The sequence below is a fragment of the Xenopus laevis genome, chromosome 3L (genome assembly GCF_017654675.1).
Source record: "Xenopus laevis strain J_2021 chromosome 3L, Xenopus_laevis_v10.1, whole genome shotgun sequence".
Lineage (NCBI taxonomy): Eukaryota > Metazoa > Chordata > Amphibia > Anura > Pipidae > Xenopus > Xenopus laevis.
Genome location: NC_054375.1, coordinates 143,509,845 through 143,580,761, shown reverse-complemented (window position 1 = coordinate 143,580,761; position 70,917 = coordinate 143,509,845). Strand labels below are relative to the sequence as shown.

The 70,917-nt window shown below is 41.8% G+C and overlaps 3 protein-coding genes across 7 annotated transcripts in view; 2 read left to right on the top strand and 1 right to left on the bottom strand.

Moving 5' to 3' along the window:
* Positions 1–5,037, top strand: part of asf1b.L (anti-silencing function 1B histone chaperone L homeolog) — a 12,604-nt gene extending 7,567 nt beyond the window's left edge. The window contains 3 exon segments of the mRNA NM_001086841.1: positions 54–169; positions 1,579–1,755; positions 3,283–5,037. Of these exon segments, the coding sequence (NP_001080310.1) occupies positions 54–169; positions 1,579–1,755; positions 3,283–3,483 (494 nt within the window). The 3' untranslated portion in view covers positions 3,484–5,037.
* Positions 5,038–11,325: 6,288 nt separating this feature from the next.
* Positions 11,326–56,148, top strand: prkaca.L (protein kinase, cAMP-dependent, alpha catalytic subunit L homeolog). Of its 5 annotated transcripts, none has more exons than XM_018253627.2 (11): positions 11,326–11,550; positions 13,147–13,254; positions 41,327–41,388; positions 42,624–42,752; positions 42,836–42,934; positions 45,550–45,632; positions 48,480–48,606; positions 49,744–49,839; positions 51,447–51,569; positions 52,958–53,122; positions 54,885–56,148. In XM_018253627.2, the coding sequence occupies exons 2-11, from the start codon at positions 13,209–13,211 to the stop codon at positions 55,008–55,010; spliced, it is 1,056 nt and encodes a 351-aa protein (XP_018109116.1). In that variant the 5' UTR covers positions 11,326–11,550; positions 13,147–13,208; the 3' UTR covers positions 55,011–56,148.
* An 8,913-nt stretch (positions 56,149–65,061) lies between these two features.
* The window catches only part of LOC108711676 (mucin-17), a 10,560-nt gene continuing 4,704 nt past the window's right edge, over positions 65,062–70,917 (bottom strand). Inside the window, exons 5-6 of the mRNA XM_018253625.2 lie at positions 67,143–70,917; positions 65,062–65,746 (exon numbers count right to left, since the gene is read on the bottom strand). The exon at positions 67,143–70,917 is cut by the window's right edge and continues 527 nt beyond it. Of these exons, the coding sequence (XP_018109114.1) occupies positions 65,430–65,746; positions 67,143–70,917 (4,092 nt within the window). The 3' untranslated portion in view covers positions 65,062–65,429. The remainder of the gene's footprint in view (positions 65,747–67,142) is intronic.

The following is a 70,917-nucleotide window of genomic DNA, read 5'->3' as shown; positions in this document are numbered from 1 at the left end:
CTATCCAGCGATATTGTTGTACTGATTGTATATAATGCACTGCTTCTCCCTAGATCTGGAATGGAAGATAATCTATGTGGGATCTGCTGAGAGCGAAGAATATGATCAAACGCTGGATTCTGTCCTGGTGGGGCCTGTCCCTGCTGGGCGCCACATGTTTGTCTTTCAAGTGAGTGTCAAAGTGATGACATGGATTCTGTGCTTCTCTTACATTGCGCTGTGATGCCTGTGGCTCACATATAACAAATTGCCATTGTTTGTGCACCATGACCTTAAAGGGGTTGTTCACCTTCCAAACACTTTTTCCGTTCAGTTGTTTTCAGATTGTTCTCCAGAAATAGACTTTTTTCAGTTGCTTTCAATTTTTTTATTTACCGGTTTTCCGAAATCAAAATTTATAATTGAATGTTCGTGTCTCTGGTGTTTGAGTCTGGCAGCTCAGTAATTCAGGTGCAGATTCTGAACTGCTACAATTTTACAACATTTAGTTGATACGTTTCTCAGCATCATCTCGGGAGTATTAGCAACTATTGTATCAATACTAAGGGCAGAGACACGCTGCTATTTCGGGAGGTTGGTTGCCCAGAGACAAATCGCTGCTTCTTCTTCGGGCGACTAATCTCAGAAGTTGCCTCATGAGGTAACTTCGGGCGTCTACAGATATAGCTGAAGCGATCCGAGTGCCATCCTGCCGGCGATTTACATACTAGATGGGAATCCAGTTTGGGGGCATTAGTCGCCTTCCCGCCAGCTAGAATGTAAATTGCCGACGGGATGGCTCTCGGAATGCTTCATTTTTCGAAGTCGCCCGAAGTTTTGCTTCTTCAGGCGACTGATCTCCCCAAACTGCCTTCCCGCCGGCTAGAATGTAAATCTCTGGAGGGATGGCACGCATTACGTTTAATTTTCCGAAGTTGCCTCACAAGGAAATTTTGGGCAACTTCAGAAAGCTGAAGCGATCTGAGTGCCATCCCACCGGCGATCTACATTCTAGCTGGCAGGAAGGCAGTTCGGGGAGATTAGTCGAACAAAGAAGTGATTTGTCTGTGGGGAGACTAATCTCCCAAAATAGCAGCTTGTGTCTCTGCCCTAACAGCTGCCTTTAATAATACTCGGGGATTTTGCTCAGCAGGGACAAAGATAGAAACCGGTTACAGGGTCTGCGACCCTCCTCCCAGAGCTGCTTTAGAGAGGTGAAAAATTAGATTTAGACTTCAATATTAGAAAAAAGTTCACACATAGAAAGTAATTGGAAAAAGTTATTTCTGGTGAACTGTCTGAAACCAATTGAACTGGAAAAAAGTGTTGGAAGGTGAACAACCCCTTTAGGGTCTGGCCACGGGCAGATTAGATGTGTTTTATTATCTGTTTAATTTATTGAGCCATTTTTATGAAGACCGTTGCAATTATATTTACTGCAATAAGGCTTACACTTGATCAGATTCAAGTTTCTCTTCTTAGTACGTGTGAATTTATTGGGCTAATTGTCCATTTTTTTTTTCTTTTGAAACAAGAGGTTACGATGTATAACACAATAACGAAGTTACTGCAAACCTGACTGAGTGTGTTCCTCTGCAGGCAGATGCTCCGAATTGCAGCCTTATCCCAGAGTCAGACGCTGTAGGAGTGACTGTAGTGTTGATTACCTGCACATACCGTGGTCAGGAGTTCATCAGAGTTGGATATTATGTAAACAATGAGTACTCTGACCCAGAACTGCGGGAGAACCCACCTCTCAAAGCACATTTTGGACAGGTACTTGTATAGCTCTGTGTGTCTGTATTTAAAGGGAATGTCCATCTTTTTGTAAGTCCCTGTAAGCTAGAGGAGGAGGGCACGGACTCCTGTCTCCACTACTTCTTTGCAGCAGGTAATGGAAACAGCGGTGCAGCTTCAGTTGTGCACATAATTTTTACCTTACTCATTTGCATAGGATGAATGTTATTGCCAGCCCAAATACCATTCATTCATGCTATGTTAAAGGGGACCTGTCACCCACACATAAAAAGCTTCATAATGAAAGTCCTTTGCAAATTAAACCCATATTATTGTTTTCATTAAAAAAATCCATACCTGTTCTAAAGGTGTGTAAATATATTTGCTGTCGATCAAATATTACCTGTCCCGCCTCTATGCCTGAGACAGACAGACAATTCCTTTTACTTTCCATTCAGCACTTCCTACGTGTCACTGCTCTCCTCACATTTCCCCTTCATTCCTCATGCTCTGTAATTGTGTAGGGCACTGCGCATGGGCATTAGGTCCCCCATTCTGGTGCAAACACAAGATTTTGGGGTGCTGCACATCTTGTCTTGTGTCTACAAAATGGTGCTTGCTGCGATTGTGTAATTCCAATATAGTGTAAATAAAGCTTATTTTGCGCAACTAACATCATAGAAAAGAATTTGGAATTATTTTTTTAGTGTGACAGGTCCCCTTTAATGAGTGAAGAGGAGGAGCTATACATGATATAAAAGAAACTAGTGATTTATGTTAACTGCCTATAGTCAAGATTGGCAATAGGGACTCGATGAAAACTATTTAAACTGAACATCCCCTTTAAGGCTTGGTGCAATTTTGACCCACTTCCAACCCATACCTACTCCCTCCCAACCTGTCCTATATATATTAGGGATGCACCAAATCCGGGATTTGGCCGAATCCTTCTGCCCGACCGAAGCAAATTCTAATATTCATATGCAAATTAGGGGCGGGAGGGAAATAGTGAGACTTTTTGTCACAAAACAAGGAAGTAATAAATGTTTCCCATTCCCACCCCTTATTTGCATATGCAAATTAGGATTCGGTTCGGTATAAAAAAAAAAATGATGCACCTAGGAAGACAGGCCCTCAACTGCCCAAAATAATCCTGATTTGTGTTGGCTCAGGCAGCACTATTTCTATGGTCTACTATAGCTTTTAGAATAGTTTTGTTTTGTTTTTTTGTGGGGGGTTCTTGACCATTGTTAGCATAACTAAACCCAGCATTCTGTCTGCACTATGGTCTAGATCAGTGCTGTGCATTTCTGTGGTACCGAGGGCCAGAATTTTTCTGGCCTACGTGGTGGAGGGCTGATCATGGAAGCCAGTGTTGATCGCACCCCTTTTTAAAACACACCCACATTTACCAGACCCTTGTTTTCACAAGAACATTTAAGACCATGTACACATTACGGTAGTAGTACACCAAAAAAATAAAGGTTGGTGCTCACTGCAGGTGTACCACTTATGAAAAAAATGTAAGCAACCTGTAACCTAATATCTTCCTCAATCTATCCACAGCTTCAAAGAAATATCCTGGCATCAAATCCTCGTGTCACCCGCTTCCACATCAACTGGGAATGCACAAGCGAGGCAAAGATGGAAGATATTGAGAATGTGGACCCCGCCTCTAATACCATGTTGCCCCCTAACTGTGCCCCATCGAAGGGTCTCGCAGCTGCACTTAACACTCTCCCAGAGAATTCCATGGACTGTATGTGATCTCGGCAATAGAGGGGCATTATGAGTGGCAGCAGGGAAACTGCCAAGAACTCTCTAGCACGACAGTCTCGGGGCTCCTGGCTTCTACAATCACTGCCAGCTTACACTTCTGCACAGTCTCTCCTGTGTCTCGCTTGCTGGTAGTTCCACACGCCAATTAGAAGGATTTTTCTCTACACAAAACCAGTCTTCCTGTGTTAACCAGACACCTCCTGCCTTTCCACATCACTATTGTGTTTCGCCTGACAACTTTAAAATTTTTTTTTTTATTTCCAATACTCCCAGGGCCTTTCCATTTAAACTTTCTTAGCAGACTTCATTCTGTCAAACATCTTTCTTTGTCTTTCCTTTTTTTTTTCCTGTAAAAATAAGGCCTTGATCTGCATATAATGGCCCTGGAGTTCTATTAGTAACCGTTTATAGCTTCCATGTCTACCTATTGTCTGTCACATTTTTGCCACCTATACTGAGGGATGTCGGTACATTGTGTGGAAAGACCTCATTCCCTGCAGTTAAATCTCACTGCAGTCTGGTGCTAATTGGTCATACTGTCTCTTACCTTGGCTAAACATGGGCTTTGTGAGTGATCACTGTTAAAGGGGAACTATCGCGAAAATGGAAATGTAATATAAGCTTCCTCATACTGAAATAAGAAACTTTCTAAATACAATCAATTAAATATTCCGCATTGTTTCTGAAATAATAAAGTTTATCTTCGCTATTCGGCATCTGTTTCTCTTCAATCTGTGTACATACAGCAGTTGGGTGTCAGATATTCATTGACAGTTAGATCCAATATATCTTATAGGAGGGCTTCTTTCCTAGCAGATGTATTAGAGCTCACTCAAATAACTGATTCCAGTATAAACAAAATCTAACAAAATAACTGCCTATTCCACAAATCCTGCATGTAGAGACATGATGTCTGGTGATTTTTATAGAGTGAGCTCTAATACATCTTCTAGGCAATAGAAGAGAAACATGCTCAGAGAGGGACCGTGAACATAAACTTGATTATTTCAGATACAATGCAGAATTTTTAATTGATTGTATTTAGAAAGTGTCTTAATTATGCTTATTTTTGTGATGGTTCCCCTTTATCTTGTTGGAAGCCAGTGTATTGCCTGTTGTGTTTAGGTAATGCATATATCTAATAGCACAATTGTCTTGCATTCAGCATGCTAGGATCCTCTCTCTACCACACATACATGTGCAGGGTTGGTGTAGTGTTTTCCAGGAAATATCAAACTTGTCTGTGGATACGGCACCTTCTGCAACAGACTTTTTCTTTTCTAAATGTTACAGACTGTTGCTCTTCAGCTGCAAAAAATCACCATCTCAAGGTCCTTGAGATATTTGGAGATCCCCAGAGGGGCAGTAAATGACTCCTCCCAAACTCCAGGAGCCTATCTTGTTTTGTATTTTTGTTTGGCCGCCTTAACTGGCTGTTAATGGTTGATGACCATTCATTTATGTGTGTTTTTTTTAAGAAAAAATTATATATGTGAGTAGGAATTTGCTTAAATAAAAGCACTTAGAGCAAACTACTGTCAACTTGAATTCTGATGGTAATTTTATTGCCCAGGTTTGTACAACTGAGGAAGGTACAAGGGTGTACCAGCAGGAAGACCAACTGCATACAAGTTGTGCTCACAGGAGTGTAGCCGTCATAAAGGTAGCCATTTCTTGTTGTAGACTCTGCTGTAAACTTTACTGATCATTAAAGGAACAGTAACATCAAAAATGAGTGTTTTAAAGTAATAAAAATATAATGCAGTGTTGCCCTGCACTGGTAAAACTGGTCTTTGCTTCAGAAACACTACTATAGTTTATATAAATAAGCTGCTGTGTAGTAATGGGGGCAGCCATTCAAAGGAGAAAAGGCTCAGGTTACACAGCAGATAAGCTCTGTAGAACATAATGGTGTTATCTGTTATCCACTATTTAACATGTGCCATACAGACTTTTTTTCAATTTCCACCATTGCTACACAGCAGCTTGTTTATATGAACTATAGTAGTGTTTCTGAAGTAAACAGATCAGTTTTACCAGTGCAGGACATCAGTACATGATATATTCATTGCTTTAAAACACTTAAATTTTTTTGATGTTACTGTTCCTTTAAGGGGCAGATTTATCAAAAGTCGAAGTGAAAATTCGAATTTCGAGCTAATTTTTGTGTACTTCGACTAGGGAATAGTCCAAATTCGATTAGAATTTAAAAAAAAATATAGAATTTTGAAATGTATTCTGTCTCTTAAAAATTCGACATACCATCTAAAAACCTGCAGAATTGCTGTTTTAGCCTATGGGGGATCTCCTAGAACATATTTGGGTCAATTGGTGGACATTGAAAAATCAAATTTTATATATGTATGTATGTATGTATAAATATATACTTTGAATCGAATGCGATATTACATCAATTAGTACGATTCGAATTTGATCGAAAACTGACCTGTTCGATCTAAAGAGGACCTATTCAGCCAAAAAAAAAAACCTTTGATTTAATTTTGGTTGGTCTTTTTTGAAGTTCAGATTAGAAATTCATCCCTTGATAAATTTGCCCCTAACATTTGATTACTTATTATTTAGGAAAAGGGTGGTCACTCGTTTTACTCGTATTTTCTACTCATAACTAGGACTGGCCGTTTTATTGAGAGGTTGCCCATATATATCCCCTCGTTTAACGACATCACCAATCGAGCGGATCTTTCCCCCGATTTGCCCACCAACGGCAGGGCTATATCCTAGAGAGGAACGATTGGATTACGAGGAGCAATGGGCTCAGATGGGTCGATCGGCTGAAAAATTAAACCTTCCCAATCTATATCATGGCCAGATATCGATCAGACTGACCCATCGGAAGCCCCCATACATGGGCAGATAAACCGCCAAATTGGTCTAAAGGGACGATATCTGCACCTTTAATCTGCCCCTGTATGGCCACCATTATTTAGCTTTTTATTCAGCAGCTCTTCAATTAGCATTTTAAGCAATCTGGTAGCTAGGGTCCAAATTACCCTAGCAACCATGTGTTAATTTGAAGAGACTGAAATATAATAAGTAGAATGATGAGAAATAGAAATTAGCAATAACAATACATTTGTAGCCTTACAAAGCATTTGCTTTTTAGATGGGGTCAGCGATGCACATAAGAGTCAGAAGAAAAAGGCAAATCTTTATAAAACTTAACATAAAAATAAATAGTGAAAACCAAATGAGAAGTTGCTTAGAATTGGCCATTCTAAAAGGTGAACCACCCCTTTAACTTTGTTTGTTATAGAAAGGCCATTTCTTAGCAACTTTTCACTTGGTCTTCCATATATACTGTATATATATATATATATATATTTATACATTTTTTTTAAAAAAATATGCCTCTTTAGTGTTCAAATGGAGGGGTGAGTTCAATGACCTCATCTAAAAAAAACAAGCACGTTGTAAATCTGCAGATTTATTGTTACTTTTTATCACTCTTTCTATTCAACCCTCTCCTATTCATTGTCCAGCCTCTTATTCATATCTGTGCATGGTTGCTAGGGTCTTTTGAATCCTAGCAACGAGACTGCTGAAATTGTAAACTGGAGAGCTGCTGAATAAAAAACTAAATAACTCAGAAACCACAAGTAAAAAATTAAGACCAGTTGCAAATTGTCTCAGAATATCACTCTACATACTAAATGTTAATTTAAAGGCAAACAACCCCTTTAATAATGCACAGCCATTGTCTGGCCCTGCATAGGCTTTGAAACGGGGGTCTTGTACCCCCTCATTTTGGGAGTTGTAGTCCAGCAACTTCTGGTGACCCAAGATTAAGGAATGACGATCCAAGCTCCAATAATATGACGACTAACTGTCCTTCCAGTGCAAAGCCTGTGTGTAGAGAGAGAGAAGGATTCGGGGAGTTGAGTAACTTCATTTTTCAAAACAAGTCTATACTTTTTAGCGATCATATTTGGAACTTTGCATGGCATGATGCTTATTACATTTTTATTTTCAGAATGGGTTTCCTTTAACATACTGATACCCTATGCAGGTATTTGTTCCATTATCCGGAAACCTGTTGTCCAGAAAGTTCGGAATTACGGAAAGGTGGTCTCCCATAGACTCTTATTTTAATCAAATCATTCAAATGTTTACAAATGATTTCCTTTTTCTCTGTAATAATAAAAGTTACTTGTACTTGATCCCAACTAAGATATAATTAATCCTTATTGGAGGCAAAACCAGCCTATTGGGTTTATTTAATGTTAACTTGATTTTCTAGTAGATTTAGGGTAAATCCACACTGGGCATTTTGGGGAGATCTCCCCAAACGCCTTCCCTCGCTCTGCTCCAGCTGAATTGAAAAAAACGCCTCACGAGGAAACTTCGGGCGACTTCGGAAAACGAACCGCCGCATGTGATTAGCGCTGGCATTTTTTAATTTTAGCCGGCGAAGAGTGAAGGAAGGCGTTTGGGGAGATTGGTCGCCGCAAAGGCGAGCCGATTAGAGGTGAACTACCTCTAAGAGGGAGACAGCCTTCATGTAGGTAATTCGTAGCTTTCTGGATAACTGATCCCATATCTGGGATCAATTCAGCAGCTTCATCTCTGTACAAATAGGTAGTGAGCAATCTGACTTCTGCCAAGAGAATTCATCCTCCCTCACTGGTAACTGGCCCAACTATAGTATTGCTGAGGGCACTGCTAGTATGTAGCTGATAGGCTTTAGTGATGTGCGGGTCAGGTTTTTCCCAACCCGCCCTCCCTCAGCCCCTGCCCACATCCGGGTTCCTTTAATAGAAAAAAGAGATGAGCAGGTGCATGGCTATGAAGTCGAAAGTCAGCATTTGAAGGTGGAGGAGTGCCAGGGGCCCCGCGGGTATCGGGCTGGCCCACACATCACTAATAGGCTTATAGTAATGGCTCCAGACACTCTGCTGAAATTGCTCTTCACATAACAAATGACTTGAGCACACGCAGCGGTGGGCCCCGACCCTCGTGGGTCAGACCCCTTCTCCCGATTTGGGGGGGAAGCTTTCGGCACTGCGCATGCGCGCTAAGCGACGCAGCTTGCGCATGGCGCCGTTCATGCATGTGCCCTGAGCGGTGCCCTCACACAGTAGTGCCAAGCTCGACGCACCACAGTAGGGGGCCCTGGACCAGAAGTTGTGGTGGGCCCCCCAATCCGACCCTGAGCACACGTCTCCCAGTGAAAGAGCTTCCCTGTTACAAAATTTACAAAGGAATTGTAACATATCAGGCTCATACTCACAAACAAATATCAGGTGATCAATATGGGGAGCATTCAGTTCACACGTGAGGCCATGAAATGTTTCCCCTGGTGAAGCCTCTCTCTTAGAGCGGAGAATCATAACTGGAACCGACTAAACCACATGTGCCAAACTCAGGACCTGCCCACAAAGAGATTATCTTTGGCCCACATGATAATTTCTAATTATTATTAGATCTGGCCTGCCGGTATATTGCCTCCACACTATTAGAACTGCAAGTCCCACAATGCACTGTTAGTGTGACGCAACGTCAATGAAATGTTCCGCCTGTGGAGCTAGCGTTACCCCTCTCCCTGAAAAATGGCGGCTAAACGGAAGGTGGACTCAGCTCAGAGCCTGACCCCAGACATAGATGAACTTGTATCCAAGATGAAACACCAAGGGTATTATTTACTAAACTCTAAATGCAAAAATCACGACTTTTAAAAAAAATGACGAATTTTTCTGAATGTGTTAAACCCTGAGGATGGAAAAGTCTGAATCTGAAAATCTGGCATCTCAGACCTGTCGAGGTTGCATATAAGTCAATGGAAGAAGTCCCAATGAGTTTTTCATGTGCACTGGGTTTCGTGCAATACGCCAAAGTTTTCGGGCGAAAATTAAAAAAAACGTAACAATCGGATGGAAAAATCTGAAAAAGTCGTGAAAATCTGTTTTGTTTTTTTTTTCCGCCGAAGCAAAATTTCGGGAATAATCATAAATAAGCGTAAAAAAATCCGAGAGGATTTGATCGGAGTGTGTAGCAGAAAATATCGAGGTAAATTCGGAGGGTTCCTCCGGGAAATGTTTTCACTTTAAATTTCTCTATATAAACACTTCATAAAGATTAATGTTGTTTGATAGGAAATAACTTCTGTGCTGTGGTAGTTCCAGGTTCAATATATACTATAAGGTCATTTCAATTCGTTTTCAATAAACACTGAACCTGTTCCGGCCCTCGACTTGGAGCTTTTGTTTTTTAATTTTGGCCCACTGTGTATTTGAGTGACGCACCTGGACTAAACTGATCATTTCAGAATCCACCATGTCGTACTGGTCTATAGGGGATGGGACAGGTCACACCAAGTTTTGGAGAGTAAGGGGGGCACATTTTGCTGTGACTTTACTGGCAGCTGTTAGATTTTAGGGGTGTCTATGCCATTACATACTATGAGACACCCTCCCATACTGGGGTCACCGTGCTACAGGGTTGTCAGGTCTAAACCAGCCAAAGTCGGCTACAAAACCAACCCAAAACTAGCCAAGAGCAACTTGAAAGTAGCCCAAAAATAGCACAATGTGTGCAGTGAAAAAAAGTCTTAAAAATAAACAAATAGATGTATAAATACGCCTTTTTCAATTTTTATTGATTTGCACATTTTTCCATGAAGCAAAACAGGAAAGATTTGCCCCCCTTCACCAGGGGCGTAACTACAGGAGATATAGGGGTCCCTAATTCACATACAATTTCAATAAATATTTGTAAAACAGCTCAACCTCTAGACATTTAGGTGGCCAGCAGATTTTTTGCCCCGAAGTTGTCTGAAATTGAGAAAAGTCACAGGAAAAACTAAAGAATGCTTCAGAGTGACGGGAGACTTGGGGTACCGAGCCCAAAATCTGGTAACTCCAAGACTTCTACACAAGTCAGCCCCATTGCATGCTGGGGATTGTAGTCTTAACATTAAACTTGGCAAATTGTTAAACAAAAACAACATTACCCAGCATGCACCGGGAGATGCACATTAGGACAAGAAATTACTTTGGTAGGTTTCCAAAGTAAAAGCCAGCCAAGGGCCCAAAATGTAGCCCAAATCTGTACCTTGGCTAGTACTTCAAAACCTGCCTGGGCTTTAAATTAATAGGCCAATTTAGCTGGTAACCCTGCGGGGTCATTAGATACTGTGAGACTCTCTCCCATACTGATGACGTATTACACAGTATTGATCATCACATGCAGGGGGCGGGGCAGACCCTGTGGCTGCAGGGGAGGGGCCTAACTCATATACACTTTCCATAAATATTGGTAAAACCTATAGACATTCTGTGGGCCTGAATAGATCATTTGCTGTGGGGCCCAGTCATATCTAGTTAAGTCACTGGCCACATGATCACGTGTCAGCACATCACAGCGCCAACCAATCAGAACTACAGACCCCAGACTGTAAACATATTTACCACCTGTCTGTCTGGTATAAAGAAATGTGTTGCCAGGCGATAAAGAGGCTGCAATTAGGAATGTCAAAAACATTACGGAAAGAAAATGTCTAATTCAGGAGCCAACTAACAAGCAGATCACCCACAATTCTGTGCGCGCATAGGCAAAGTACTAACGCACATTGAAACGTCAGACTAAATTGCGCATGCGCTCCCGCAGCTCTAGCGGTTACAGAGTTAACAACCCTGGAGCTGAAAGAGGCGGGATCTGGGTACTTTCTATAAATATCCCGATGGCGTCAAAGCAGCAGCTGATCCAATCATTAACCTGCAGATTTGTCCCGCCTTTCTGCTGCCAGTGAGAGCGAGACTATAGGCAACGACCAGCGTTAGGCGGAGACTCTGGTTTCCCACGCCTTCTCATTGGCTTCTTTCCTGCGTGACGTCAGGACACCCGTCTCCTGGGTGACAGGGAGGGGAGGTGGGATTAGGCTTTACCTCTTTACCGGTGATCGTCAAAAAAAGGGGTGGGACTTACGGGGAGCACTAAGGGAGCTCGATTCGAAACGGTTTGTCCAGGGGGCGGGAGGGGCTACGTACCGTGATTGGGTGACAAGGTTTGAGTGACGACGAACAAGGCGGAGCTAATCAGGTGAGTGGGGGGGTCTTACAGGGTTCGCAGAGGAGGAGGGAAAAGGCTCCGCGGCCTGCGGGGTTCTAGAGGTGAAAAGGGAGGCGGCGAGCGGGTGCTGGAGGTGTCCGGTGGGAGGAGAGCCAGCAGGCCCGTCTTATCGCTTCCCACAGGTATCCGAGCTGGGCTCTTTGGCTGATGGATGGACAGGCCCAAGGCGTTATTAGTAGTGGCTCTGTACCCTCCTCTGATTAGGTTGCACTACACTTCCCAGCATTCCTTACCAGCGCTACGAGGGGATGCTGGGAGTTTGTAGCAGCTGTAAGCGCTAGTTATCTGACTGCACATTCCAGCTCTTCCTTCTTCCATGTTATATGACATTAGGGGCTGCTGGGATTTGCAGTGCTGCAGATAAAGAGGTGTGTTTGTGTATAACTCTAGGGGTGCTGTTCTGTACTGTAGGGGTGCTGGGCTGTAGGGGTGCTGGGCTGTAGGGGTGCGGTACTAAAGGGGTAGTGTACTGTAGGGGTGCTGTACTAAGGTGCTGTGCTTTACTGAAGGGGTGCTGTAGGGGTACTGTGCTGTGCTGTAGGGATGCTGTAGTGTAGGGGTGCTGTGCTGTAGGGATGCTGTACTATAGGGGTGCTGTGCTTTACTGAAGGGGTGCTGTACTGTAGGGGTGCTGTGCTTTACTAAAGGGGTGCTGTGCTGAAGGTTTGAGGGTGCTGGGCTGGCCTGTGGGGATGGGATGCCCCTGATCAAGTCCCAGGGTGGGGAGTAAGGCAGGTTGTATCAGTGACACCCCTCTTCTATTCAGGGGGAGGTACCTGAGTACCACCATGTAGGCCTGGAGTTTGTCCGTATTGTTATTCTTTATTTATATATATCCTGCAGTGCTCCACTCACTGACCCCTGGAGCTTGCAATCCAAGGCCCCTCTCACATCAGTTTCCGCATTTGCCAGTTAACCCGCCTTTTATGTTTTGGGAGTTTGGGAAGAACCAGGAGGAAATACACAGGTAGATAGTGCTGTGGCTGCAATCTGATCTAGTGCCCCATGCTATCAGGCCACAATTCTACCTCCGCACAAAGTCCATGATTAGAGCTTGGCATATTTTAGCCCCTCCCAGTATCTCTGATGAGTGTGATGAGGGTTACTGGGAGATGTAGTGCATCTGGAGGAACACTGTGTTATAGTGTCTGTTCTCATTTACAGCCGTGAGAGCACCTTTATTTACATCATTATACAGGCCAAGGGCTAACGTGGAATGCTATGGGGCAGCAAGGACATGTATTTAACCAAAATCTAAATTATTATGTGCTATTTAATTGGAAACGGGGCCATAAAAGCAACTGTACTTTCAGCCAACATGTTGGCCAGCTTTCTACCTACAGACTTGATGGTTGGAATGGAGATAAAAATCTGGCAGCTGAAAGGCCACACATGTGAGGTGTTCCTGATCCTGGCATAATTGGGCACAGCCAGACTGACAGTAATAAATTCATACTTGGCAAAGCTGTTGATGTTGAATCCCTCTATACTAATATATTTAAAGCTTTACATATGGACTGCGATCAGTGTGTAACCCAATAGTAATGGAATGATTTCTCCTCACAGGTCTTAAAATTATCGGTGGGGGGCGTTTGTCCAGAACTTAGAGGACCCGTCCGCCCCCCACCATGGGCAACGCGGCTACCGCGAAGAAGGGGGGCGAGATTGAAAGCGGTGAGTACTCTCCTCACTTGGCAGCACTCCTTGTTGTATTCCTTTCCCACCTACTCTATGTAGCATTGCTACTAAGTGCAATAAGTACTAACTAACAACAGTGCCTAGTACGACCAAGCCAATGGCAGCCAATCAAATTGTGGCATACAACTAACTCCCCACTGGATACCAGTAAATGCTTACTGCGATTTGGCTAGTAGCGTTTGGCATACTTTGCTTGCTATGTTTTGAAATTCGCTCTGCAGAGACAGCACCTTACACTATTTTTTCCATACACGGATTAGTATGATCTCCCAGGCTTACTCACTGTCTGCTGCATCTAATCCTTACTGCACTTCACTTTAAGTGCACCTCCTTCTTATGTAGTACTTACTCCTTCCGCCTGAGTATGGGAGGGACACACTAATAACCCCTGGAGAGGAAATAAACATGTATATTGACTTATAATACATAAAAGCCATCAATATCCTTTAAATTATATCCTTATAAACGATGAGTACTGATGTTATAAACGGTGAGTAGTGATGTCATTTCTGTCACATGACTCACTGAAACTTGTGTATTATAATAAAGTACCACCTGATGCGAAATAGGAGGATATTAGAAGTCACTGTCGGCCACGTTTATGTTTTATATGGTCGTGAAACTCATCTGTAATAATATCCTTATAATTTACAAGAGGGGGTACTATAATATTAGAGGGGTTGTTTGTCTTCAAATTAACTTTTAGTATGACGCATAGAATGATATTCTGAGACAATTAGCAATTTATTTGTGGTTTTTGAGTTATTTCGCTTTTTATTCAGCAGCTCTCCAGTTTGCAATTTCAGCAATGGGGTTGCTAGGGTTGCAAAGTCCCCTAGCAACCATGCATTGATTTGAATAAGTGACTGGAATATAAATAGCATAAGGTCTGAATAGAAAGATGATTAATAAAAAGTAGCTATAACAATCTCTCTAAGCAGTGAGACTTCTGGCACATGTATTTCATTCTGCCCCCAACACCCATCATGTACCTACCCTCTGTCATTCAAATGAATGGAAACTGTCTGTCCCTGCTCGTGACATCTCTGTCTTTGGCCACGTGCATTTTTGGGCAGGTGAGTGACAGACGGCTTCCATTCATATGACATTCGGCTTGTGGGCTGGTAGCCAACGGCTTGGCAGATTTACCAGGGAACTGAAGTTTATCTTAAAGGGGTGGTTCACCTTTAAGTTAACTTTTAGTATGTTATAGAATGGCCAATTCTAAGCAACTTTTCTATTGGTCTTCATTATTTATTTTCTATAGTTTTTTTTTTTTTTTTTTTAATTATTTGCCTTTTTCTTCTGACTCTTTCAAGCTTTTAAAAGGGAGTCACTGACGCCATCTAAAAACAAATCCTCTGTAAGGCTACAAATGTTTTGTATTTTATCAATCATCTTTCTATTCAGGCCTCTCCTATTCATATTCCAGGGTCTTATTCGAATCCGTGCATGGTTGCTAAGGTAATTTGGACTCTAGCAACTAGACTGCTGAAATTGCAAACTACAGAGCTGCTGAATAAATAACCACAAATAATAAAAAAATGAAAACCAATTGCAAATTGTCTCAGAATATCTGTATCTACATCATACTAACCGTTAATTTAAAGGTGAACAACCCCCACAGCTGTGATGTTCTACACCTACCTTCTGTCCTCCCACCGCTCTTAAAGGGATACTGTCATGGGAAAAAAATTTTTTTTCAAAATGAATCGGTTAATGGTGCTGCTCCAGCAGAATTCTGCACTGAAATCCATTTCTCAAAAGAGCAAACATATTTTTTTATATTCAATTTTGAAATCTGACATGGGGCTAGACATATTGTCAATTTCCCAGCTGCCCCAAGTCATGTGACTTGTGCTCTGATAAACTTCAATCACTCTTTACTGCTGTACTGCAAGTTGGAGTGATATCACCCCCTTCCCTTTTTCCCCAGCAGCCAAACAAAAGAACAATGGGAAGGTAACCAGATAACAGCTCACTGGCACAAGATAACAGTTGCCTGGTAGATATAAAAACAACACTCAATAGTAAAAACCCATGTCTCACTGAGACACATTCAGTTACATTGAGAAGGAAAAACAGCAGCCTGCCAAAAAGCATTTCTCTCCTAAAGTGCAGGCAGAAGTCACATGACCAGGGGCAGCTGGGAAATTGACAAAACGAAATATCTCAAAAACCACAAATAATAAGAAAAAATGAAAACCAATTACGCGTTAACAGCCCTCACATTCGAAAGTGAAGGCATCCCGAGGAATCAATGATGCAGAAATTCTGGGGGGGGGACACTACCTCATCAAGTGATAATTAAAAATGTTGTCATTTAAAGTTCTTTAGTACTTTTTTTTCCTGCCATGAGGGTAGTGCTGTGCCGTGGCATTATGTAAAGCAGGATCCATGCATTTAGCGAGGCTAACGGGAAGGCCGTTATAAAACGAGTCTCATTCAGGATCAGAGTGTATTGCATTCTCCTATAATCCTTTACATATTTGGTATTCGTTTACTTTAGGGAGACGCTGCCATTGCTCTTCATACTTTCTTTTGCTTTGTTTAAATAAACTCCTGGGAGCTTTAGTGTACCCAAATGAATAGCCTGGCTGGACTGCAATGGAGGCGTTATTCTTTATATAGCACCTTATATAGATTATACATCATTCACATCAGTCCCTGTCCCAGTGGAGCTGACAATCTAAGATACACACTGGTCGGCGTGGGAGTAAACTGGAGTACCCCAAGGAGGCCCAGGCAGGCAGAGAGAGAACATAAATAGTGTGCAGATAGTGTCCTGCCTGGAATTAAACCTAGGACCCAGGTGCTAAAAGGCAGTAAAGCCATGTAAAGACCAGCCATTCTCCTTAAAGGAGAACTAAATCCTAAATAAAGAAGTAGCTAGAAATGTTGCACATTATGTTTTGGATTTCTGTACCAGCCCAAGGCAACCACAGCCATTTAGCAGTAAAGATCTGTGTCTCCAAAGATGCCCCAGTAGCTCCCATCTTCTTTTCTGCTGATTCACTGCACATGCTCTGTGCTGCTGTCACTTACTGAGCTTAGGGACCCACTCACAATATACAGTACACATAGAATAGAAATGTCACAATATAAGGCTGATTAGTAATTAATACAGATAATTACTACATGGCAACACAGAAACCAGTGCAATTAGCATCAGAATTAATTATCAGCCCTGTAGCATCCGCTTATATTACAGGGGAAGCTCATTTTCTGCTGGATAATTAGTGACGAGCCCTAAGCTTAGCTTCTCAACAGCCAATCAGAGCCCACTGAGCATGTGAGTGTCACAGACACTTTCCAAGATGGTGACCCCCTGTGACAAGTTTGAAGTCCTGGATCATTGCTGCTATTGACAAGCTGAAACTTTAGCCTCGTGCAATAAGTTCAGTATATAAAATATGCCATTTTTACCCATATTCATTTTTAGGGTTTAGTCCTCCTTTAATGACACTTGCTTGTCATTAAAGGCAAGTCAGTGGCAGTTTGTGTATTTATAATATAGTATATATTTAAGCTGCATTTTTCTGATTATCTTGTTACATAACCATAAATACACCCATTTAAGAGTGATCTGAAAAACTGGACTTTCCACTCCAAACTGAAAATGGCCCGTAGCAATTCTGCCTAAACGACAATCCGTTCAGCAGTGTCCCATAGAAACACACATTTGTAAGGCGATACTGAAATATATTTTGTGGGTTTTGAATTATTATTATTTTTTTATAATACAGGTATGGGATCCGTTATCCGGAAACCCATTATACAGATTTACGGAAAGGCTGTCTCCCATAGACTCCATTTTATCCAAATAATCCAAATTTTTGAAAATGATTTCCTTTTTCTCTGTAATAATAAAACAGTAACTTGTACTTGATCCCAACTAAAATATCATTAATCCTTATTGAATGTAGAACTAACCCATTGGGTTTATTAAATGTTTACATGGTTTTCCAGTAGACTTTGAACTTCGAAATTCGAATTCAAAAGACCAACCGAAATTATGTCAAAGTTTTTTGTTTTTTTGGCCGAATAGGTCCTTATTTGGCCGAATTTGAATCATACGATTCGAAGTAACGGCGCATTCGATCAAATTCGAATCAAAGTTTTCCCCAAAAAAGACTTCTATTTTTCAAAGTCCACCAATTGACTCCAAATGGGTTCTAGGAGGTCCGCCATAGGCTAAAACAGCAATCAGCAGGTTTTAGATGGCGAATGGTCAAAGTTGAATTTTGATACATGATAAATTTAGATTTTTTTTTCCTGAATCAAATTTGGACTATTCCCTGTACACAAATAGCTCGAAATTCGAATTATTTTAATCCGAAAATTCACCTTGACCTTTGATAAATCTGCCCCTTAAGGTATGAAGATACAAGTTACGGAAGGATCCGTTATCTGGAAGGCCCCAGGTCCGAAGCATTCTGGATAATAGGTCCCATACCTGTATTCCTTTTTTTTTTTTTTTTTTTTTCTTATGCTGTTTAGTTTGCAGTTTTGGTTGCTAGGGTTCAATTTATCTTAGCAACCAGGCAGTTGTTTCAGTAAGAGACTGGAAGATGAATAGCAGACGGTCTAAACAGATGATAAAAGAAAGTACAAGTATGGGATCAGTTATCCGGAAACCTGTTATCCAGGAAGCTCCAAATTACAGAAAGGCCATCTCCCATAGACCCAATTTATCCAAATAATCTTTAAATTACAGTAACTTGTACTTGATCCAAACTAAGATATAATTAATCCTTATTGGAAGCAAAACCAGCCTATTGGGTTTATTTAATGTTTAAATGATTTTCTACTACACTTAAAGGGGTGGTTCACCTTTTAAGTTAACTACGGTTATGGAACCTGTTATTCAGAATGCTTGGACCTGGGGTTGTCCAGATAAAGGATCTTTCTGTAATATTGATCTTCATACCTTCTCTACTAAAATAAGATTTAAACATGGATTAAACCCAGGAGGATTTTTTGCCTTCAGTGATTAAATTTTAGTTTGGATCAAGTACTGTTTTATTATTACAGAGAAAAATTAAATCATTTTTAAAAATTTGGATTATTTGGGGAAAGAATGGCATCTATTCGAGATGACCTTTCCGTAATTTGGAGCTCTCTGTATAATGGGTTTCCGGATAATCCCATACCTGTATTAATGTCCTAGAATGGATAATTCCAAGCAACTTTCAATTGGCATCAGTTTATTTCTTTTTTTTAATAGTTTTTGATTTATTTGCCTGCTTCTTCTGGCGGTTTCCAGCATTCAAATGGGGGTCACTGACCCCATCTAAAAAACAAATGCTCTGTAAGGCTACACATTTATTGTTATTACTACTTTGTATTACTCCTCTTTCTATTCAGGCCTCTCCTATTCATATTCCAATCTCTTATTCGTATCAATGCATGGTTGCTAGAGTAGTTTGGACCTTAGAAACCAGATTGCTGATATTTAAAAAAAATGGAGAGCTGCTGAATAAAAAGCTTAATTACCCAAAAAACACACACAAAAAATGAAAACCAATTGCAAATTGTCTCAGAATGCCACTCTCTACATCATACTAAAAGTTAATTTAATTTGAACAACCCCTTTAAGGTATGGGATCCGTTATCCGGAAACCCGTTATCCAGAAAGTTCCGAATTACGGAAAGACAGTCTCCCATAGACTCCATTATAATCAAATAATCCACATTTTTAAAAATGATTTCCTTTTTCTCTGTAATAATAAAACAGCAGCTTGTACTTGATCCCAACTAAGATATAATTATTCCTTATTGGAAGCAAAACCAGCCTATTGGGTTTATTTAATGTTTAAATGATTTTCTAGTAGACTTAAGGTATGAAGATCCAAATTACGGAAAGACGCGTTATCCGGAAAGCCCCAGGTCCCGAGCATTCTGGATAACAGGTCACAGTAATAACGGTAAAATCATAGCCCTGCAGATTAATAGCACGTTACCTGCTGGGACCAGTCATCCCCAAAATCCAGACTGCATTTTAAACTGTAATCTAGAGAGAGGCCGAAGAGGGAGGTCGGTGATTCAAAAGGTATAAAAAATGGAGATCAATTGAAAAGCGGCTAAGAATAGGAAATTTAAAGAGTAACTTAAAGTGCAACTTAACCCCAAAATTCAAAATTGACAAAAGAAAATATAATTCTAAGCAAGTTTGCAATATACATTTAATAAAAAATGTCAGTGCTTTTATGTTATTTGTAAAAACCATTGCTATTGAAAGCAGCGCTTGACTCCTGGTTGTTCAATTTTAAACAATGTTGCAAAAGTCTTGGTTCCCCAGCAAAGACAAGTCTGTTAATCCGATACCTTGTCTAAAATTGTATCAACAGTCTGAACCACCAGTGCAGAGAATACAAAGGGACAGACTCTGCTTTCAATAGTTACGTAAAATCCATACAAAATTGGTAATGAATGTACATTTCAAAGTTACTTAGAATTATGACAGGCAAAAACTTTTTGTTTGGGTTGATATTCCCTTTGAATGTGAATTTCCTCTTTAAAAGGAAGACAGTCTGAAAAAAAAAAAAGGCTTAGAGTGCATTTTATAACAACTCATGACTCGTGCTGGAATCAATCTGTTAAGAGCAGAGGAAACTTGTCAGTGACTCGCAGCATGAGTGCTTGCTTGCTGTTGAGGCAGCCGTATACAAACTGTGAAATAGCCAGAAAACTAGTAAAGTCTCAAGCGCTCATTTACAAACACAGTGCAGTGTCGAAAACTTCCGCTTACATCTCCCATTTGCACCACAGGGGACCCAAATGTGCCTGGGCCCTCCAGTCCTCGTTCAGGACCTGTTAGCGTCGGGCCACACAGGGCGTTTTGGGGAGATTTGGTCGCTTGCTGACTAATCGCCTTCCCTGAATATGCGCCGGCTAAAATGAAAAAACGCCGGCGCTAATCACATGCGCCGATTCGTTTTCCGAAGTCGCCATAAGTTTCCTCGTGAGGCGACTTCGGAAAACGAACCGCCGCGTGTGATTAGGTCCGGCGTTTTTTCATTTTAGCCAGCGCAGGAACAGGGAAGGCGTTTGGGGAGATTGGTCGCCGCAAAAACGAGGCTATTAGTCTCCAGACGACTAAATCTCCCCAAAACGCCCTGTGTGGACCCTTATCCAGAATGCTCAGGACCTGGGGCTTTCCAGATAAAGAGTCTTTCTGTAATTTAGATTTACATATCTTAAATCCACTAAAAAAATAAAGATTAAATAAACCAGATAGGCTGGTTTTGCCTCTATTAAGGATTAATTTTATCTTAGGATCAAGTACACGCTACTGTTTAATTATTACAGAGGAGATGCTGTAAAACAATTGCATTCTTAAATTAAAGTGGATTCTATGGGAGATGGCCTTCCTGTAATTCGGCACTTTCTGGATAACGGGTTTCGGCAATGCGGATCCTATACCTATACAGCCAAAACACTGACCATGCCCCTCTTTATAATGCAACGTTCCTTTGAGTATGACATAGAGAGTGACCAATTCGTCATTGGTTTTCATTTTTTATCACTTGTGCTTTTTGCGTTTATTTAGCTTTTTATTCAGTAGCTCTCCAGTTTGCAATTTCAGCAATCTGGTTGCTAGGGTCCAAATTGCTCTAGCAACCATGCATTGGTCTGAATAAAAGACTGGAATAGGAGAGTGGCTGAATAGAAAGATGGGTAATAAAAAGTAGCAATAATAATACATGTGTAGCCTTAGATGGGGTCAGTGACCCTCATTTGAAAGCTGGAAAGAGTCAGAAGAAGAAGGCAAATCATTCAAAAACTATTAAAAAAATAAATGAAGACCAATTGAAAAGTTGCTTAGAGTTGGCCATTCTATAATCAAACTAAAAGCTAACGTAAAGGTGAACCACTGCACCCTATTGTGTATATAGGAAGCCCTTCTTCAGCGAATAACAATGCAGTGTAGTTCTGCTATCAGAATGAACCTTTCTATAAAGTACCAGGAATTGTGGGTACAGCTATGAACCTCATCCCCAGCCATTATAGCGAGGCTGCATTCAAAGAGGAACTAAGACTCGTTGGCCTGCGAGTGCCTTTGATTAATAATGAGCTCTGCCAACGCCCATGCCTAGAGCATATGGCACATGCCCCACTTGTTATGAGTAAATAAGATTGCCGCTGCACAAACATAGACTCGTCCTTAAAAAAAGTACAATGTGTTGTGCAGAGGAAATGTTCTCTGCCAAATACTCTATAAACAGGTGGCTTACCCAAAATTTAATATACAATATATTTTTCTGTTAAAGGGAAAACTCTTCAGTTTGCAGTTTCAACAATCTGGTTGCTAGGGTCCAACTTACCCTAGCTACCATATATTGATTTAAATAAGAGACTGGAATATGAATAAGAGAGGGACCGAATAGAAAAGGAGTAATGAAAAATAGTAGCAACAACATTTGTAGCCTTGCCGAGCATTTGTTTTGTTTTTTTAGATAGAGTCAGTGACCCCCATTTGAAAGCTGGAAAAGGTCAGAAGAAGAAGACAAATAACTAAAAAATGAAGGCCAATTGAAAAGTTGCTTAGAATTGGCCATTCTTTAACATACTAAAAGTTAAAGTAAAAGGGGAACCACCCCTTTAATCATGTTATCTACACAAGCAAACTCATTGTTTTCTCAACAATAAAAGTTATCGGTGGCTATGAAAGTTTGTCAGAGTAAAATTAGGAGGCGTTGCGTTGATAAAAGAAAAAAAAAAAAAACCATGTTCAGTGTAAAAATAAAAACTGGGTAAATAGATTGGCTGTGCAAAATAAATGTTTCTAAGTTAGTTAGCCAAAAATGTAATGTATAAAGGCTGGAGTGACTGGATGTTGAACAGAACACTACTTCCTGCTTTTCAGCTCTCTTGGCTTCCAATGATTGGTTACAAGGCAGTAACCAATCACAGACTTGCGGGGGGGGGGTACATGCGTCATAACTGTTGCTTTTGAATCTGAGCTGAATGCTGAGGATCAATTACAAACTCACTGAACAGTTATGTCCCATGTGGCCCCCCTTACAGTCACTGACTAACTCAGAGTTAGAGAGCTGAAAAGCAGGAAGTAGTGTTCTGGCTATTATGTTACACATCCAGTCACTCCAGCCTTTATACATTACATTTTTGGCTATCTAACTATATTAGAAACTTTTATTTATTTTGCACAGCCTTTCTATTTACCTAGTACCTTTATTTGTACACTGAACTTTTCCATTAAGCTGAGTCCCCAACCTTTTTTTTTTTTTTTTTTTTTTTTTATTCATGACCCACATTCAAATATAATAAGAGTTGGGGAGCAACACAAGTATACAAATAGTTGGGTGGGGCCAAATAAGGGTTGTGATTGGCCATTTGGTAGCCCCAATGTGGACTGGCAGCTACAGGAGGCTCTGTTTGGCAGTACAACTGGTTTTTATACAACAAAAACCTCAAAGCCTGGAATTCAAAAATAAGCTCCTGCTGTGAGGCCACTGAGAGCAACATCCAAAGGGTTGGGGAGAAACATGTCCATAATGAGCCACTGGTTGGGGATCACTTCTTTAAAGGAAAACTATACCCCCCCAAACAATGTAGGTCTCTCTAAAAATATATTGCAAAAAACAGCTCATGTGTAAAACCCTGCTTCATGTAAATAAATCATTTTCATGATAATGTACTTGTTTAGTAGCATTTGCCATTGGGTAATCATAAATAGAAAATTGCCATTTTAAAAAATAAGGGCCGCCCCCTGGGATTGTATGATTCACTGTGCACACATATATACCAACAAACCATACTTGTTAGGTCACATGAGCCAATTAACAGACAGAGTTGTGTCTTTTGCTTCCACACTTCTTCCTGTTACAGTTAGAGCTGCAGTGTGTGTGTATATGTATGTGTGTGTGTGTGTGTGTATGTATGTATGTATGTATGTATGTATGTGTGTATATATATATATACATACACTCACAGCTGGAGGTTATATTGAGGGACGGCTCTAGGCAAATAAATTCAGGATCTTTTCTAGAAGTAAAGCTGCAGTTGGTTCCACGTACTAATGCTATGATTAGAGACTTCATTCATGCTGTTCTAATACCCGATTACGTAAATGGTAATAGGTTTATTATTCCACTTACTAGTTTGCTCTAATTATGATTTATACTTTGGCTTCTTACGGCAGTCGTCTGTAGCAGAATGTACTACAAAGGAACCGCGGCAGTCTCTTTTCATACAGCTGCAGATTCTTCCTGTAACTAGGGTTGCCACCTTTTCTGGAAAAAAATACCGGCCTTCCTGTATTCTTGCCGTTTTATCCTATTAATAACATTGGCATCATTTCTACCGGCCAGGTGGCAACCCTAACTGTAACCATGTATCAGTGTTAGCGAATGGCCTTAAAAGAGGTGGTTCACCCTTAAGATAACTTTTAGTATGTTATCGAATGACCAGTTCTAAGCAACTTTGCAATTGGTCTTCATTATTTATAGTTTTTTCAATTATTTGCCTTTTTCTTCGGACCCTATCCAGCTTTCAAATGGGGGTCACTGACCCCATCTATAAACAAATGCTCTGTAAGGCTACACATTTAGGGGCAAGTTTCGAATACAAAAAACTTTTGAAATTCGACCATCGAATTAAAAAACTTCGAATTCGAATATTCAACAAATTTGGCAATCCTGCGGTCGAATAAAAATCGTTCGAACGATTAGATCGATTCGAAGGATTTTAACGATCGATCAAAGGATTTTATTCGATGTGTAAAGAAAAAAATTTGTAGAAAGTTCCCATAGGCTAACATAGCAAGTCAAAGTTTTTTTAAAGAGACAGTACTTTGATTATCGAATGGTTGAATATTTGAACGATTTTTACTTCGAATCGAAGTCGAAGTAAATTCGAGTCGTAGTATCCTATTCGATGGTCGAAGTATCCAATAAATTACTTTGAATTTCGAATTTTTTTACTTTTCAAGAGACAATTCCCTCAAATTCACTTTGACTTTTAGTAAATCTGCCCCTTATTGTTATTGCTACTTTTTATTACTGGTCTTTCTATTCAGGCCTCTCCTATTCATATAGCAATCTCTTTAAATCCATGCATGGTTGCTAGGGTAAATAAATATAAATAAATATATATATATATATATATATTTATCCTTGATAAAGGCCCCAATGCGGGCCGAAACGTTGGATGCACAGTGTATTGAATAAACACTTTTGACAAAGAAAACGGAGTGCTGGTCCATCTTCAATTGATACATATCTTTTTGACCGAGCACCCGGCAAGGAACTACAGAGGACAGAGTGCAGGTGTCTCACATTGAACTATATATATATATATATATATATGAATTACAACTTCTAATCAACCAGATGGCTGAAATTGCAAACTGGGGAGCTGCTGAATAAAAAGCTAAATAACTCAAAAACCACAAATAATAAAAAATGAAAACCAATTGCATATTGTTTTAGAATATCACTCTCTATATCATATTAAAAGTTAATTTAAAGGTGCACAACCCCATGGGCCTCATTCACCACTGCCTCTGGGTGAGTACTGCACAGGTCTAATTTATGAAAAGTTGCACATTCAGCATCAGCTGACCACCATGAAATCAGACTTCCTCAAGCCAAAAGTGACACCAGATCACAGGGGTGGGTGGTGAAACAGGAGAGGGAAAAAAACGAGTAAAACGTGTCCAACCAACTGACCTGCTGAAGCGTACCTGCAAGTTTTACCCTGCTTTCCCAGGTGTGCCACAGAGCTAACACACTTTGTATTATAGGAAGGCAGCTAGTCCGCAGCAAAACCAGGACTAAGGTCACAAAAGTGAAGTTAATGTCACACAGTAGATCGATTTGCACAGAGGACTGTAAATTTAAATTTTTCACCCCAAATGGCCACCTGTGGATCACTCCACTTCTTCTTAAAGGAGACATAAACCCTAAAAAAGAATGTGGATGAAAATGGCATATTTTATATACTTATAAACTATACTATAAACGTATTGCACCAGTCTAAAGTTTCAGCTTGTCAATAGCAGCAATGATCCAGGACTTCAAACTTGTCACAGGGGGTCACCATCTTGGAAAGTGTCTGTGACACTCACATGCTCAGTGGGCTCTGAGCAGCTGTTGAGAAGCTAAGCTTAGGGGTCGTCACTAATTATCCAGCAGAAAATAAGGTATAAGCTGATGCTAGAGGGCTAATTATTAAATTCTGATGCGAATTGCACTGGTTTATGTGCTGCCATGTAGTAATTATGTGTATTAATTACTAATCAGCCTTATATTGTGACATTTCTATTCTATGTGTACTGTATATTGTGAGTGGGTCCCTAAGCTCAGTAAGTGACAGCAGCACAGAGCATGTGCAGTGAATCAGCAGAAAAGAAGATGGGGAGCTACTGGGGCATCTTTGGAGACACAGATCTTTACTGCTAAAGGGCTGTGGTTGCCTTGGGCTGGTACAGAAGCACAAAACATATAGTACAACATTTCTACCTACTTCTTTTGTTAGGCTTTATTTCTCTTTTAATTAATGGTGCGCACTGACCATCCAACGTGGACTCAACTTGAGTCCCAACCCATTTGCTAGTGTTTTGTGGCTAGCTGATCCCATACAGGCAAGCGAGTGCCAACAGGCCAGCACTTTGTATCCAGAGTGATTATTATAAGGACGGGGTGTTCTGTCTTTAAATTACGGATGCACCGAATCCACGATTTTGGATTTAGCCGAACCCCTGCATATGCAAATTAGGCGTGGGAAGGGGAAACCATCTTTTACTTCCTTGTTTTGTAACAGTTACGCAATTTCCCTCCCGCCCCTAATTTGCATATGCAAATGAGGGCTCGGCCGGACAGAAGGATTTGGCCGAATCCTGCTGAAAAAGGCCGAATCCTGGGTTCGGTGCATTCCATGTTTTCAATAGCCAGTAAAAATTAAAACATGGCGCTAAATTTTAAAATTGGGCTTAAAGGGGTACTACCATTAAATATGTCAATGTTTTTGGAATTCCGCATAGATATCCTCTCTGGTCCTTGTCTGGGTAAAGGTGTGTGGTGGGCGTGTTCTAACCGGTACCATAGGATGCTGAGCCAATCACAGTTCTGCCTTCATACAGGGGGGCTATATATATCCAAGTTACTGGCTGCTACAATGCAAAGGGCTAAGCCACTGTCATTAGCTGGTACTATCGGGAACTGGGGTTTTCCGTGTAACAGATCTGTCCGTAATTTGGATCTTCATATCAAGTCATGTAAACATGAAATAAACCCAATAGGCTGGTTTTGCTTCCAATAAGGATTAATTATATCTTAGTTGGGATCAAGTACAAGCTACTGTTTTATTATTACAGAGAATAAGGAAATCATTTTAAAAAATTTTGATAAAGTGGAGTCTATGGGAGACGGCCTTTCAGTAATTCAGCACTTTCTGTATAACTGGTTTCTGGATAACCGATATTGTACCTGTACAAATAACTTAAAATCCATTGAAAATAGGCAATAAATGTATATAGCAAAGTTGTGTTTTATTAGGCTAAAAATTATTTTTTTAAGACATTCTCTTTAAGGAAGGAGCAAGGCAGGAGTAGAGGGTTAACGGAGAGGTCTGTATCAGACGGGACACTCGGCAGGTATTTGGCAGCAGAAGGGTTAAGATTACTGTACGGCAGGTTACTGCTAATGAGCTTTTATCCCGGGTTAATCCCCTTTAGCAGCTATTTATAGCAAGCCCCTCCCCCTTCATAACGGGGTCAGTTTTGGGCGTCTGATTCCCACCCCTCTGCAAGGCATTGCATCCCATTAATGTCGAACCTGGATCTCTGCTGTCAATGCTTTCCGGAGGCATCTTCCGGCGCTGGAGACTGGCTACTTCTCAGCTCGGCCCGGCTCCCCCTTACCTGGACCTCGAGGGGCAGGAGCGCTACGGTACTACACAACAAGCTGTTGGGTGACGGGTGGGTAGCGGGCAAAGTTAAATGGGTGGTTCATCTTTCAGTTAACTTTTAGAATGGCCAGTTCTACGTTTCAATTGGTCTTCATTATTTTTTTATAGTTTTTGAGTTATTTTCCTCCTCTTTCCAGCTTTCAAATGGGGGTCACTGACCCCATCTAAAAAAAAAACAATGCTCTGTAAGGCTTCAAATATATTGTTATTGTACTTTTTATTACTCATCTTTCTATTCAGACCCTCTCCTATTCATATTACAGTCTCGTAATGAAATCAATGCATAGTTGCTCGGGTAATTTGGACCCTAGCAACCAGATTGCTGAAACTGCAGAGCTGCTGAATAAAAAGTAAATAAATAACGCAAAAACTACAAATAATAAAAAATGAAAACCAATTGCAAATTGTCTCAGAATATCACTCTAAATATCGTACTAAAAGTTAACTCAAAGGTGAACAACCCCTTTAGGCTGGTCGGTTCTTTGGGGGGGGGTGTTGTGTTGACTCAATGCAGAGCCCTGAAGTACCCTCACCCTAAATTCTGCCCAGGACCCCCACATACTCACCCACCGGGCCATTGGCACACTGTTGTCTTCAGCTTTTTGGCAGGATGCTGGCGGGGGCTAAATTAAATCATAATACAGGTATGGGATCCATTATCCGGAAACACGTTATCCAGAAAGTGCCAAATTGCTGAAAGGCCATCTCCCATAGACTCCTAATAATCCAAATTTTTTAATAATGATTTCCTTTTTCTCTGTAATAATAAAACCGTAGCTTGTACTTGATCCCAGCTAAGATATAATTAATTCTTATTGGAAGCAAAACCAGCCTATTGGATTTATTTAATATTCAATTATTTTCTAGTAGATCCAAATTGGAGAAAGATCCATTATCCGGAAAACCACAGGTCCCAGGCATTCTGGATAACAGGTCCTATACCTGTAATGATTTCTGTCTCCTGGCCCTGCTAACAAGGAAGAAACTCCATTAGGCCCCAAAATTAAAGAGGATGTAAACCCACAATAACTTTAAAACCACAGAAAGTTGCTCAGAATGCCAGTTGTCAAATTGCAATCGAAAGCAGTAACTGTCTGTCTCCGCACTGTCTCCAGTCTGTCTCTAGCAGGAGGCAGCTTTGTCCGTTAATCAGCAGGCTTCTGTTTCAAAAGTCAGAACCACCAGTTCAGAGAAAGATCCGTTATCCGGAAAACCCCAGGTCCCGAGCATTCTGGATAACAGGTCCCATACCTGTATTTGTTTTATATGGGATCAGTGACCCCCTTTTGAAAGCTGGAAAGAGTCAAATAATTCAAAAACTATAAGAAAATAAATAATGAAGACCAATTGTAAAGTTGCTTAGAATTAAGCATTGTATAACATACTAAAAGTTAATTTAAAGGTGAACCACCCCTTTATCTGATCTGATGCCTAAAGACTCTGCACGTATAGCTGTAGTTGTACACAGCAGATTGACAAGGGATCATTGACCTGAAATGCTGGAGGATTTAATGGCCATGATTCTTGTCTGGTTACTAGGAAAGCTTAACTCTTCTCTTGTGCTTAATGTGTGCTTAACGTGTGCTTAATGTGTGTTTGATGTGCGCTTACGGTAATGTGCGCTTGTGGGTAATTCTGGTGTCTGTAGAAGTGGGCAGCTTTGCCTTACTGGTCGCTCCGTGGATAGGGAGAGGTATGCAGGTAAAACAGGTATGGGATCCAATATCCAGAAAGCTCCAAATTACGAAAAGGCCGTCTCCCTTAGGCTCCATTTTATCCAAATAATCCAAAAACTTTTCCTCTGTAATAATAAAACAGTAACTTGTACTTAATTCCAACTAAGATATAATTAATCCTTATTGGAGGCAAAACCAGCCTATTGGGTTTATTTAATGTTTACATGATTTTCTAGAAGACTTAAAGGGGACCTGTCACCTTTAGAAATAATTCCAAATGCTTTTCACGGTTATTAAGACAAATTGTTAGGGATGCACCGAATCCACTATCTGGGATTCTGCCGAACCCCCGAACCCTTTGCGAAAGATTCGGCCAAATACCGAACCAAACCCTAATTTGCATATACAAATTAGGGATGGGAAGGGGAAAAAAATTTTTACTTCCTTGTTTTCTGACAACAAGGAAGTAAAAAATGTTTTCCCCTTCCCATCCCTAATTTGTATATGCAAATTAGTATTCGGATTCTGTTCGGCCGAATCCTGCTGAAAAAGGCTGAATCCTGAACCGAATCCTGGATTCGGTGCATCCCTACAAATTGTGTATCACCCCAAAATCTTGTGTATGCACCAGAATACATAATTACAGAGCCGGAGGAGGGAAGGAGTAATGTAATGAGTGCAGTGACATGTAGGAAGTGCTGAATAGGAAAGTGAAAGTAATTGAATGCTCCACCTCTTTAGCATAGAGGCGGGGCAGATAATATTTGATTGACAGCTCAGACCTTTATAATAGGTATGGATGCTTTAATGAAAAAAAAAAAAAAGAATTCCATGTTTAATTTGCAAAGGACTTTCATTATGCAATTTTTTATGCGTAGGTGACAGGTCCGCTTTATGGTATGAAGATCCAAATTAAAGAAAGATCCATTATCAGGAAAAACCCCAGGTCCCAAGCATTCTGGATAACAGTATCCATAGTGTTCCCTTCATTATTATCTTTTTTTATAACAGTGTAAGTGGGATTTCCTATTCACACAAAGCACACACTATACAAACAAAATAATAATCCGATTATGTGGGCACTGCAATAAGCCCGGGAGGCATCGCTGAGCAGAGAGCCATACCCAAGGGGGAAAGATCCGTTATCCGGAAAACCCCAGGTCCCGAGCATTCTGGATAACAGGTCCCATACCTGTATTTGTTTTATATGGGATCAGTGACCCCCTTTTGAAAGCTGGAAAGAGTCAAATAATTCAAAAACTATAAGAAAATAAATAATGAAGACCAATTGTAAAGTTGCTTAGAATTAAGCATTGTATAACATACTAAAAGTTAATTTAAAGGTGAACCACCCCTTTAAACAGCTCTTTTAAAAAAAAAAAAAAAGTAGTGGCATACAGTGATCTGATGCCTAAAGACTCTGCACGTATAGCTGTAGTTGTACACAGCAGATTGACAAGGGATCATTGACCTGAAATGCTGGAGGATTTAATGGCCATGATTCTTGTCTGGTTACTAGGAAAGCTTAACTCTTCTCTTGTGCTTAATGTGTGCTTAACGTGTGCTTAATGTGTGTTTGATGTGCGCTTACGGTAATGTGCGCTTGTGGGTAATTCTGGTGTCTGTAGAAGTGGGCAGCTTTGCCTTACTGGTCGCTCCATGGATAGGGAGAGGTATGCAGGTAAAACAGGTATGGGATCCAATATCCAGAAAGCTCCAAATTACGAAAAGGCCGTCTCCCTTAGGCTCCATTTTATCCAAATAATCCAAAAAATTTTGAATGTCTTTCCTTTTCCTCTGTAATAATAAAACAGTAACTTGTACTTGATCCCAACTAAGATATAATTAATCCTTATTGGAAGCAAAACCAGCCTATTGGGTTTATTTAATGTTTACATGATTTTCTAGAAGACTTAAAGGGGACCTGTCACCTTTAGCAATAATTCCAAATGCTTTTCTGTCATGTTAGTTGAGCAAAATAAACTTTACTCACACTATATTTATTATTTCAATTTTGTTTTCTTCAAAATTACATAACCACAGCAAGCAGGCAGCCATTTTGTGGACACGGTTATTAAGACAAATTGTTAGGGATGCACCGAATCCACTATCTGGGATTCTGCCGAACCCCCGAACCCTTTGCGAAAGATTCGGCCAAAAACCGAACCCTAATTTGCATATACAAATTAGGGATGGGAAGGGGAAAACATTTTTTACTTCCTTGTTTTCTGACAAAAAGTCACGCGATTTCCCTCCCCGCCCCTAATTTGCATATGCAAATTAGTATTCGGATTCGGTTCGGCCGAATCCTGCTGAAAAAGGCTGAATCCCGAACCGAATCCTGGATTCGGTGCATCCCTACAAATTGTGTATCACCCCAAAATCTTGTGTATGCACCAGAATACATAATTACAGAGCCTGATGAGGGAAGGAGTAATGTAATGAGTGCAGTGACATGTAGGAAGTGCTGAATAGGAAAGTGAAAGTAATTGAATGCTCCACCTCTTTGGCATAGAGGCGGGGCAGATAATATTTGATTGACAGCTCAGACCTTTATAACAGGTATGGATGCTTTAATGAAAAAAAAAAAAAAGAATTCCATGTTTAATTTGCAAAGGACTTTCATTATGCAATTTTTTATGCGTAGGTGACAGGTCCGCTTTATGGTATGAAGATCCAAATTAAAGAAAGATCCATTATCAGGAAAAACCCCAGGTCCCAAGCATTCTGGATAACAGTATCCATAGTGTTCCCTTCATTATTATCTTTTTTTATAACAGTGTAAGTGGGATTTCCTATTCACACAAAGCACACACTATACAAACAAAATAATAATCCGATTATGTGGGCACTGCCATAAGCCCGGGAGGCATCGCTGAGCAGAGAGCCATACCCAAGGGGGGACCTTTACCAAAAGCTTATGGCTAGTGACCACATTGTCAGTGACCCTTTGGTTTTCTGTTGTTATTTTGGGGCTTGGTAGGTATAGGGTGTATGTTAAGCATTAGCAACAATTCTAAGCAACTTTATTTCATTACTTCTGTTTTGTAGTTTGTTTGTTTTTTTGCCTTCTGACTCTTTCCAGCTTTAAATGGGGGTCACTGACCACATTTAAAAACAAATGCTCTGTAAGGCTACAAATGTATTATTATTGCTACTTTTTATTACTCTTCTTACTTTTCAGGCCTCTCCTATTCATATTCCAGTTTTTTATTCAAATCAGTGCATGGTTGCTAGGGGAATTTGGCCCCTAGCCACCAGATTGCTGAAATTGCAAACTGGAGAAAAGCCTCTTTAAAGGAGAAGTCCACCCCTACATGCAAAAACCCGCCCCCCCCCAGGTAAATCCCCCATACTTGTTATTTACCCCTCGTGCAGGTCTTCTCCTGCTGAGTTCACAGCAGCCATCTTCTCCCGAGCGCTCTTCTTCCTGGATTCAGCAGCGTTTTCTGGCGCATGCGCAGTAGGAGGCATTTGCCGGCGCGGATCTACTGCGCATGCGCCGAAAGTCCCAAAGTTTCCGAAAAAAGCAATTCGGAAACTTTGACTTTCGGGCGCATGCGCAGTAGATCCGCGCCGGCAAATGCCTCCACGTAGGGGTTGACTTTTCCTTTAAGTCAGTTTATTCAGAATGTATAAAATGTAGCAGTTCAGCAGTCACCTGGGGAGGACCTGGGGTCACACAATAAGAAATCTACATTGCAACTGTATTTCTGCATTAGACCAAGTAGTATGGAAGCTCCAACAAATACTCACACACATCAGTATAAAGGTAAATAAGGCTCCATGTACAGAATAACCTTTGCCGGCATGATATATTGAAAGTTTATAGAACAATAAAGTTAAAATAAAACTGCTAGTAAAGAGGCAATCATTTCCCTGTAACCTGACAAAAATATAACCTTCCCACCATTCCTCACCTGTGCTACGTGGCTCTAGGCCTCAGTAACTTTCCAGGCTGGCAATAACCCAAGCTTTCCTCATTTTGCAGCCATTTACTTTTATGGCACCAGGATCCTCTTTCTAATAGTTCTTTATATATTTGAGAAGTCTGATAATCTTCTTCCATCGCATCAACCACTCTGCTCAGTCTAGTGCCCCCAACAAAGTTCTACTTCTACTTCTCTCGTGGCATCTCCTCTACCATTCTGCTCAGTCTAGTGCTCCCAACAAACTTCTACTTCTCCTCCCATGGCATCTCCTCTACCACTCTGTTCAGTCTAGTGCTCCTAACAAAGTTCTACTTCTCTCATGGCATCTCCTCTACCACTCTGCTCAGTCTAGTGCTCCCAACCAACTTCTAATTCTCTCATGGCATCTCCTCTACCACCCTGCTCAGTCTAGTGCTCCTAACAAAGATCTACTTCTCTCATGGCATCTCCTCTACCACTCTGCTCAGTCTAGTGCTCCTAACAAAGATCTACTTCTCTCATGGCATCTCCTCTACCACTCTGCTCAGTCTAGTGCTCCTAACAAAGATCTACTTCTACTTCTCTCATGGCATCTCCTCTACCACTCTGCTCAGTCTAGTGCTCCCAACAGACTTCTACTTCTTCAGCTTAATCTAGTGCGCCCTGTTTTGGGAATCTCAGCTCTAACATCTGTTGCTGTGTTTCACCCCTGAAGTCTTGTATCACCAAAGCCCCATAATTTGTCAACTTAATGTGCAGTTCCCCTTATCTTCTTTCAGGCACTTTTGTCTCTGGGATATTTCTATTAACACTTTATCATTATTTGCTGTTAGCTCTTTCATATTGATATCGGTAGAAAGCTTGACCTATGCTTGTGGCACTCCCTGTTCACAGTAGTGGGCTCACCCTGCATGTGTGATATGGTTCTTTATTCTGGGGAGGATAGATCCCCTTTAAATCCATTCTGGCTGTAGCAATTGGCCAAGGGCTAACAAACCAAGAAAAATGCTTGTGGGATGGATGGTGAGATAACTTCCCAGCTTTTTATAGAGAGGGACACCTGCCTAATGGCTAATTTTGGGACTCCAAAAAGTGACTCTGGGGAGGCTGACGCAGTTAGTGAAATGTGTGTGTGTGTGTGTGTGTTAGTGAGATTATAATGATGATGCCGCCATAAAAATACATTAAGAGATCCCTTGAGCGCTCTGAGGAGATACTTTGCATGAACACATCTGTCCCACAGTTGGACAACCGTGGCCTGTAATCACCTCAAAAGTCTACAGGGGTCACATTCTCTGCCCCTCAGAGCAGATGTTTAGGGGCTCCTCTGTAAACATGACACTGGTTTCTATTTGTGGGACCGCAATGTCACATGAGGGGACACAATCGTGCTGACGGCTCCCAGGGGTCACTTTCTGAAGTTGAGAGACCCCCCCCCCACCACCGTATACCCTCACACCTTACTCCCATTGCACATGCAGCCTTGGCCCTGCTTACCCTCTTGCTCTCTCTTCTCTAGTTTCTCTTCTCCAGGCTTCTCCTTACTGTTTCTATTTCTTTCCCTTTTTATTCCTTCCCTCTCTGTCTGTGCTGCTGTGCTCATGTTACTATCCTCCTCCCCTTTCTTATCAAGATCCCCCCCCCTCCCCAAGCCTGTCTTTTACCTCTCACACACCCCCACCACCACCACCCTGTCAATTAGACAGACCTGCAGTGAGCTGATAAGAGCGCAAGCACTCTCTGCTCCTTTTCCTGACACACTCTCGCCCATAACTGCGGGAGTCTTACCCTGCCCTGGCTTGTTTGGAGTTACTCATGTGGCAGCACCCCTGCCCGGCCCTCTGCTAAGCTGTCTCTGATCCTGTGCACGGTCCCTGCCCTTCAGCATTTCATTCACTTCTCTCTCTTTAACTTTTTCGGAGCTTTCCTCCCTCCTTTGGTTAACTCCAAAGCACTTCTCTCTCCCTGTGCTACTTAATATTACTGTATCCTCCATATCCCTCCGAACCTCATCATTTTCTCTCTAAGCGGCTAAACCTTCCGACTTTATCTCCTTTATTTACAAATCATTCTCTTTCCCCCGCTTTTCATCTAACCGCTCTCCTTCACTCCAATGCCGGACTGTCACCCATAGCTGGGATTGGTCCCACCATTCTCCTCCATCTTTGCTCCGTTTTGGCCCTAGGATGTCGGCCTTACAGAAGCTGGAGAATTTGGCATCCCGGGTGTTCAGCCGTGGGCCGAGAAGTCCTGCCCCAGTGCCCCCTGCAAACGCTGGCCCCCAAGCACCCTGTTTGCCTTACAACGTACTCAGCTGGGACCGGGAGAGTGAGTGTGCACATTACGCTGCAGGGTGTTGGGTATGATGCTTTGTATTTGAATTGGTGAATATTTAGGGAAAATCCAATATATAATTTGGGTGGGATGGGGTTGTTCTATATAGAGTGAAAATAATGTTTGAAATGACTGTAGAAGCCTGTGTAGAGGGTTAGGCACTGTCTGGTCCAACACAACTTTGCAGTAGAGCCTATTGGGAATGACTTGATAGATTAGCGATGGGACCTTCTGGGACATATGGCAGCTACTTTTTTTTTTATAAAAGATATTTTATGGCAGAAGCGTAATACCAACTGCTCTATAATCCATATTGGTTATACTTGCACTGTAATTTATATATACCCTACCCTGCTATAGGTAATACAGTGTATCACTTCATATAAATACTGTATAGAGACAATCTCCGTTATAAACTGCTTGCATGACTTTGGCAAACTGTGCATTTTGCAGTGCTCTGCGTGCCTACCTTATCACACCCTCTTCATGCTCCGTTAAGAGCCGCTGTAAATAACTTTCTGTTCTGTTGATACTATGCAGACAGAGCTGCCTTTATGGGATCTGAAAAGACACCTCCTTGCTTATAGGGGCCCAAAGATCTGCAGTGGCATTGCTAGAACTACACTTTTTTTTTTTTTTTTCTAGACCGTGCAGAAATTCTATAATAGGGAGAGACTGTACCTATAGTAGCAGTGGGATGATAGTCTCTGGGAAGGGAGTGTGACTGTGGGATAGCAGGTATAGTAGGGAGAGATGGTGCCTATAGTAACAGTGGATAATAGTCTCTGGGAAGGGAGTGTGACTGTGGGATAGCAGGTATAGTAGGGAGAGACTGTACCTATAGTAGCAGTGGGATGATAGTCTCTGGGAAGGGAGTGTGACTGTGGGATAGCAGGTATAGTAGGGAGAGATGGTGCCTATAGTAACAGTGGGATAATAGTCTCTGGGAAGGAAGTGTGACTGTGGGATAGCAGGTATAGTAGGGAGAGATGGTGCCTATAGTAACAGTGGGATAATAGTCTCTGGGAAGGGAGTGTGACTGTGGGATAGCAGGTATAGTAGGGAGAGATGGTGCCTATAGTAACAGTGGATAATAGTCTCTGGGAAGGGAGTGTGACTGTGGGATAGCAGGTATAGTAGGGAGAGATGGTGTCTATAGTAACAGTGGGATATAGTCTCTGGGAAGGAGTATGACTGTGGGATAGCAGGTATAGTAGGGAGAGATGGTGCCTATAGTAACAGTGGATAATAGTCTCTGGGAAGGGAGTGTGACTGTGGGATAGCAGGTATAGTAGGGAGAGATGGTGCTATAGTAACAGTGGGATAATAGTCTCTGGAAGGGTATGACTGTGGATAGCAGTATAGTAGGAGAGATGGGCCTATAGTAACAGTGGAAATAGTCTCTGGAAGGGAGTGTGACTGTGGGATAGCAGTATAGGGACAGATGGTGCCTATAGTAACAGTGGGATAATAGTCTCTGGGAAGGGAGTGTGACTGTGGATAACAGGTATAGTAGAGAGATGGTGTCTATTGTAACAGTGGATAATAGTCTCTGGAAGGGAGTTGACTGTGGGATAGCAGTATAGTAGGGAAGATGGTGCCTATAGTAACAGGGATAATAGTCTCTGGAAGGGAGTGTGGATTGTGGATAGCAGTATAGTAGGGAGAGGATTGTCTATTGAGTGGGATAATAGTTCTAGTGGGATAGCAGGTATATAGGAGAGGTGTGCCTATAGAACAGGATAATAGTCTCTGGAAGGAGTGTGACTGTGGGATAGCAGTGTAGGAGAATGGTGATTAGCAGTGGTGCCTATAGTAACAGTGGGTGATAGATCTCTGGGAAGGGGGGACTGTGGCTGTGGGATAGCAGTATAGTAGGGAAGAGATGGTGGCCCTATCAGTAACAGTGGCGATAATAGGTCTCCTGGGAAGGGAGTGTGACTGTGGATAGCAGGTTATAGTTAGGGAAGAGATGGTGCCTATAGTAATAGTGGATAATAGTCTCTGGGAAGGGAGTGTGACTGTGGGATAGCAGGTATAGTAGGGAGAGATGGTGCCTATAGTAACAGTGTAGCGTCACATAGGAGTGTATAAAAGTGCATCTACTTCCCTCCACTTTCAACAAACTCATAGCTGTGTCTCTCACCATAGAGGTGGGTCAGACTACAGTAGGGGACATATATGTGGGGTGTACGTGTACATGATCTGTAGTTTCCTTTCCTGTATGGACTTATCACAGAGTTGCACTCAGCCACAAATGCCCTGCATGTAAGAACCATCTTTGGCAGCAGAGTCAGAATTCACAATCACAAAGCCCAAATTGTGCCTCCTCTCACTTTGCATGGGCACAGCTGGGATAACTGGATTGGGAAAGGGCCACATCCTATTTGTCAGAATATAAACTGGCGACTCCATCTGGAAGACCAATTACACTGAGGCTACATTTGGACTGTTCCAATGTTGGTTTTTGTTTCCTCGGATCACTGATCCAGTAACTGCCGGACACTTAGCCCTAACTGTGCTCACTGGCTAGCAGCAACGCTTGCTGGAAACAACAACAACAATAAAAGAGAGAGCTGCAGAAGATTTCAACATGAATATTGTAACCTCCAAAAACTGTACAGGCCCCAAAATATTATTTGTGTTCTGTCCACAACTTCCCCTTTTAAAGGGAGATAAGGCTGATGCCTCTTTCCTCTAGTTCCCTATCTCTCTGCCGCCTGCCAGCTCTGCTGTCTCTTTCCTTACTCTGTCACTCTATGGGACATTTAGACGGATAGTACTACAGACTGTGTCTCTTTTCTAACATCGTCTCTCTATATAACAATCGGCCTGATCACACTACAAATGGTCTCTTTTCTAACAGTCTCTCTATATGACATTCAGCCTGATCATGCTGCAGATGGTCTCTTTTCTAACATTCTCTCTATATAACAATCAGCCTGATCACGCTACAGACTCTCTTTTCTAACATTCTCTCTATATATGACAATCAGCCTGATCACACAACAGACTCTCTTTTCTAACATTGTCTCTCTATATGACAATCAGCCTGATCACACTACAGACTGTCTCTTTTCTAACATTGTCTCTCTATATGACAATCAGCCTGATCACACTACAGACTGTCTCTTTTCTAACATTGTCTCTCTATATGACAATCAGCCTGATCACGCTACAGACTCTCTTTTCTAATATTGTCTCTCTATATGACATTCAGCCTGATTATGCTACAGACTGTCTCTTTTCTTGCACTGTCTGTTCATATGACAGTCAGTCTGAATCCATTAGCCATTTCTTTCTTATAGCTAAAGGGGGCCATACACGGGCCGATAAAAGCTGCCGACAGACCGTGTCGGCAGTTTATTGGCCCATGTATGGGGCCCCCCGACGTGCTTCCCCGATCGGTATCTGGCCAAAAGTCGGCCAGATCTCGATCGGATGGGACGAAAAATCCCGTCGGATCGCGGCCGCATCTATTCGTTGATGCGATCCGACCGGCCATTACTATTCGTTAGGGTCCGATCGTTGGGCTTTAGGGCCCACGATCGGATCAGCACGATATTGCCCACCTCAAGGTGGGCATATCGGGGAGAGATCCGCTTGTTTGGTGACATCGCTAAACGAGCGGATCTCTCCGTGTATGGCCACCTTAAGCCTGGTACTGTCTTGGCATCATTTTTTTTTCTTCCTCTTTCTCGCCTCTGTCAGTGCCTGCCGTGCTGCTGCAAACGGTCTATATTTGAACTTTCTGGATAATAGATCCCATAGGTGCATTTGCTCACAGCCTAGCTGCACATTGGTACTTTTAAAATGGGTAATTCATCTTTAAGGTAACTTTTAGTATGTTATATAATGGCCAATTCTAAGCAACTTTTTTTTTTTTTTTTTTTTATAGTTTATGAATTTTGTCTTATTCTGACTCTTTCCAGCTTTGAAATGGGGGGGGGGGTCACTGACCCCATCTAAAAAATGAATGCTCTGTAAGGGCAGGGGCACACGGGCAGATTCGAGGAGATTTAGTCACCTGGCGACTAATCGCCTCTTCTGCGGGGCGACAATCTCCTTGAGGAAACTTTGGGCTACTTCAGAAATCGAAGCGCCACGAGTGCATTGGCGCAGGCGTTTTCTCATTATAGCAGGGGGAAGGTAGTTCGGGGAGATTGTCGCCCCGCAGAAGAGGCGATTAGTTGCCAGGCGACTAAATCTCCCCGAATCTGCCCGTGTGCCCCTGCCCTAAGGCTACAAATGTATTTTTATTGCTGCTTTTTATTACTCATCTTTCTATTCAGGCCTCTCCTATTCATATTCCTGTCTCTTATTCAAATCAATGTATGGTTGCTAGGGTAATTTGGATCCTAGCAACCAGATTGACATTTCAAGCTGCTGGAAAAAAAAAAACTAACCATAAAAATGAAAACCAATTGCAATTTCTCAGAATATCACTCTCTACATCATACTAACAGTTATCTTAAAGGCGAGCTATCTTGAAAATGAAAATGTAATATAAGCTTCGTCATACTGAAATAAGAAACTTTCTAAATATAATCCTTTAAAAATTCTATACAGTTTCTGCAATCATCAAGTTTATGGTCACTATCGCTCTCTCTCGGTTTCTCTTCATTCTGTCTTCTTGCAGCAGTTGGGTGTCAGTCACCCCCTAATAATATATCTTATAGGGAAGCTTCCTTTCCTAGCAGATGTATTAGAGCTCATTCAAATAACTGATTCCAGTACAAACAGAATCTAACAAAATAACTGCCTTTTGCACAAATCCTTCATGTAGAGAGACATGATGTCTGGTGATTTTAATAGAGTGAGCTCTAATACATCTTCTAGGCAAAAGGAGCATCTTTAAAGGAGAAGGAAACCCCCTGGGCGCAAAATCCCTCCCCCCTGGCCTACCTGTCCCCCTGGGCAAATGCCCCTAACTTGTTACTCACCCCTCTGCGCAGGTCCTGTCCACGGAGTTCACAGTCGCCATCTTCTCCCACGCGTGTCTTCTTCCTGCTTTGACCGGCGTCTTCTGGAGCATGCGCAGTAGGAACATTTACCGCTACGGATCTACCGCGCATGAGCCGAATGTCACGAAATCGGAAAACTTTGTGACATTCGGCGCATGCGCAGTAGATCCGTACCTGTAAATGTTCCTACTGCGCATGCGCCAGAAGACGCCGGTCAAAGCAGGAAGAAGACGCGCGTGGGAGAAGTTGGCGACTGTGAACTTCGTGGACAGGACCTGCGCAGAGGGGTGAGTAACAAGTTAGGGGCATTTGCCCAGCGGGACAGGTAGGCCAAGGGGGAGGAGGGGGGGCAACATGGGAGGGGGGAGGGGTTTTGCGCCCAGGGGGTTTCCTTCTCCTTTAAAATATATATTGGATCTAACTGTCAATGAATATCTGACACCCAACTCCTGCGTGAAGAGCAAATGAAGAGAAACAGAGGCTGAGAGAGTGATAGTGAACATAAACTTGATTATTTCAGAAACGGTATAGAATTTTAAAAGGATTATAATTAGAAAGTTTCTTATTTCAGCATGATGAAGCTTGTATTAAATTTCAATTTTCGCGATCGTTCTCCTTTAAAGGTGAAGAACCCTTGCGGTATGTTACTCCATTAGACGCGAGTCGAATATTTGTGAGTGTGTGGAGCCATCTCTCTAACAGCCGGCATGCTGGGAGTTGTAGCTTCCTCATTCCAGCTCCAGAGCAACCCTCCCCACCTTCTGCACCTGTATAAAAATGATTGCTCTGGGTTCCCTGTCGGTGTCAGATTCAGCCCCTGGGGTGTTATATTGCTCTTTACAGAGAGAACGATAAGCAGCCGTGCACCAGGTGCTCCAGAGCAGCCTTGTATGTATAGCCCACACCTTACTCAAACCTAAGGAATGACATAGGGGGATTGGTCACTCCCTGACTCATGCCTGGCTCTGACTTTCTGTTCTGTAAGAATGTATGTTGGTATCTGGATACTGATGTGATACACCCCCCCCCCCTGCCCAATAGTTGCCGTTTGCCTTTGGATAAAGAGACAGGCTCAAGCATACCCTGTGCTGCTTATCATTGGCTGCTCACATGAGCGCCAACACTGTTGATCTATAACTTTCCCTGCCCTTGATTTATCCCTTGCTTCATTCTACCTCGCCGTTCCGCCATTGGTTCCTTAATTAACCCCTTCATCCGCTCTCTTTTCCAGTGAAAGAATTTCTGGCCAAAGCAAAAGAAGATTTTCTGAAAAAATGGGAGAATCCAGCACAGGTAACCACCTTTGTTGTTGTCGGGGGAGTTGGTTATGTTAAGGTAATGGCAAGAACCAAGTTTTGGTCAAGGTCGGAGAGTCCCATGGCAACCAATCAGGTGTGAGATTTTAAAGGAGAACTAAAGCCTAACTAAAGAAGTAGCTAGAAATGTTTTATGTTATGTTTTGTGCTTCTGTACCAGCCAAAGGCAACCACAGCCCTTTAGCAGTAAAGATCTGTGTCTCCAAAGATGCCCCAGTAGCTCCCCATCTTCTTTTCTGCTGATTCACTGCACATGCTCTGTGCTGCTGTCACTTACTGAGCTTAGGGACCCACTCACAATATACAGTACACATAGAATAGAAATGTCACAATATAAGGCTGATTAGTAATTAATACAGATAATTACTACATGGCAGCACAGAAACCAGTGCAATTAGCATCAGAATTTAATAATCAGCAAACCTGTAGCATCCGCTTATATTACAGGGGAAGCTCATTTTCTGCTGGATAATTAGTGACGACCCCTAAGCTTAGCTTCTCAACAGCCAATCAGAGCCCACTGAGCATGTGAGTGTCACAGACACTTTCCAAGATGGTGACATCCTGTGACAAGTTTGAAGTCCTGGATCATTGCTGCTATTGACAAGCTGAAACTTTAGCCTCGTGCAATAAGTTCACTATATAAAATATGGCATTTTAGCCACATTAATTTTTAGGCTTTAGTTCTCCTTTAAAACCGTAGGCATGAATATAGGCAGTCTAGTTCCTCCTTAGAGTTCAGAATCCTTTGTACCACTCGTAGACTGAAATTTAATCATTCTCCGCATCTTCCCAGTTAAGGTGGCCATACACGAGCCGATAAAAGCTGGCGACAGACCGAGTGTATGGGGCCCTCCGACGGGCTTCCCCGATCAATATATGGCCGAAAGTCGGCCAGATGTAGATCGGACGGGACTAAAAATCCCGTCGGATCGCAGCCGAATCTGTTCGTTGATGCGGTCCGACCACCGTTACCCATCGTTAGGATGGGCCCACTATCAGATCAGCCTGATATTGCCCGCCAAACGAGCGGATCTCCCCGTGTATGGCCACCTTTACTGTGTAGGGCCTAAGGAAAATAATTTGTTTATACTTCATGCTGACTGATGAAACCTATACCCTTAATGAACATAAACCTTTACAAACGCCATAGAATTCTGTCAGGCAGTTTATTTTGCCTTTAACCTCGCTTTCCTCCCATACCTGTTGCAGAACACGGCTCACCTGGACCAGTTTGAGCGAATTAAAACCCTTGGCACTGGGTCGTTTGGGCGAGTAATGCTGGTCAGACAAAAAGAAAATGGCAGTCACTTTGCTATGAAGATCTTGGACAAGCAGAAGGTATGGCATCCATATTGTGGGGGGAATGAATATTGTGGGGGGGGGGATCCAATTTCAGTTAGTAATTGCCCTTGCCCCACCAGGTGGTGAAGTTGAAGCAGATTGAGCACACTTTGAATGAGAAACGGATCCTGCAGGCTGTGAATTTCCCATTCCTTGTGCGGCTGGAGTATTCATTTAAGGTAAGTAGGAGGGAAATGGGTTGGCAGCGTTGAGGATAAAGGACTTAAAAGGAATAGTTGAGATTTTCTGAAGGTTATAAACCTTGCAGACCTTTGGCTAGTGTCACACCAAAGGATTTAGCGGCACACTAGCGATTGCAAAATAAGTGACATATTTATTCAGCCCTCCAAAAATGTTAGGCAGGCAACGTTTCGGGCCCCACTGGGACCTTTTTCAAACCTATACACCAAGTGTTTAATACAGCATTTATAGGAACAGTTCAGTGTAAACATTAAAACTGGGTAAATAGATAGGCTGTGCAAAATCAAAAATGTGTCTAATATAGTTAGTTAGCCAAAAATGTAATGTATAAACGATGGAGTGACTGGATGTGTAACATAATAGCCAGAACACTACTTCCTGCTGTTCAGCTCTCTAACTCTGAGTTAGTCAGTGACTATAAGGGGGGCCACATGGGACACAACTGTTCAGTGAGTTTGCAATTGATCCTTGGCATTCAGCTCAGATTCAAAAGCAACAGATGTGACCCCCTCAAGTCACTGATTGGTTACTGCCTGGTAACCAATCAGTGGAAATCAAGAGAGCTGAAAAGCAGGAAGTAGTGTTCTGTTGTGTTAGCCAAAAAAGTAATTTATAAACCATGGAGTGACTGGATGGATTTTTTTTACCCTGTTTTTATTTTTACACTGAATTCTTTTAAAAGATCAAGTGGTGGATGGGGCAAAAAGTCCAACCCCCCCAATCAGTGAAATCACAATACCACCCCCCTTGAAGGAGAATTCAACCTTTTTAAGAAAAAAACCCATTCCACTCTCCCTTCTCCCCCCAGCCTAGCTGCCCCCAGGGAAATGCCCCATACTTTATACTTACCCCTGGCATCGGAGTTCACCACAGCCATCTTCTGGGTCTTCGTGTCTTTTTCCGACAATTCGTGAGTTTCGGTGCATGCGCAGTGTCGCAGACCTCCAAATTGCTCCAGCTGAGCGTGCACCAACATGCCCATCTCCCACGCAGCGTGCCGAAGACCCAGAAGATGGCTGCGGTGAACTCCGATGCCTGAATCTGCGCTGAGGGGTAAGTAGAAAGTATGGGGCATTTCCACGGGGGGGGGGGGGGGAGAGGGAGTGGGTAGGGTTTTTTTCTTAGAGTTCTGCTTTAAGTCCCGAAGTCAAGTTCAAGTGAATCCTTAGTGATAGTCCCACATGTGTAGACTGATCCAAACATGTGTAGTTCAATCCCAGACATCCTTGGTTATGGTATAGTTGCACATAATTCCATGAGATCAGTAATTCCAAGTGGACTAAAAATAATGGTCAGAAACAAAACATAATAACAGTGCAGTCTGGCTGAAACTCGGCCTGTGGAAAAGTGGTAGGCCTAGAATCAGCCCCTTCACTACAATGTGCACTTATCTTGTCTCTACCTGGAACCATTACTTTGGCCAGGGTACAGGCAGGTGTGGCAGATTTAGGCACCACATGCCAACTTTTGTGTTTCTGTTCCGAAATCTGCCTGCACCCAGGACTGAAGCAATGGTTCTGGGTGCTGATTCTCTTACTTGCACTTTTCCACCGGCTGAGTTTTAGCCCCGTCTGCCTCTGTCCCTTAGACAACCCAGGGTCGTCATTACTCTGGCAGAGCAGGAACACTGGCACCATCACATAGATAGATAAATAAGGGATCTGTCCAGCTGTTTAAAGTCGAAAATGAAAATTTAATATAAGTTTCATCATAAAAAACTTTATATATACAATCAATTAAAAATTCTGCATTGTTTCTGAAATAATCAAGTTTATCTTCACTATCCCTCTCTCAGCATCTGTTTCTCTTCATTCTCTCTTCATGCAGCAGTTGGGTGTCAGATATTCATTGACAGTTAGATCCAATATATCTTATAGGTCTTATAGGGGGGCTTCCTTTCCTAGCAGATGCATTAGAGCTCAGTCAACTGATTCCAGTACAAACAAAATAACTGCCTTTTGCACAAATTCTGCATGTAGAGAGACATGATTTCTGGTGATTTTAATTGAGTGAGCTCTAATACATCTTCTAGGCAAAGGGAGCCCCCCTATAAGATATATTGGATCTGTCAATTAATATCTGACGCCCAACTGCTGCATGAAGACAGAATGAAGAGAAACAGATGCTGAGAGAGGGATAGTGAAGATAAACTTGATTATTTCAGAAACCATGCAGAATATTTAATTGATTGTATTTAGAAGCCTGTAGCTCCCTGTTCATTTGAGCAGCAGCCAGCATCTTCAGGTTAAATATCCTTTATGTATATTTTGAAAATATCTAACAATTTGTATATAATATGTTGTTTTATTTACTCCATCTCCCACCCCTTCACTTGGGCCCTTCGGATGCAAATGTCCTCTCTGCAATAACCTTAGATTGCCCTGCAATACCCAGCATCCTTAGGAGAAGCTAGCTCGGAATGCTGGGAGATGTTCTTTGTAATAAGCTGGTCTTTGTCAGTGCAGTGTTCTCAACAGGCACAATGTTTATGCACTTGTGCTTCCTCTTTATCTGCCCCTCCTGGATATGTTTGCTGTTGCCTCTCCCTTTATAATGTTCCTATGCCTATTTCCATTCTTCTCTTTCCCCCCAGGATAACAGCAATCTGTATATGGTCATGGAGTATGTAGCCGGCGGGGAGATGTTCTCTCATTTGCGCAGAATCGGGCGCTTCAGGTAAGTGTGGCCCTAACCCGTGTGTACATGGTGGAACCTGTATACTTGAGAGTGATCACAAGGTGAGGGTCATTATCAGCATTAGGGTCATTTCTATAAACCACAAAACAATGGCCTCAATGAGTACAGAACTGAATCATCTGCCCATGTAAGTAAGCATTCACCCCTAAATCTGATTGGCCTTCAGGGTGGTCCCCTTCCGGTGGGGAGGGAACTGTCCCAAAGTTTGTGTATGATGAAATCCAGTTGGACCTACCTTTTTGTTTTCTCTAGTCTACTATGCCTATACTCAGGTACCAAGCTTCAGTGCATTAGGTTCTGGGTTCTTCTGGATCTGAGCACTAAATTCGACAAATCCAGAACCCAAAGTGCCACGCCCCATGCAACTGCCCCATCATTACCTCCTATATGTATAGATATTAAAGGGGTTGTTCACTTTTAAATTTGCTTTTAGTAAGACATAGAGAGTGATCGACTAAGCTCATTTCCAATTGGTTTTCATCTTTTATTATTTGTGGTTTTTGAGTTATTTTGCATTTTATTCAGCAGTTCTGCAGTTTGCAACTTCAGAAATCTGGTTGCTAGGGTGCAAATTACTAGGGTTGCACCAAATCAAGGATTCAGCCTTTTTCAGCAGGATTGGATTCAGAAAAATCCTAGTGCCTGGCCAAACCAAATCCGAATGTGCATATGTAAATTAGGGGCGGGGAGGGAAATCCCGTAAATTTTTGTCACAAAACAAGGAAGTAAAAAATGTTGTTTTTTTACACTTTCTTTCCTTCCAGTCCCTAATTTATATATGCAAATTCTTATTTGGTTCAGTATTCGGCCGAATCTTTCATGGAGGATTCAGGGATTCGGCCAAATCCCAAATAGTGGATTCAGCGCATCCCTACAAATTAACCCAGCGACCATGCATTGATATGAATGAGAACATTTATTATTAGGGGAAGGTCTGAATAGAAAGAGGAATAATAAAAAGTAGCAATAACAATCCTTACAGAGCATTTGTTTTTTAGACCGGGTCAGTGACCCCCATTTGAAAGCTGGAAAGACTCAGAAGACGAAGGCAAATAATTAAACTATAAAAGAAAAAATGAGAACCAATTGAAAAGTTTCTTAGGATTATCCATTCTATAACATATTAAAATTAACTTAAAGGTGAACCACCCCTTTAATGTTGTGAAATTGGCTCCTATCCATCCCCAGTAGCATCCTCCTATCGGTGCTGGTTCCAACACCAGGATGTGACAGGAGATGGACTTTGGCTCGTTTCCTCTTACAGCTGCTTTGGGTGAGACCCACAGAGATTTTGAGGAAGTTCTGGTGTTGGCCGAGAATCTACTGTCTCCTTTTATCAATGCGCACAGCGCTTATCTCAATATTTGCATAGAGAATTATCTAGACTGACAATATCACCGTAAACTTGTTTCCACAAGCAGCCACCTTTCTAATCTCTGGGCCCTTTCTATGGTTCTGACGTATTACGTAAACGAAAGAAGTAGCTAGAAATGTTGTACATTATGTTTTGTGCTTCTGTACCAGCCCAAGGCAACCATAGCCCTTTAGCAGTAAAGATCTGTGTCTCCAAAGATGCCCCAGTAGCTCCCCATCTTCTTTTCTGCTGATTCACTGCACATGCTCTGTGCTGCTGTCACTTACTGAGCTTAGGGACCCACTCACAATATACAGTACACATAGAATAGAAATGTCACAATATAAGGCTGATTAGTAATTAATACAGATAATTACTACATGGCAGCACAGAAACCAGTGCAATTAGCATCAGAATTTAATAATCAGCCCTGTAGCATCAGCTTATATTACAGGGGAAGCTCATTTTCTGCTGGATAATTAGTGACGAGCCCTAAGCTTAGCTTCTCAACAGCCAATCAGAGCCCACTGAGCATGTGAGTGTCACAGACACTTTCCAAGATGGTGACCCCCTGTGACAAGTTTGAAGTCCTGGATCATTGCTGCTATTGACAAGCTGAAACTTTAGCCTCGTGCAATAAGTTCAGTGTATAAAATATGGCATTTTTATTTAGGGTTTACTTCTCCTTTAAGCAGCACTTTATTGTTCATTGTTCACATCTGCCCCTGTTTCAGTGGAGCTTACAGTTTACTTTCCCTACCACCTAAACACACATTCACACACACTTGAAAATAAAAGAACAGTCGTCCAAACCTAGAATGCATCTGAGAGGTGTCGGGATATATAGTGAATAAAGTACCCCCTCTTGTAAAATATAAGGATATTATAAGTTACAGAGGAGTTTCATGACTATATGAAAACACGAGGCCGAAGGTCAGGTCATGGAACTCCGAGGTAACTTCTAATATCCTCATATTTTGCAACTGGGGGAACTTTATTTATTATAATACACAAGTTTCAGTGAGTCATGTGACAGAAATGACATCAGAACTCACCGTTTATAACTGATGACATCAGAACTCCCTGTTTATAAGGATATAATTTACAGGATATTCATGGCTTTTGTGTATTATATAATAAATAAATAAATGGTGGGGGTTCCACTTGCCCGATTACTCACCTTCCACTGGGTGCAGCCGGATGGAGCTGGCAAGGGAGTGAGCATTTCTTGAGTTTACCGAAATACATTTTTAATCATGTCTGTAATCATTGGATGCCTGAGGTTTGGCTGGTGGACTCGTTCTTCCAAGGACTTTTTGTACACCTTGTTCTATTTTAAATCTGATTTCTGGAACTTTACATTAGACAATAAAAAATAATGGCCAGGAACCTGTGCATCTCTCTATAGTGAATACTGCGGGCGTTTGCACGTTTTATTCCTCCTAATGTTTTGTTCCTCTTTGTCCCCACAGTGAACCTCACGCACGCTTCTATGCATCCCAGATTGTATTAACTTTTGAATATCTGCACGCCCTGGATCTTATATACAGAGACTTGAAGCCAGAGAATCTTCTCATAGACCAACAGGGATACATCCAGGTAATGCTCCCCTTGTGGCAGCAGATGGCACTGTACAATATATAAAAGGGATACTGTCATGGCAAAAAATGTTTTTGTTTTTTTCAAAACACATCAGTTAATAGTGCTTCTCTATACTGAAATCCATTTCTTAAAAGAGCAAACAGATTTTTTTATATTTAATTTTGAAATCTGACATGGGGCTAGACATTTAGTTTCCCAGGTGCCCCAAGTCATGTCACTTGTGCTGTCACTTTTCACTGCTGAACTGCAAGTTAAAGTCCTGCGCAAAACTAATTTGTTAAACCCAACCCGGACCCGCAACCCGCATACTTACCCGCTTGGCCCTGCTACTCTTATCCGCGACCTGCTGACCATAAAGAAACAGGAAGTGCTGTCATTGTAAACTTGAAGTAACATCATTCAAAGTAGGCGTGTTCAGAAAAAAAGGAGTAAAACTCGATATTGAGAAGACCTGCAAACCCAGAGAACGCCAACCCGCGTCTATTCCCGCTCCCGAAACATCTACCTGCAACCCGCAGGGTACCGCAGGTTTTTGCGGGTACCCGACCCGCTGCAGGACTCTACTGCAAGTTGTAGTAATATCACCCCCCTCCCTTTTCCCCCCAGCAGCAGAACAATGGGAAGGTAACGAGATAACAGCTGCCTGGTAGATCTAAGAACAGCACTCAATAGTAAAATCCAGGTCCCACTGAGACACATTCAGTTACATTGAGTAGGAGAAACAACAGCCTGCCAGAAAGCAGTTCCATCCTAAAGTGCTGGCTCTTTCTGAAAACACATGACCAGGCAAAATTACCTGAAATGCACCTACACACCAATATTACACCTAAAAAAAAATACACTTGCTGGTTCATTAAATTTTATAAGGTAGAGTGAATTATTTGCAGTGTAAACAGTGTCATTTAGAAATAAAAACTACACCATAAAAATCATGACAGAATCCCTTTAAATTGAAGGCAATTCAAGGCACATAAGGCGAAGGGCAAATATCCACAGACCTTTATTTGGCCGTTAATGAGCTTAATCTGTTTCCTTTGACTAAACTATAATAAGGAATTGGGGAGGGGGGGATATTTAGAAAACCAGATACCAAGTCAACCAGATACAAGTCGCACTTTTTATGTTCTTTTCCAGGTGACAGATTTTGGCTTTGCAAAGAGAGTGAAAGGGAGGACCTGGACCCTGTGTGGGACCCCCGAGTACCTTGCGCCAGAAATAATCCTTAGCAAGGTGAGTGACCGACCCCCTACCTGTAAGATCTTTCCTTGGCCTCACTGTCGTTTCCACTGCCCTCAGCCCGGGTATTGTGATCTTTATCCATTAGGACTGTACAAATGAATAAATCCCTTGCGCATGAGTGTCCACAACACAATATTTCAATACATTCATTGGCCCAGGAAGCTGAGTCGGCATTCCCACGTATTTCAGGAACCAACCAACCAGTGACTAGGAATTCTTGACCAAACTTAAAGGTGTGGTTCACCTTCAAATTTAGCTGTTCGTATGACATAGAGAGTGATATTCTGAGACAATTTGCAATTGGTTTCCATTTTTTTATTATTTGCAGTTGTTGAGTTATTTCGTTTTTTTATTCAGCAGCTCTCCAGTTTGCAGTTTCTGCAGTCCGGTTGCTAGGGTCCAAATTACTCTAGCAACCATGTATTGATTTGAATAAAAGACTGAAATGTGAATAGGAGAGGCCTGAATAGAAAGACAAGTAATAAAAAGTAGCAATAACAATAAATGTGTAGCCTTACAGAGCATTTGTTTTTAAAGCTGGAAAGAGTCAGAAGAAGAAGGGGAATGATTAAAAAAAAAAACTATAGAAGACCAATTGAAAAGTTGCTTAGAATTGGCCATTCTATAACATACTAAAAGTTAACTTAAAGGTGAACCACCCCTTTAAGTCAACTTTTTCGTTTTCTATTATTAGTGTGTTATATGTAGCAACCTTGCAACTGGTCTTTGTTTGTTTATAGTTTTTTTTAAATTATTCACCTTCCTTTTCTACATCTTTTCAGCTTTCAAATGGGGGTTATTGACCCCCCCACCCAACAGCCAAAAAAAACAAACATTCCTTTGTGAACTATATTACTTTTCTGTATTGCTTTTCATTCCTTATCCTTCTATTGAGTCATTCTCCTATTCATATTCCTGGCTCTCATTTAAAGGAGCAGTAACACCAAAAAATGTAAGTGTTTTTAAGTAATGAAAATATAATGTACTGTTTCTCTGCACTGGTAAAACTGATGAGTTTGCATCAGAAACACGACTATAGTTCATATAAACAAGCTGCTGTGTAGCAATGACGGAAAATTTAAAAAAAGTCTATATGGCACAGGTTAAATAGTGGATAACTGATAACACCATTATGTTCTACAGAGCTTATCTGCTGTGTAACCTGAGCTTTTTCTCCTTTGAATGGCTGCCCCCATTGCTACACAGCAGCTTATTTATATAAACAATAGTAGTGTTTCTAAAGCAAAGACCAGTTTTACCAGTGCAGGGCAACACTGCATTATATTTTTTATTACAAAGACTTTAATATTTTGATGTTACTGTTCCTTTAAACTCTGTATACAAGGCCCTAGCGACTAGATAGTGCACACATTTCCAAACTGGAGGGTTTTCTAAATAACTGAACATCCATAAAAAATGAAAACCAAATTATCTCAAAATATCAATGTCTGTCATGCTATAAGTTCATTTGAAGCTGAAATACCTCTTAAATCTCTGCGGCGTTAGCCTAAAACACAAAGTCTAGTAAAGAGAGGATTATGGCCTAAAGATGCCTTTTGTCTCCTAAAGCCTATATGTTGTTTTGTTGTTTCTTTCAGGGTTATAATAAGGCAGTGGATTGGTGGGCCCTAGGAGTCCTGATTTATGAGATGGCTGCGGGATATCCTCCATTTTTCGCTGATCAGCCCATTCAGATCTATGAAAAAATAGTATCAGGGAAGGTGAGTCCCAGCTTGTTCCTTTACCTATCTCCTTTCTAGGGATGCACCAAATCCACTACTTTGGATTCAGCTGAACACCCAAATCCTTTGTGAAAGATTCGGCCGATTCCGAACCCTTTACTTATGCAAATCAGGGAGGGGAAAAAGAGAGCCACGCACGTGGCTAAGACTTTTTTTTTTTTTTTTTTTTTACTTCCTTGTTTTGTAACGAAAAGTCACATGATTTTATGGATTCTGTTCGGCTAGGCACGAGGATTTGCGCTTCTGTACCAGCCCAAGGCAACCACAGCCCTTTAGCAGTAAAGATCTGTGTCTCCAAAGATGCCCCAGTAGCTCCCAATCTTCTTTTCTGCTGATTCACTGCACATGCTCTGTGCTGCTGTCACTTACTAAGCTTAGGGACCCACTCACAATATACAGTACACATAGAATAGAAATGTCACAATATAAGGCTGATTAGTAATTAATACAGATAATTACTACATGGCAGCACAGAAACCAGTGCAATTAGCATCAGAATTTAATAATCAGCAAACCTGTAGCATCAGCTTATATTACAGGGGAAGCTCATTTTCTGCTGGATAATTAGTGACGAGCCCTAAGCTTAGCTTCTCAACAGCCAATCAGAGCCCACTGAGCATGTGAGTGTCACAGACACTTTCCAAGATGGTGACCCCCTGTGACAAGTTTGAAGTCCTGGATCATTGCTGCTATTGACAAGCTGAAACTTTAGCCTCGTGCAATAAGTTCACTATATAAAATATGCCATTTTTACCCATATTTATTTGTAGGATTTAGCTCTCCTTTAAAGCAGGTGCTTATTTTTGAATTCCAGGCTTGTAGGCAAGTTTTGGTTGCATAAAAAACTGTTTTACATTGAGACATATATGGCTGCCAGTCCATAAAGGCTACCAAATAGCCAATCACAGCACATATTTGGCATGCCCAGGAACTTTATATCATGCTTGTGTTGCTCCCCCTCTCTTTTTACATTTGAATGTTGCTCACGGGTAAAAAAAAGTTGGGGACCCCTGGCCTAGAGGATTGTTTGTATACAAGCAGTACTCACAATGGGGCTCATGTATCAACACTGGGCAAATTCGCCCCTGGCCAGTTACCTATAGCAACCAATCGGTGATAAAAGCCAGCTGAAAGTAGAACAATGAATGCAGCAATCTGATTGGTTACCATGGGTTACTGCCCGTGGGCAAATTTGCCCAGTTTTGATAAATGACCCCCAATGTTTTTTACTCTCTCTCTTTCTATCATCATTACATGGAGTTTCAGAACCTTTCCCCACACACGGGCCACATTCCTTTCCAGGTCACATTATGCTTTTTCACCTTTACCTTCTTGTTGCAATGTCCTTCATGTTTTTATCTCTGCAGGTCCGGTTCCCCTCTCACTTCAGCTCCGACTTGAAGGATCTTCTCAGAAACCTTTTGCAAGTCGACCTGACTAAGCGATTTGGGAATTTGAAGAACGGTGTCACAGACATCAAGGGACACAAATGGTTCAGTACCACGGACTGGATTGCAGTCTACCAGAAAAAGGTGCCCGGGGGAGTGGGATGGACACACTCTCAACATCATGGTATAACAGCTGCTGCTGCTGGTGGGGGGAGTCCATCGTGAGCTGGGAAGTTCTCCTTCAGATTTAGATGTTTGCAAGTAAATCCATTCCCAACAAACGTAACCAAAACCAATTACAGGCAAGAGAGTTGCGCACAGACAAGTCTTAAGTTATGGTGTAGCAACAGCTGGAGGGCCACAGGTTAAAGGTATCTCCTAGGTGACTTCCCCATAGAGATACATGTTCCAGACAAACCATCTAGTCCCTGGGGAGTAACATCCCTCCTTACCTCTCATATTCCCTGTGCACCCAAAGGGGTTACGCTTCCAACGCCTTTATAATGGGACATCCAAACAGGGACATCCATTCTGCATCCAATCAGGGACATCCATTCTGCATCCAATCAGGAATATCCAATCAGGGACATCCAAACTGGGACATCCATTCTGCATCCAATAGGGGACATCCAAACGGGGACATCAAATCGGGGACATCCAATCAGGGACATCCAATCAGGGACATCCAATCTGCAACTACCAGCATTCACAGACAGAGACTGTTTGGTTATTCTGGGAGTTGTAGACAAGGGGCACTGATTGGATGGTGTTAAAACATTAGGACCCGACTTTTATTAAGAGCAGTTGAAAGTCTGGGGAGGAATCTTGACCCTCGATTGGTCAACGCCAGATCCAGTTCTGCCTGTGCTAGAATCTCCTGCTTTTTCAAGGGTTAAAGGGAAAATATACATCTACATTCACCACAATTCCGCTAAGTAAGGTAGTATTTCATTGGAGTCTCCCACCCACTTAAAGGAACAGTAACATTAAAAAATGAAAGTGTTTTTAAGTAATACAAATATAATGTATTGTCTGTTAAATCTGGTGTGTTTGCTTCAGAAGCACTACTATAGTTTATATAAATAAGCTGCTGTGTAGCAATGGGGGCAGCCATTCAAAGGAGAAAAGGCTCAGGTTACACAGCAGATAAGCTCTGTAGAACATAATGGTGTTATCTGTTATCAACTATTTAAACTGTGCAATATAGACTTTTTTTCAATTCCCACCATTGCTACACAGCAGCTTGTTTATATGAACTATAGTAGTTTCTGAAGAAAACACACCAGTTTTACCAGTGCAGGGCAACACTACATTATATTTTCATTACTTTAACACACTTTCATTTTTTGGTGTTACTGTTCCTTTAAACTCTGTATAATGAACTCCTATTTATCTATATGCCTGTGATACAGGCAGAAGTTATGATAGGATGTCAATATACTGAGCTTTTTACTAAGTATTTTATAATATGGTCTAATCAGAATGTTAATGCTGTTCTCCACTGGATCTGTCTGAACCAGCCGTGTAATTAGTGTAATTAGGAGGAAACACCCTGTTCTAAATGGCATCAGTATGACAGTTGGTGCTTCAGGTGGTACATTTTCTTCTGCTCCCACCTATTCTGTTGCCCCAGTCTAGAGACAAGGGGGGTAATTTATCAACACTGGGCAAATTTGCCCATGGGCAGTAACCCATGGCAACCAATCAGATTGCTGCATTCATTGTTCTACTTGCCAGTTGGCTTAAAAAAGCTAATCACTGATTGGTTGCTATCGGTAGCTGCCCATGGGGCAAATTTTCCCAGTGTTGCTAAAAGAGCCCTAAGGAATGCTGTGTTTACCCCATTGCCTCACTTTCTGGCAGAATTCAGTTTAGAATACCCTAATTTTTTTCTTTTTAATTCTAGGTGGAAGCTCCCTTCATCCCTAAATGTAAGGGTCCTGGAGACACGAGTAATTTTGACGACTATGAAGAAGAAGAGATCAGAGTTTCAATCACGGAAAAGTGCGCTAAAGAATTCTCTGAATTCTAACTTGCACCCGGAGAAGGCGGAGCAGTCACCAAACACTCCCCTCGAGCAAGAGAGAGCGTTGGAGTGAGCACCACTGGCAGGCACACAACCACCTCTTCCCTTTCACACTACCCTCCTTCCAAGCTTTTTATTAGTGGTGCAGATCAGACATGGCGGCCATCCTTGTTTTATCTCGGATCTGGTGCTGCTGGTTCTGATTCGGCCTGGAGATCCCCAAGTCTCTCTCTTCCCCAACACTTTTGTTTCTCTCTCTCTGACAGATTCGAGGGGCCAAGAATTATTTCAATATGTGACTGGTTCCTCTGGGGTGGAGTCAGAACCTTGGGGGCAGAGCCTCAACCCTCAGCGGGGGCGAGGCCTGGTTTCTTTTTTTAACCATTTTCATCCGAGCAAGCCGGCCACTGGTTTTTATTGATTAATTTACATAGTATAAATATATATATATATAAACGTGGAACTGTTTTAATCTGAACCTCTTCCTCCCCCCATCAGTCGTCTCTTTCTCCATAGCCCATTATAGAGGGATTTTTAAATTCAATGTGCCAGTTTTACCAAAAAATCGTCCCCTTTTTTTTTTTTTTTTTTTTTTTTTATGTTTATTCGTTTTTTTTCAGCATGTATCTTCTCTTGTCCTTGATATCTTTTAAAAAAAAAAAAAAAAAAAAAAAAATGGGCAACCCTCTGCTTTGATACTAAAACTAGAAATGCAGTTATTAAAAAGGAACGTAATCCATTTCCTGTTGGACTTGTAAAATGGCCGCTCTTGCGCCTTCTACTCTTCCTGGGGCAGCACCGTTCTCCCTTTACACCTCAGTATTATTCCCATCACCTGAGCAGGTTCTATCTGGGCGTCACGTTGTTCAGCGAGAGCCAATGAGACGCCGCGTCACATGACTAAATTTAATGGGCACGACATTCCGTATTAATGCTGGCGCCATCAATGTTGGCGAGTTGAAGCCGTTGAGTTGCTTGATTTCCTACTCAATCGCAAAATCACGGCCTCAGCTTCCTGAACTAACCGATAGGTAGGGTAGGAAGTGGTTTATATTTTTTTAAGGGCCTATTGACAGGCAATTGCAATAGGATGCACCCAAAAAGGCAATAAATCCCCGTGCAGCTCTTAGGATCAGAATCGTAGCGAAACACCCAAACCTGTCCTTTAAAGAACCTGTAACATCAAAAAAATTGTAAAAAAAAAATTCTTATACAGACGTTGAAAAAAAAACACCAAGACAAATTAAACTTTAAAATCACGAAGTCTTTATCAAGAAATAACTTACCGATACTCCGCTTGCGCTCCTCTTCAGAAAAGCTGATCTGGCGATCCATCGTGCGGCGCTCGATTACTCCTCCATGCCTTATAGGAGATAGCAAGGGAGGAGAAATAGATTGTCGCCCTGTCGCCTTTTCTGAAGAGGAGCGGAAACGAAGTTTCACGATGAATTCTGAGTAGGAAGAGGGTTTTTTTTGTTTAAGGGCCTATAGTTGGCATCCAAAAAGGCAATAAATCCCCGTGCAGCTCTTCGGATCAGTATTGTAGCAAAACACCCAAACTTTTCCTTTAAAGGACCAGTAATATAAAAAAAAAATGTTCGTATACATTGAAAAAAAACACCAAGACAAATTAAACTTAATTGCAGAGTCTTTATCAGAAAATAACTTACCGAAAATCCGCTTGCGCTCTTTTACAGAAAAGGTGATTTCGATCTATCGCGCGGCGTTCGATTTCTCCTTCCTGCCTTCCTTATAGGAGATAGCCAGGGAGGAGAAATCGAGCACCGCACGATGGATCATCGCCCTGTCACCTTTTCTGAAGAGGAGCGGAAGCAGAGTTTCAGTAAGTTATTTAGTTTAATTTGACTTGGTGTTTTTTTTTTGTGTTTTTTTTAGAAATTGATGTTACTGGTCCTTTAATTAGAAATTGGTAGGTAACAATTCTATCTGTTACATCATTACCCCCCCCCCATGTCTTGTGCCAGCATATTCAGCCAATCGCTACTTAGTAGAATATGCTGGGCTACAGTAGTCAAGCACAACAATGACCCTTCTCACTCTTAAATCACGTTTCTCTTGATTTCTTTTCCTTCTCCTTTAGTTTTTATATGAATTACTGTTGTAGTGTAACGTGCACAGCACTGGTATGTAGAAGCCATTCAACACAGGCCAATGACAGAAGGGTTTGATTGGTGCTCTGTATACAGATTAATAGCTGCTCAGGCTTTTATACAGGGGGGAGGGGCAAGTATGAGGGCTCCTTAAAGGAGAAGGAAACCCAGTAGGCGTAAAAACCCTCCCCCCCCCCTCCCCTGTGTTGCTTCCCCTCCCTCCTCCCCTCTGGACTACCTGTCTCGCTGGGCAAATGCCCCTAACTTGTTACTTACCCTTCTGCGCAGGTCCAGTCTACGGAGTTTACCGACGCCATCTTCTTCCTGCTTTGACCGGCATTTTGGTGCATGCGCAGTAGGAGCATTTCGCCTGTACGGATCTACTGTGCATGCGCCAAAAGTCATGAAGAAAAACTTTGTGACTTTTGGCGCATGCGCAGTAGATCCGTACCGGCGATCCCTACCAGCGAAATGCTCCTACTGCGCATGCGCCAAAATGCCGGTCAAAGCAGAAAGATCGCTTAGAAGAAGAAGATGTCGTCGGTGAACTCCATAGACTGGACCTGCGCAGAAGGGTAAGTAACAAGTTAGGGGCATTTGCCCAGTGAGACAGGTAGGCCAGGGGGGAGGAGGGAGGGGAAGCAACACAGGGGAGGGGGGAGGGTTTATGCGCTGACTGGGTTTCCTTCTCCTTTAAGTGTAGAGGGTCAGCAGTGGGACATACAATCCCTCAAGGGGTGCCAATAGTTGTACGTCTTTCACAGCTTAAGTGCCAACATTTGGCGACTGCTACTCCCAAACTATTTCATGTGAAGTCCCTCTGTAATCCATGGAATGTAGCCACCCAGCAGCAGTAACCTGAAACTTAAAGGATAAGTAAACCTTTAAAATAAGAGAATGTAAAATTGATGAGGGTGCTATTCTAAGAAAGTTTGCAATTTACATTCATCGTTTATTTTCTTTTTATTCCAAGATATTAAAGGATACATGTACTGTGAACACGAATTCATCTTGTTACAACAGCGCCACCTGCTGGTCAGTTTCTGACGACCAAGTAGTCAAGGATATTATCAGGAGAAAGAAAGAGGCTGCTCAGATCTTCTTCTGCTTAGGAAAGATTTGAGAAAGGGTTTAATTACTTTCCTAAGCAGAAGAAGATCAGAGCAGCCTCTTTTTTTTCTCCTGACAACTTCCTTGACTACTTGGTGGTCAGAAACTGACCAGCAGGTGGCGCTGTTGTAACGAGATGAATTCATGTTAACAGTACATGTATCCTTTAATATCTTGGAATAAAAATAAAATAAATTAAGAATGTAAATAACAAAAATGATTAGAATAGCACCCTCATCAATTTTTTTAAAGGTTTTCTTCTCCTAAGCTTAGCCTATCATTTGCCCTGGCTACCGATAATGAGCGTTCCCTGTAGATGGCACCTCTCTCGTGCTTAGACAGAAAGCCTGCAGCTCTGGCAGGTAAGTGACTCTTAAGCACCTGCTTATCAGATCTACACGCGAAGGTCAAATACTGTATCTCTTAACCCCTGCAGTAATATATATCCAATCAAACGAGGGCACCCTCATAGATGGTGGGAGAAACAGGGTCATTTTGGGGCAGATCCGTGACTTTCAGTTAAGTTTTTTTCACTTTGAGCCTATTACATATATCTATATATACATACAGACATGTGTGCGTGTATATAAATATATGTTCTAGTTATTATGGCACTCACTTCTTACATGTGTTATACTGTAAACATTTGAGACAAATTACAAATAAAGTTTTGTTTAAAAAAAAAACATTGGGCTGCTTTGTTTATCTGATAATCCTGTCGAGCGTTCGTGTTAAAAATCGTATTCCGATAAGGGCCAATTAAAAAATTCATTCTGAACTCTGCCGTACGGGTAATTCATTAGCGGATCCTGAGATGTGACGGGGAACATAACGTGTTAATGCAAAAATACTTCCTGTAAAACTTGCCCTTTAAACGGCACAGACGTAACGATTTAGTTCACTTTAAAGGACACATAAAGCCTACATTTACTACCATGTATATAAATTGGGCATATTTTCCCCACCCAAGCCACATCATTTATGCAGCATATACCCCCTCTATTTGCCAACTCCATCACATTTTTCTTAAACAGCTTTCACCCGGCGGCCATTTTCCTTCTGACACATCATCAATAACACTGACATCTGCAAACAGGACATGAATGAAGTTCCTGTAATGTAGAGTGCAGATTTACACACACAACATACTTCGATAAAAAGTTCTGCTGGGGTTGAGCACTCTAATAGTTAAGCTGAGCTCAGGAGAAAAAAATATAGGATCAGAGATCTAAAGCAGAGTTTCTATGGGAACCAGCAATGCCATCTCTTCATTGGCTGCTAGATTGGAGGGTGTGTCTGGACTGAGAAGAACTGAGCATGCTCATAAGTCAACAGCCAAAGCAAATATCTGAGGAAGGGGCAGAGTGGGTTAGAGGAGCAGAAGGAATTCTAAGTGATTAAGAAGATGCTGCAGCCTTAACAAACAGAGTGGTAGGTATCTTAAGATTTCAAAGTTCTTCAATGATTTCTTCAGTGATTACATTTTTGTGTGAGGGGGTTTACATGTCTTTTAAAGGGGTGGTTGTCCTTTTATGTTAAATTTTACAATGTTAAAGAATGACCAATTCTAAAAAATTCAGTTGGTCTTCATTTCCCCCTTTTTTTATTTATTTATTTATTTATATATATATATATATATATATATATATATATTATATAGTTTTTGAATTCTTTGCAGCCGCCTTCTGACATTCTTTCCATCTTTCAAATGGGGGTCGCTGACCCCATATAAAAAAAAAATGCTCTCTAAGGCTACAGCTGTACTGTTATTGCTTTTTATTATTCATCTTTCTATTCAGGCCTCTTCTATTCATATTCCAGTCTCTCATTCATATCACTGCATGGTTGCTAGGGTAATTTAGACCCTAGCAACCAGATTGCTGAAATTTCAAACTGGAGAGCTGCTGAATAAAAAGCTAAATAACTCAAAAACCACAAATAATTAAAAAAGAAAACCAATTGCAAATTGTTTCAGAATATCACTCTCTACATCATAAACATTTACTCAAAGGTGAACAACCATTTTAAAGGAGAAATAAACCACTTATAAAAAAAACAAAAGCTTCCTGGTTACTAAAGCCCTAGCAACCATCACATGGTTAAAACACCAAGCCTGGGAGCTACAAGTTTAAAGGAGAAGTAAACTCATCAAAATAGACCTCCCCCCGCAGCCTAGCTGCTACCTCGGGCAAATGCCCCTAACTTTTTACTTACCCCTTGGTGCAGATTCACGGCATATGAGTTGGCAGCCATCTTCTTTTCTTTGGTCTTCATCGGGAAGGAAGTTCTGTATCGGCGCATGCACAGTTGAAGCAATCTTCCGATTTTTGTCAACTGTGCATGCGCCGAAAGTCCTGAAAACTGGCGAATCGCCAGATGAAGACCGAAGAAGAAAATGACTGCCGTGAACTCTGATGCCCTGAAACGAGGGGTAAGTAAAGAGTTAGGGGCATTTCCCTGAGGTAGCAGCTAGGCTGCGGGGGGAGGTCTATGTAGAGTTTTTTAAATAAGGGGTTTACTTCTCCTTTAAACTTGTAGCTCGCAGGCTTGTTGTTTTAACCATGTGATGGTTGCTAGGGCTTTAGTAACCAGGAAGCTTTTGTTCTGAAAATGAAGATAAATGGGAGAGGGACAAAATAGAAGGATAAGCAATTTAAAAATATAAATAAAAAATATGAACAATGAAACTCAACAATCAATGCGAGTTTAACATATGCGGGTGCTGCACCTAATGGACCAGGTAATGCCATTATTGATCCAACACTTGCTGCCTGCTGTCATACATAGTAACATAGTAAGTTAGGTACAAAAAAGACACACGTTCATCAAGTTCCACCTTTTTACTATTTTAATCTGCCTAACTGCCAGTTGATCCAGAGGAAGGCAAAAAAACTCATCTGAAGTCTCTCCAATTTGCCTCAGAGGGGGAAGAATCCCTTCCTGACTCCAAAATGGCAATTGGGACCGGTCTCTGGATCAACTTGTACTATGAGCTACTGTATCTCCCATAACTCTGTATTCCCTCACTTGTGTCAGACTGGGCCACACACAGAGAGACCAACTGCAACCCTGACATTCCCACTCTCCCTGTTTTTCTCCCCTGCCCTGTGACTGAATGTTACCCTGCGTGGAGATGATTCCTCGTTTGGCAGAAGCAGAAGGGTTAAACGTTAATTATACTGAGTTTAGAGTGATAATCCCCCGAAGGCATTCTCTTTAATCCCAAACCTCAGCTGGCACCGAGCTTGACTGGCTGTGCCCATCTGGCTCCCACCAACGCGGCTATTGTGTCTGCTTCTTTCCTTTGTAACTTACCATTTTTATTATAGACGGAGAGAAAAGAATACAGTTTACCAGAAACTGAATACAGAAGAATTGTAGTAAACAGAAAGGAACAAGATTACAGGGAATTCTCCGGATTCTCGTATGATGAGGAAGAGTCTTGTGTGTGGGGGTGAAGAACAGCCTCTTAGCTCCCATATTGACCAAATGCTGAGGAGTTGCATTGTTTTATTTTGTAAATAGGATATTCTGGATTCCAAAAGTCTGTTGTCATTGACCCTTTTCACGATTTCAGAGACGACTTCTTTCAGGCCTCGGGCAGGTGTTGCTTCAGCAGGTGATTCCCACTGGGAATGTTGGGATAAAGGAATAACTAACAGAGGTGACATGCGATTTGTCCCCTTATTTTAAAGGCAGATCTGACCATTACCTGGAATCAGTGATGTCCCTTTACTCTCCAGGTCAATGCCTTCGTTCTAGTGAAACACGTGGTCAGTGTCTGTGGGTTTGTCCCTAAACTGTAGCCGTGGCCTCTCCCCTGGGTCTGACAGACGGTTCTACTTTCCTTTGTTTAATGCAAGGCAAACAGACAGATAAAGGGAGACCAACCGACACACATAGTGAGACAGACAGGGAGACAAAGGGATACCGACAGGGAGACTGACATAGGGTGACAGAGGCCTCTTTGTTCAGCTCACATGATATGTGCCACTGTGGGAAACAAACGAATGATCAGAGCTCCCTGCCCAACGATCACTGCTTTGTACAATGTATTGCTAATGAGAGTCAAGTCATTCACCAGCAGGCTGACCCTTTATATTTACATATTCACACCTCAGGTCATGTGATCTGGGATGGACCCTTTCTGAAAAGCTTTTTGAACATTTTCTACTCCTTCCTCGATCCACATGCTCTCCCCTGCTCTTCCCTACGTCTTCCTTGATCTCTGTGCTCTCTCCCTTAAGCTGCCCATAGGTGCAAAGATCCGATCGTTTGAATCATCGTAGGATCGGACTTTCCCATCTCCCGACCTGCCACTAACCATTCAGATCAAATAAAGTACAAAAGAACAGATCAGCCGATGTTCTGCCCCTGACAGCAATCGTACGAAAGTTATGTCTGACAAAAGCTAGTGACAGTCTCCCTCTGAGAATCGTCTGATCGGCAATACACGCAGAGATATTATCGGCAGCCGACAGAAATCTTCTAACCTGTCCGATCAACCAAACAACCGATCTCCGCTGGATGAAAAATGTCGGGACTCTCCACACACGGCCCGAAAATCGTACAAATCGAGGATTCAGATCTTTGCGTCTGTGGCCAACTTTAGCCTTCATGTATTCTTTCCACCAGCCCTGCTCCATCACACCCTCAGCTCCCTCTCTCATCTCCACCCAATCACTGCCTTAATTCCTTTACCAATCTCCATGCCTAGTCACTCTTTTCTGCTCCTTCTTTGAGCTCTGTGCTTCTCCCCTCCATGTCCTGATCTCCATGTCTTCCCTGCCTTCTCCATGCTCCTTTCATCTCTAACCTCCAGGCACAGATTTGGGGAGAAGTTACAAAGGCTCAGGGTGATGCACTGTCCTAGGGCTGCTTCACTGATGGAACAGCATAACTACTAGAAATAGAAAGACTGCAGTTGGCAAAGGATCCAGACAGCTATAACATGCCCTGCACTCTCCGTCACCTATACTCACTGTTTATATTACTACATGTATGGCTGGCAGTGGGCCTAAAAAAAAGGTCTGAGTTCATATTGAACATCTTCACCTACCAACAAATAGTTGAACATAAAAGAAAAGTAACATCCGAACCCAAGTTCTGGCAGTGGAGAATTTACAATATATACATGGTAGACCTCCATTTCTTTTCCCCATTCCAAACTGACCTGTAAGACAAGATCTAACTGCCTGCTAAGATTTGTATCACCGGAACTGCCTGTTTGGATTTGTAGCAAGGAGGCTACTCCCCAAAGGCACAAACTGCTCCAAGTCCAATACTGTGTTTTATGGAGCACCCCAGCCTCAAGCTCCATGCTGTCTCACACGTGGATTCTCTTACCGTTCTCTGAAAATCTTTTCTGAGATTTTGCTTCAGTCCATGCCCAGCCAAGAACCCCAAATCATCAATAGCGCTGTGCAGACTAATCCTGCTAAGGTTAGAGCTTTGTGTTCAAATTGAAAGAAGAAACTCGGGCAGAGCTACTACCTGGGCCTCAAATGAGTTACGGGTCTGGTGCAGACTCAGTTTTGGAAATAAATGTTACACTTAATCTTTTATGGTTCAAGTCCCTCTTGGAGGTCAAACGTTTTATGAACCCCTAATCATACATAGAAACTACAGAGAATCCTTGTCGGGTTAGCTGTTCCACTATGGTTTCAAGAATACCTAGGTCAGAACAAATCCTGTGACGGATCCTGTCATGGGAAAAAAAATGTTTTCAAAACACATCAGTTAATAGTGCTGCTCCAGCAGAATTCTGCACTGAAATCCATTTCTCAAAAGAGCAAACAGATTTTTTTATATTCAATTTTGAAATCTGACATGGGGCTAGACATTTTGTCAATTTCCCTGCTGCCCCTGGTCGTGTGACTTGTGAGAGAAATGCTTTCTGGCAGGCTGCTGTTTTTCCTTCTCAATGTAACTGAATGTGTCTCAGTGGGACATGGGTTTTTACTATTGAGTGTTGTTCTTAGATCTACCAGGCAGCTGTTATCTTGTGTTAGGGAGCTGTTATCTGGTTACTTTCCCATTGTTCTTTTGTTTGGCTCCTGGGGGGGAAAGGGAGGGGGTGATATCACTCCAACTTGCAGTACAGCAGTAAAGAGTGATTGGAGTTTATCAAAGCACAAGTCACATGACTGGGGCAGCTGGGAAATTGACAATATGTCTAGCCCCATGTCAGATTTCAAAATTGAATATAACAAAATCAGTTTGCTCTTTTGAGAAATGGATTTCAGTGCAGAATTCTGATGGAGCAGCACTATTAACTGATTCATTTTTCCCATGACAGTATCCCTTTAAGCATGATCAACCTTCTAGCTAGGCATCCAGGGGTATTTAAGAGAAAAAAAATCTGCCCAACTATCGCCCCACTATATTATGTCAAGTATTGACAAAAGAAATACTCTCTTCCTTTAAATAAAGGGTATTTAGGCCCCTGAAATGCATTCTTTGTTGTTTTGTCAATTGTAAAAGGGAACTGTAAGACTCTTTTTGGGTAGGAAATACATACTATACCCTCCTGTATAATATTCAATATATATCTCATAGTCTGAGAATGTTCTTCATATCTTCTTCCACTCCTTGTACCTGTGCGTGGCCTAACCCAAAAATGCTTTGAGTGGTGGTCTCACAAGAGCTGGAGAGTCAATGGTTGGGTATAAATGTTGTACCAGTTCTCATATAAGGAACTACAATACAGGGGTTTATCTATATTGGCACAGCTTATACTAGTAGGACTATCAGTGCTTTTATTCATTATCTATTATTATTTACATATACTTTCTCATTACTATACTCTTATACCCATGTCCTCTGAACAACAGAAATCACAGAAATAAAAAATAATTTATTTGCTTAAGAAGACCCCACCATGACCACATTCACCATTGCTAGGATGAGCCTGACAGGGTCCGATGTTGCAGTAACCGCCTTGCCCCACAGGTGGCAGTTTTGCATAACAATGACGGAGCACTGAGGAGGGGTTGAAGCAAGGAGCGGGCAGCAAGGACCATCCATATGGAACATCTGCAGGACCTGAAGGCAGTGCAAAGCTTTTGACACATAAACAGTTCTACAATCACACACATTTACTGCTCAGCTTGCTCACACCACTTCACACGTATTGCACATCGACACACACCTTGCACACTTGAGATAGCACACTGCTGATCTCTCCTCATGGGCCAGACCAAGATCAGTGAAATGTTTCCACCTCCACTACTGTCCAGTCCCCTTGCGGGGATGCATCACCCTCTGGGGAAAAGCTAGTGACTGATGTAATGCTGGCGCGGGATTCATCCAAAGGGGACAACAACTCTGCCCACTTGCCGAGTTCAGCACCCCGCATCCCACTACGACTCCCTCCCTCAGAAGCTGCAAGTAACAAGGTCCGTCCAATGATCTGCTCCACCAAGCCCAGCTCTGCTCCTCTGGGGCCACCACGCTCTTGGCTTCCTCGTTCTGACTCATAGATGGTGTAGAGTCCTTCAGCAGGTGGGGCAATGGCTTCACCTGCAGAAAGGGGTAGGGAAAATTATTCATTAAACAGTCTAGGCTGGTTTTAGTTGCATGTAAGGCAATCCCATGGCATTATTCATTCCACTGGTCTATTTATCATACAGAAAATACCCAAAGATAATGTCCGAAAAACCTCAAGAAGTGCCCAAACACATTTTATGACAAATAGGTGCACCAACACGCCACAGGGCCATCATCCGATAAGGCCTATGTACAAGATTTTTGCACCTAAAGAACATTTTTCACACTTGTGTTGCTCCCCAACTCCTTTTACATCTGAATGTTGCTCACAGGTAAAAAAAAGGTTGGGGACCCCTGCTCTAGAATCTGTTGGGGAACCCATGGGACCAATTAAATATGTCCCAAAATAAATATTTAGTTAAAGAAATAGGCAGGGGCTCATTGTTCATCATTGCTCAACTCTCAAGTGTCCTTAAAATCGAGGTACGGCCCTAGTTTTTAATGCTGTGTCACCAATATGGAGCACAGAGACTTGCATTTAACCTATAAATGCAGTGCTGTCCCCCAACCCATCCACTAACTTGTGTGTCATTCAGAACATAAGGACAAGGCTGCCTTGAGCCCACCAGTGCAACACTCTGCACCACACACACCAGACTCCCAGTATCATTAAACCGTGCAGCCTGGTCATTACTGATGTCTTGTACCTAGACGTGTTGCACACCCAAAGGTTGACCTTGAAATAACATATACAAATATAAAATGTTCTGTATGTGGGTAAAACAGTAGGACAGGCATGCTACACTACTTTCAGATATTGCATAAAAGAAACCCAGAAAATGAAACACGACACAAAAAAGCACATTACCACACACATAACAACTTCACAAAAAGAATGACACACAAACAGGACACATGCTCAAATAAAAACAGAGGTCACAAGTCATAGTAAGGAATAAACGTTTATTAAAGGAATGTATAGCTATCACAGAGAAAGTAAATTGATACAACTGGGAAAAGAGGAGGAACAGGAAGGAAGAAGTGCAAATAAGAACAAGGCCTAGTTAGAATTAAGGGCAACGGTTTGAGAAAAGCATGGGATTGGGCATAGGGGCTGGAGAAGGACATCAATAAAACTAGAAAGGAGAAAAAGAACAGGCAACTAGAAAACACAATGGATGAAAAGGGAATTAGATCAAAAATTACAATTTTTGAAGACATTGAATAAGTTGGAAATACACAAAACATACAAGTATGACTAAGGACACACAAGTGGCACAGATGGTTTATGACTGTTGTTTGCTACAAAAGTTTCCTTTAATTCATTTACCCCCAGATCAATATCCCAACCCGGCAGCATTTTTTTGACAGCATCAAAAAAAAGTCACAGTAATTTTATTCCCAATAACACTAACAAAATGTCAATTACCTCTCTGGGCATTGAGAGCCCCAGCTCGTTCATCCTCCTCCTCCTCGTTGACTCCAGCTCCTGCTACTACTTGGGTGCATGTAAAATCAGTGAGCTCCCCTTTTCTTTGTTCTGTGTCAGTCTCTAAGGGATTACATTTTAATGGCGAAGCTGGATCCTGAGATCTTTCTCCCATGCAGTCATCATGAAGCTGACGAGATGTCTCTTGACCTTTCTGGACTGGAGTTTCAACTGGGGTTTCTCCAGTTTCCTCTTGACCCATGTGAATACCCAAGTCAGGATCAGGTGTAAGCATAGTAGATGGAGATGTGGCCATGTCATCTGAGTGTGATTCCACCCCTGAGCTTGTGTCTTCATAAGTCCTCAGCTCTTCCGGGGTACTAGTCTCACTACTGCTCTGATCGGCAAGTTGGGGGTCACTAAGTGTGCTGCACCCTGAAGCCATTGTTTCACCTTCTTCTTCAGCTTTTTTCTCCTCATCCACTACTTCCTCTTCATGGCTTAGTAAGACAGGCCTGTGTGGTCTGTGATCAGACTCTATAAAGTCATCCAGTTCCTCTTTGCTCACCAAAACCCAAGGCTCACTGTCCTCCCCCTCTGAGGAGATGCAAGAGTCTATGACAAAAGGATGAGAAGCAAAGATATCTTTAGTGTCACCTGGAGTGATATGTTTAGCTCCATCACCTACTTGTGCTATGCCATGAAGAATATCCTCTGGTTCTGGAAATGGCATGACCAAACTGGAAGAGGGAAGACTTGATGGGTTTCTAGATGTTGGTTCTTTCCATAATGAGTTCATTGGTTCCACTGATTCTTCAGATCTCACCATTTCCAAAGAGAAATCTTCTGAGCCAAATTCATTTGTTGACACCAGGTCAGTAGGTTTGTTTTCTGATTTCAGGAAAGAATCACCTCTTGCCCTTTGTACTAGTTCTTCAGATGGTCCCAATGAATCCAAACTGCCTTTTGTATCTTCTACTAACACCAAAGCTATACTTTTGTTTTTGTTTTCAGGTGCTATCAACGGTTTCACTGCTGAAGTGCCTACTAGATTTATTTCATGTGTAGGTTTTACTGAAGACGTTTCATGTTCTGCTAGGTATTTTTCAGATTCTACTAAAGTTTCTTCTACATGAGCTGCTAACAATTTTGTTGAAAGAGCTGCTGTTTGCTCTACAGGTTGATTTTTCACAGAGTCTACTGAAAGTGATACTATACCTAATGGGGACTTTACTAACTCATTAAGGAACTCAACTGGAGGTGCTATATTTGAAGATATTAGTGGTTCTGCTTGAGGCTGTGTTAATGGTTTCCCTGCATCTACCGGAGAAACCAGTGTTGGGGAAAAGCCTACCTCTACTAAATACACTGATTGTACTGTTGGAGATAAAGGTTTAAGAGGATATATTATGTCTTCTTCTGGTTCTAGTAGATGTTTTACTATTTCCACGGTGGACTGTGATTCTACTGAAGATATCAAAGTTTCAGGTTGGCATTTTACAGAATCTGCAAAATGGATTTCTTTTAGTTCCTCGTAAGAGTCTACTGATTTTCCTGAATGCTCTTCTTGCTCTATGGTTGGTTCTACTGGAGATGTTACCAATTCATGTGGCGATATTAATGAACTGTGTAAGAAATCACTTGGAACCTCTGTTGCATCTAATTTAAATTTTTTAGCTGCAACTTGCTCGTTGGGTATGTTTCCTTGCTCCAGTGGGATATCTACAAGCTCCCACTGTAACTTAACTGGTCCAAAAAAATCACTTTTTGGTTCTTTAGGATACATCTTATGTTCTATTTGACATTCTTGTGTTTCTTCAAAGGGATTTACATGTACCATGGAAGTCGTAGCTGGTATCAGAGAACTCTCTACCAATTCTATTTCCTTTATAGAATTCATTGTTGTCCCAGTTTGCTCTTGCGTTCTCCAATACACAGCTTCCTGTCCTAGTGACTCTTGTTGAATTTTTACTAATTCATTTGGCGAGGTAACTGATAAATCAGCTTTTGAAGCATATATTTCCTTTCTAATGTTAACATCAGCTGCTGGAGAAACATCACAAGGCCCCTCTTTTGTTGATTGCAATAAAGAGGATATTTGTTCTGTTGCTGTAGATTGGACTACTGGTTCTAGTGGTTCTGTTGCCGTAGTAGAGGTTAGCGATTGCTGAGAAGATATCACTGTTTCTCTAGGAGCTATTGATTTGGCAGGAGATTCAACTGACTCTGGTTTCATGTCAACAGGGCCTGGACTACTGCATTGTTGTAAAATGGGCTCAGTGTCAAAATGTATTTCTTGGTGATTTATCTTTATTGGTTCAGCTAATATATTCTTGGATCCAGGCTCATTTTTGTGTTCCTCATCAGATATTAATGATTCTGCGAGATGCTCTGTTGCCATGGTTTTCATTTCAGTGGGTATGTTTACTTGATCCCCGGAAGGCTTTATCGGCGTTAATCCTAATAGATCTGCATTGTTTAACACCTGTATCTGCTCGAATGAATCATTAACTGATCCAACTACTGGTGTGGTTGATTCAGGTGGTTCAGCTTTTATCTGGGATTCTACAGGAACCTTTAATGATTCTTGATCTAGTCTTATAGGAGATACAGTTGATTCTATTGAAGGAGTTATAGGTCCCACTGTTTTTTCAAAGGCTACTTCCTCTGATGGGGATCCTACTGGAGATACGATACCTTTCAACGAGGATTCTTTGAATTCTACTGGAGAGGTTCTTTCAGGTTTGATATGTTGACTTGTTGAACAGTTTTCAACTTCATGTACAAGAAGTCCTGAATTAAACTGTGATGTCTCTGGATTCCCTAAGTATGTGATAAAACAGTCTAATTGGTTTTCTGGTTCAACCTCTATGTCTTCTCTGCTGTTAGTCTCAAAGACCGACTGCAGTGGATTTTCTTCTAGTTCGACTATTGACGTTATAGATTCCTCAGTTCCCAGTGTAGTGTTTTCTGGCTGCACAAAATGAATAGCATTGTCATCTTGTTCTAAAGGATTATCTGACATGTCGGCTTGACGGGTCTCTTGCCGTTTAGTTTGCATTGATTCAGTTAAAGTCTCCGTGAAACAGGTTTCTACTGAAGAATTAATAGACGGTAGCAGTTCCGCTGTCACATTTATAGAAACTGTTGATGATGGTGACTGGATCATTTTTTCTCCTGTTTCTACCTGGGAATTTAATTGGATCATTAGACTATCTGTTGGTTCTGCTGGAGCTTTCTCTGGGGACTCTAATGGCCTGATGATATGATGAGTTGTTTCTCCAACATAAGAGTTTAAATCTGTCTCTGATGCTCTTAGTTCATCTTTCACTTGGGTCCCATGCTCAGTAGCTGGCTCAGAATTCAACTTTTCATCTGGTGTATTTGTTGCCCCCATGGGTTTATCCACTAACTCACTGTCTTCAACTTCTGATGTCATTCCACTGTGAATTTGTGACACCTCATGATCCACAAGACACTGTAGAGGTTCCACTGGTTTTACAGGTACGTTATCTTTCACCCCTTTGTTTAATTTTTTATTTTTCATGGGGACACTCTTGACTGCTTTCGTAGACAGCACAGAAGTGGCATCAGATTTAGCCTCCATATTTGATTTTTTCTTTGGCTGTAATGCTCTAGATGGTTTTTGGGCTGGTTTATTCTCCAGTGAGGTTTTTTCCAGTTTAGCCAAAGGAGATTTTAATGGTTTCATTGGCACGGGCACATTGTTGACTGGTTTACTTGAAGCAGATGGGGACTTCCCAGGTTTGGCAGA

Excerpts from the sequence above, each read along its gene's own strand:
- prkaca.L (XM_041584848.1), top strand. The coding sequence starts at position 34,984 with ATGTCGGCCTTACAGAAGCTGGAGAATTTGGCATCCCGGGTGTTCAGC. Across the intron at positions 42,753-42,835 it reads AGATCTTGGACAAGCAGAAG|GTGGTGAAGTTGAAGCAGAT; the intron begins GTATGGCATCCA and ends TTGCCCCACCAG. Across the intron at positions 48,607-49,743 it reads ACCAACAGGGATACATCCAG|GTGACAGATTTTGGCTTTGC; the intron begins GTAATGCTCCCC and ends GTTCTTTTCCAG.